This window comes from Lathyrus oleraceus, chromosome 7 (assembly GCF_024323335.1).
Source record: "Lathyrus oleraceus cultivar Zhongwan6 chromosome 7, CAAS_Psat_ZW6_1.0, whole genome shotgun sequence".
Lineage (NCBI taxonomy): Eukaryota > Viridiplantae > Streptophyta > Magnoliopsida > Fabales > Fabaceae > Lathyrus > Lathyrus oleraceus.
This window is the reverse complement of record NC_066585.1, coordinates 369,021,797-369,093,885: the sequence shown is the minus strand read 5'-3', so window position 1 is coordinate 369,093,885 and position 72,089 is coordinate 369,021,797. Positions and strand designations below refer to the sequence as shown.

General features: G+C 37.0%; 1 protein-coding gene, 1 long non-coding RNA gene, 1 other non-coding gene and 1 pseudogene across 3 annotated transcripts; 2 read left to right on the top strand and 2 right to left on the bottom strand.

Annotated features, from left to right (window-relative positions):
* The first annotated feature begins 1,482 nt into the window (after window positions 1-1,482).
* LOC127103882 (phosphoenolpyruvate carboxylase 4) lies at window positions 1,483-3,523 on the top strand. The gene is made up of 9 exons (XM_051041121.1): window positions 1,483-1,594; window positions 1,720-1,845; window positions 1,925-2,026; window positions 2,097-2,243; window positions 2,391-2,489; window positions 2,605-2,693; window positions 2,827-2,953; window positions 3,042-3,248; window positions 3,365-3,523. Exons 3-9 carry the CDS (start codon window positions 1,997-1,999, stop codon window positions 3,521-3,523), a joined length of 858 nt encoding a protein of 285 aa, XP_050897078.1. The 5' UTR covers window positions 1,483-1,594; window positions 1,720-1,845; window positions 1,925-1,996.
* A 14,331-nt stretch (window positions 3,524-17,854) lies between these two features.
* On the top strand, window positions 17,855-61,923 carry LOC127103881 (threonine--tRNA ligase, chloroplastic/mitochondrial 2-like; annotated as a pseudogene).
* Window positions 23,622-24,966, bottom strand: LOC127106928 (uncharacterized). Its single transcript, XR_007795549.1, has 2 exons — window positions 24,094-24,966; window positions 23,622-23,845 (listed from the first exon to the last, which is right to left on the bottom strand). It is a non-coding gene; the product is annotated as an uncharacterized LOC127106928 (long non-coding RNA).
* Window positions 61,924-65,229: 3,306 nt separating the features above from the next.
* LOC127109313 (small nucleolar RNA R71) lies at window positions 65,230-65,336 on the bottom strand. Its single transcript, XR_007796628.1, has one exon. It is a non-coding gene; the product is annotated as a small nucleolar RNA R71 (small nucleolar RNA).
* Window positions 65,337-72,089: the final 6,753 nt, after the last annotated feature.

Below are 72,089 nucleotides of genomic sequence, written 5' to 3'. Positions count from 1 at the left end.
CCATCTTGTGTATATACCTGTAATTGTATTTTGCTTTGGCATGTTGGTGATGCATAATTAGTATATAATTACCCAAAAGCTTAATTCTCTGACTCACTGAGATCCATATTTATATGGTAAATTAGCCATACTCGTGTATTTTCATTATGCTTTTGAGACATCATACTTTGCCCTGATTTACTGGTTTTGCATTAGTGACCAAATCAGATACCTTATAATTTTTGGACTGAACTGCACTTGGACATTGTGAACTTGCCATGATTAAATGAGTTGGTTAACTGAACTTATTAACTTTCTATGGAATGATGAGTTTATTGTATTGAAAGTGGTGATTAGATGGAAAACAAAACGACTAGTTGTTGTTAATACCATGATGCACTGTGGTATTGAACTGCTTGTTGGAGATTTTTATAGGCATGCTGCTGGTTGGTATGGCAGACTGGCTAGGGTTAGGTTCAGTTCATCCAAAGAAACTGTTACTAATTAACTCTGTTTAAAGACTGTCAGTTCTTGTGCAGCTGGTTGAAAATGAATTGTTCGGTTATGCCCATAAGAGTGCTATCAAATGAGAGCAGTATCAAATGAGTTATGTTATGCCAGAATCAGTGTTTGCACCCTAGTGTCAAAGGATATATCAAATGAGAGCAGTATCCCGAGATTTAGTTCAGAGATATTCGGTTATTTCTGTTATGCCTATAAGAGCAGTATCACATGAGTTCTGTTATGATTTTATAGAAATTTTGCACTTTCTTCAACATGATTGTAGGCATCAATGTGTTCACCTTGGTAACAGGGTCTGCATCATTGTTTTTTTTCTCAATTTGATCTACTAAGTCTCAGATTCACTGCAGCTTGAGATGGTAGATATATTTCCAGGTGGAAGAGGTAAGCTTTTCACTTGTCTCACTTTATGTTGCTCGGTTTCATGGACCATGCTTGTATCCACAATTGTGGATTCACAAAATTCGGTTTGCGCTTTGAATCGGGAGATTGAAACAAAGGACATTGTTGTGTACTTTACACACCATCTTGGCTTTGATTGTTTTGCAGGACTGATCATTTGTGTTTATGGTGGCAGGACTGGATTTTCACTCTAGAAAGACACTGTACTGTTAGAGGATAGAAACTATCTGTTTAACTATTAAGTGGAAATGTTTCGTATATTCTCATGTGCTATATCGATTTGGTAGGTGAGAGAGATAACTTCAATATGGCAGACAGACGAGCTTAGGCGCCAAAAACCCACTCCGGTTGATGAAGCTAGAGCTGGTAAGTTTCTCGAGTATCAAGGTTTTCTAGTTCACGTGAAAAGAAAAATAACAACTTGGCATATAATAACATTTTTTTTATCTTCCAAGGTTTGAATATAGTGGAGCAATCACTCTGGAAAGCTGTTCCTCATTATTTGCGTCGAGTCAGCAATGCTTTAAAGAAGGTCTATCATTTTTACTTCATGGTCAATTAGCTGCATTTAAATAAAATGACAGAATCCCAAACAGGAAAGTCCGGTTTTCAGAAGCTTTTAGAGCCACAGCTTCCTCAACTTCCTGGAATTGCTCCTTATAGAGTTGTCTTGGGAAATGTAAAGGATAAGGTATTGCTTCAGATTGATTCCGGTGATGAGTACTTGAAATCACATATTTTCGGTTTTGATATAGCAACTCGCAATTTGAGTTTAAAATCACCATTCAAATAAATGCATGAAATTTGTGTGTTCAGCTTGAGAGGAGCCGTAGACGGTTAGAACTTCTTCTTGAGGATGTTGCATGTGACTACGATCCTTTGGATTATTATGAAACTGCTGACCAGCTTTTGGAACCTCTGCTTCTCTGCTATGAATCTCTGGTACTCTTTCTCATTCCCTCTTTTTCCTGAATGGTTTGTCCACACTCCACAATTGCTATTTAACCTTCCGTGTCTTCAGCAATCATACGGATCCGGGGTGCTAGCTGATGGTTGACTTGCTGATCTCATTCGTAGAGTTGCTACCTTTGGAATGGTTCTAATGAAGCTTGACTTGCGCCAGGTCTGATTTGTATTTGATTTTTATCATTTCTGTAGTAATCAACTATGTTCTGAAACGATCTGTATTACAGGAATCAGGGAGACATGCTGACACGCTTGATGCAATCACAACGTATTTGGATATGGGTACTTACAGTGAATGGGATGAAGAAAAGAAATTAGATTTCTTAACTAGAGAGCTGAAAGGGAAGAGGCCACTAGTTCCTGTCAGTATAGAGGTGAGACAGTTAAGAGTTTTCACTTTTTATACAATGTACCGAGTCTTGACCAGTTATATTACCACCATTGTGATATTTCTAATTTACCGAGGCCTATGATCTATTCAAAGTTCTTGCTATTTCTGATTGGTATCTTGATTTTTTTAGGTCCCGGCTGATGTTAAAGAAGTCTTGGATACATTCCAAATTGCTGCTGAACTAGGGAGTGATTCACTTGGAGCTTATGTGATCTCTATGGCCTCAAGTGTATGACTAATTGCTTATGGCTACAACTTGTGCTAAATCATTAATCAATCCTCAGATCCTTCATTTTTCTATCTAATTATTAATGAAATTTTATCCACTTTTTCTTGATTGTCAGGCAAGTGATGTTCTTGCAGTTGAGCTTTTACAAAAGGATGCACGGCTCGCTGCTACTGGAGAGTTGGGAAGAGCATGTCCTGGTGGAACGTAAGTAGGAAACCTTAAGTCGAACTTATTTATCTTTCAATTTGTGTGATCGAAATGGTGCTTTAGATGAAAAATTACTTGTCTATTATGTTTGTTTTGTGAATATTTGAATCTTATGACGTGTTTACAACAGGTTGCGGGTTGTCCCTCTATTTGAAACCGTGAAGGACCTAAGAGAAGCTGGTTCAGTTATCCGGAAACTTTTATCAATAGACTGGTACCACGAACACGTCATTAAGAATCACAACGGTCATCAAGAGGTACCTTTTTAATCCGAGGTGTATTTGATTTTATGTTACAGTTATCATGTGAAATTCATTTGATAGTGTTGTAAATTTGTATATGCAGGTTATGGTTGGATATTCTGATTCTGGTAAAGATGCTGGACGCTTCACTGCTGCATGGGAACTTTACAAAGCTCAGGAGGATGTTGCTGCTGCTTGCAATGATTACGGTATTAAAGTTACACTGTTCCATGGCCGTGGAGGCAGTATTGGCCGGGGTGGTGGCCCTACATATCTGGCTATTCAATCCCAGCCACCCGGATCTGTGATGGTAGGTTATACATTTAGCTTTATCATTGTTAATTTTTTTTCTTTCTAAAAATGTTCTGCTTGATGCGAAGGTTAAGAGGGGACGCGGTTGTAAAATTTTCCCATGGTGCATTGCAGGGCACACTTCGGTCTACTGAGCAGGGAGAAATGGTAGAGGCCAAGTTTGGGTTACCACAGATAGCTGTTAGACAACTTGAAATATACACAACCGCAGTACTACTCGCAACTCTTCGTCCGCCTCTCCCACCAAGTTGTGGTTGGATTCATAGAATCTGACTACGATTGGAGTTTTGGACATTTGAAAGTCGTGGAGCGTTGGTGTATGCTAAGGACAAGTTTCAAGTGGATTTTTATTGTTGTACTTGAATTCCAAGTGTTTTGAATTAGGATTGTAATGTGAGTGTGGGAAATGAATGTATGAATTGGGCTAAAGTCGTAATGTTGTAATTGTAGTGGTGATTTTGTATGTATGGAAATGGTGGAATGAATTTAGTTTAATGAAAATGTAACGAATATATTTAGAAATTGAATGGTTGTAAAAAGCGCTGTCTAAGGGGGGATTAGAAAGCGCTTTAGGCAAAAGCGCTGTCTAAGGGGGGGGGGGGGGGCTTAGACAGCGCTTTTTGAAAAGCGCTGTCTAAGGTATACCTAAAAAAATTAAAATAGGAGGGTCTTAGAAAGCGCTTTTGGCCAAAGCGCTGTCTAAGGGGGGGGCTTAGACAGCGCTTTTTGAAAAGCGCTGTCTAAGGTATACCTAAAAAAATTAAAATAGGAGGGTCTTAGAAAGCGCTTTTGGCCAAAGCGCTGTCTAAGGGGGGGGCTTAGACAGCGCTTTTAAGATTTAAAAAAGCGCTGTCTAAACCTTTAGCAGCGGAGGTTTAGACAGCGCTTTAAAGCGCTGTCTAAGGCTAAAAAAAGCGTTGTCTAAGGTCTTGTTTGTTGTAGTGAATGGTGGTGGTTTCGTGTTCTGAATTTACCAAACAATGAAACTCCAGTAAGGGCTCACCAGAGAAGACGACCGGAGTTTTCTCAGATTGTCTGAGTTTGGTCAGACACGTTGGAGGAACAAAATGTTCTAATTGGTTGGATTTAAATTAGATCATGCATTTGTCTTGCAGCGTGTTCCATCGTGTTCTCTAACATATGGAGTGATGGATCCGCCACGTTAATTAATGAGGTGTGATCCAACGCTCCGTGTTTTTTCTGATTTTTATTATTTTTAATTGCTTTTTCTTTTAAATTCATAGTAATTTCATTTTTTATCCAAAAAAATCCCAAAATAATTTCTAAAATTCTCTTTTATTTTTCTTCATCTGATTTTTATTATTTCACATTTTATTTTATTGATTTTCTATTTTTCATGTAATTTCCCTTTTCTCATTTGTTTTAATTGGTTTAAAAATACTTTTCTGCATTTTTAAATTCTGAAAAAATTATTTTATGCTTGTTATTTTATTTACAACCTTCCGTAATTTTTTGGCCATTTATTGGGCGTTTTGAAGGACTTTATGGATATTCCATTTTATTTCTATTTTTAAATTTATTTAAAAATACTTTTGGTGCATTTTATTTCATTTAATTGCATTTTATATTTGTGTGACCCTTGTGAACTTTTGTTGACCTTGGATCATGATATTTTGGACTTCAAATCTCATCAAACTCAATGGATCTTGAGTGTTGATGGGGTGAAAATCATAATCGACTAAAACGGATGATTGGTTTTGATGATGATTTGATCAAACTTTTGATCCAATTTGGGTGTGACTTATCTTGTTTCTTTCTTCTTCATGTCCCTCTTTTCCCTTTGATCAATTAAATGGCTTCTATGCATCTTGTTCATGATGTATGGATTGGTATTTTATGAACTTTCATCATTTCAAATCTACCTCCTAAGTGATCATGAATCATTTAAGGTACTTTGAATTGATGTAAAAGTTTGTACTAAGTGTCATGAAGTGTGGATTCACTACGCCAAAAACTGGAATAGACAGCGCACCTTAGAGGGCGCTTTACTACAAAAGCGCTCTTTAAAGTGAAGCGAAAAATAAGGAGCAATAGACAGCGCACTTTAGAGAGCGCTTTTGTAACAAAGCGCCCTCTAAGGTGAAGCGAAAAAATAAGGAGGAGATAGAGGGACAACAATACATGGCGCTTTTTAGAAAGCGCCCTCTAAGGTTACCCTTAGAGGGCGCTTTTAATAAAGCGCTGTTATAAGTCCATGTGCATTTCCAGCTTATAAAGCGCTTCTGGAAAGCCTTAGAGAGCGCTTTCATAAGCGCCCTCTTAGGCCCCCTTTAGAGGGCGCTTTGTTTCCACAAGCGCCCTCTAAGGTGAAACGAAAAAATAAGGAGGAGATAGAGGGACAACAATACATGGAGCTTTTTAGAAAGCGCCCTCTAAGGTTACCCTTAGAGGGCGCTTTTAATAAAGTGCTGTTATAAGTTCACGTGCATTTCCAGCTTATAAAGCGCTTCTGGAAAGCCTCAGAAAGCGCTTTCGAAAGCGCCCTCTTAGTCCCCCTTTAGAGGGCGCTTTTTTTCCACAAGCGCCCTCTAATGTCCCCTTTATAAAGGGCGCTTTATTACAAAAGCGCACTCTAAAGTGAAGAGAAAAAATAAGGAGCGAACAACTTGAATAGACAACGCACTTTAGAGGGCGCTTTTGTAACAAAGCGCCCTCTAAAGTGAAGCGAAAAAATAATGAGGAAATGAAGGGACACCAATAGAGGACGCTTTATTGAAAGCGCCCTCTAAGGGTAACCTTAGAGTGCGCTTCTAAAAAAGCGCTCTCTATGTCCATGTACATTTCCAGTTTATAAGGCGCTTTTGGAAAGCCTTAGAGAGCGCTTAAAGCGCTCTCTAAGACCCCCTTTAGAGGGCGCTTTTGTAACAAAGCGCCCTCTAAAGTGAAGCCAAAAAAAAAAATGGAGGGACAACAATAGAGGGCGCTTTTGTGAAAGCGCCCTCTAAGGTTACCCTTAGAGGGCGCTTTTGAAAAAGCGCTCTCTAAGTCCATGTACATTTCCAGTTTAGAAGGCGCTTTTGGAAAGCCTTAGAGAGCGCTTTCAGAAGCGCCCTCTAAGGTCCCCTTTAGTAAACATTAAAAATATAACATATACTGCATGTCTCTTTATTTTCCCTCTCTATAAGCTATTTCGTTTTCTCTCAACTGCGATTACTCTCTACTGCGATTACTCCCTCACCGTTCATCGTTCGTTCTCCCTCCCTCACCGTCATCGTCGCCGTTCGTTCTCCCTCCCTCACCGTTCACGTTCACTGCGTTATCCTCTTCCACCGTCACTGTTCACTTTCTTCTCCATCGTTACCGTCACCTTTAAGGTATTTCTCTTCTCCATCGTTACCGTTCACTTTCTTCATGTGTTTGATTATGGCATTTTCTAAACTTAGTTTTTCATTTTGTGCATTATGTTGATTAATGTTGTTTAGGGCAAACTGAGTTTTTTATTTCTGATTGAAAACTGATATATTTGAAGTGTGTTTGAGCTTGTTTTTGGAAGTTTGATGATTATGGATACAAGTTTGTTCATGTTCCAAACACCATAAGTTTGCATTGGTCTTTTGCATGCAGTAGGTGTGTGTGAGTTTGTATTCAATAATGATAAAAAAAAAGAGTTTAGATTGTTGTAACATGAGAGAAATGGAAGGTATATGAATGTGTTCACGTATTGAATCATTGTCTTACTTGGGTCTTATTGAATCATTTCTATATTACAGATAAAATGGCTAACCAAGACGATACCAATGCCGCGAATGAATCACGTAATAATGCTGAAAAAGAAATCAAACGAGGATTGACTGTTATGAAGTCAATCATTCGTGCAAGAGACAAGGGTGTAAAATTTGAAGTACATTGGAGTGCTGAAGACCAACTAATTGAGCCTAACGGTTCAATGTTGGCAAGTTACATTGGTTTCCTTGTTCGCCAACATATTCCGATTACATGTGATAATTGGAGAAGTCCGGACTTGAAGGTTGGCAAGGAAAAAATATGGTCGGAGATAAAGGTACTTACCATATATTGTTATATGTTTTTTTGTTGACTATTTGTTAACCATATATTGTTATAATATTACTTTATAATAACACACTCCATTTGTATGTTTTTTAGAGATCCTTTCACATCGATGAAAGCCGGCAAAAATATTGTATTCAATTGGCCGGAAAAAGACTCCGAGGATTTCGATCCTTTTTGTGCAACAAATTTCTCAAGGATGAGGAAGGAAAATTTGTTGAAGGAGAACGGCCAATGAAGTATGCCGAGATTATTTCAGCCGATGAATGGAATAACTTTGTCGCCAAACGAAGAAACGAAAAATTCCATGTAATGTCTATTAATTATGCTATTATACAATTGTTAAGTTACTAAGTTCTAATATGCCTTAAACTTTTTTATCCAGGAAGTAAGCGACATAAATAGGAAAAGGGCATCAAAACCCGCGTATCCGTACAAAAAAGGGCGTATGGGTTATGCACGGTTACAACAAAGAATTGTGAGTATATTCAAATACTATGAGCTTATACATTGTCACAATATGTTATAATTGATGATCTTATAATCTAATTCAATGTGTAGCTAGCCGAGGAGAAAAGTGACGCAACATCTCTTCCGGATCACGTATTATGGAAGGCTGCTCGGGTTGGGAAGGATGGGGCTGTCGTTGAAGCGGTCCAAAATGTTTATGACGAATGTGTAAGTATATGTAACATTATTTCTTTAATTATATCGAAAATTTTGTTAGACATATAATTCATTTTTAATCTCCTCTAATAATATTTCAGGAGACTTTATCCCAAACCGTACCTTCAACCGAGGTCCAGGATTGCAGGAGCGTACTTAGTCGAGTACTAAATGTTCCTGAGTATTCCGGTCGTGTGAGGGGTAAGGGTTTTGGTGTGACTCCGTCGTCATTTTATAAAAAAACAAAAACAAAAAATCCTACCAACAAAGAGGTGATGGAGACCTTGGCGGAGTTAAGGGCACAAGTACTCCAACTGCAAAACGAGAATGCAAGGTATAGAGAGGAAAGGTGCGCTTCCGAGGCAAAAGATACTAGTGACCGAGCTAGTATCAATCATCAACCGAAATTTCCCGAGGTAATTATATATGTTATTATGAAATTAAAATAGCACTTTTTTACTTGACACATATACAAGTTAACAATAACATTTATTATTGGTTTAGGGCATTTCACCTTGTCAGCTGTATCTATCGTCACCAACTTATCGCATGGTTGGCAAGGGAAAAGTGCACAATACTTCGGGTGAATTACTTCACCATAATCCCCTCCCGGTGGGATTTATGAAAGTTTCGTTGACCTCGTATTCGATACGGACGCCCGTCTACCATTACCTGACGTTGTTTCAGAGACAACGTTGATGCGAGATGCAGTCGGATCCTTTGTTGGTTGGCCGTCAGAGCTAATTTTCCCTGATGCCGAGGTATATATGTTCTAAATGATTATGAATATTCAGTATTCACATTTCAATTCAGCTACAATTATGATATTTAATCAATTATATGGTAATGTTAGACTCCTACAAGACCCACACATAAAGTTGGTAAAGGGATTTCAAGACGCATCGAGTCGGTTGCATCTCAAAAAGAGGTACAAATATATATACCCATTGAATTATATACGCAACGATTCTGTTGCATCACAAAAAGTCATGATTTATTTTATATGAATTTTTAGGTTCCCGGTCGAGAGTTGAAAAGCGCTGCTAAGGATATTCCAACGACGTTCGGGACAAAATCTCAAATTTTGATGCGTCTTGAGAAAATGGTGGAGGAGTCCGATATTATGCATGGGGGGCCATTCGTACTATAAATTTTGATGAAGGTGTTTTCGGAGCTGCTCATTTCGAAATAATTGGAAAGGAGGACTTCCAACAACTTTTTGAACACACCGAATTGGGCATCGTTGTCATTCATACATACATATGGTACTCCGATCAATCTATAATTTACTTAGTTGAACAATTTATTTACACATTTCAATGAGTAGTCTAATGTTTATTATGTTTCTATTTAAGGTATATGTATGTAACATTGATGCGGGGAACTGAATTGTGTAACCGTTTCAATTTTATTGCTGCTTCCCGTATCAACGCAACGTTAATAACGAATAATTCAACATCCATAAAGAATGATCTAGTCGATATATTCATGGCGGCCGGCGATAAGTCTACACCCAGTTTGTATTTTTTACCGTTTAATTCTGGCAACGGGTTAGATTTTCTTTCTAATAATTTCATTCTAATCTATGTATATCTTTTACGTAGAAAATTTTCATTCATCTAAATTTTTGTTTTATTTTACAGTGGTCACTGGGTGTTGGTTGCTATGGATCTTTCGAGACTAATAGTGTATTATCTCGATTCTTTATCGGGTGATTGGAGTAAATATCCGAGTATGAAGAAGACGGTTGACGCGTAAGTGAAATTCCCCTAAATAATCGTGTGTATTTGTATATTTAATTATGTCTGTCAGATTGATCTCAATATACGTTTTTATTTTGTTAGGGCAATAATAAAATTTAGATTGAAAAAGAAATACCGCAATAGGAAGGACATTACCTGGATCAGAGTTCAGGTATATATTAAGTATCTTATTTTTGCTTATAATAGTGTTTGTTTTTTTGCTTATAATAGTGTTTGTAAGAAATTAACTATATATATATTGTTTGTTTTTCTGTGTAGTGTCCTCAGCAAAATAATTCGGTCGATTGCGGATTTTTTGTAATGAGATTTATGAGAGACATCATTGCGTTGAATCGTATAGACATCCCAAAAATGGTATGGAATAATAACTTAGGGTTTATTTTAATATTATCGGATATTTCATCTAATTTGTTACTAAATCATGAATATGTTTTATTCTCTTAATTGTAGTACTTTGAGGAATACAAATCTTACTCAAGAGCTCATTTGGATGAAATCAAGGATGAATTGTGTCAATTCATTGTTGATCAAAGAATCATATAGCTAGGTTGTATATTGTTGTACATATATGTATGGAATGTTGTTGTTGTATGCTGTTGTTGTATATATGTTGTATATTGTTGTTGTAATTTTACTAAATCATGAATATGTTGTTGTATATTTTTGATCAAAGAATCATATATTAATGTTGTATATATGGAGGATTAATGTTGTATATAAATGGATTCATGTTGTATATATCAATGGATTAATGGTGTATAACATTGGATTAAAGGATGAAATCAATATGAATTTTACACTTTTGCAGCATGCGAACAGGTTACCAATTAAATATCCACTGTTTTTCAAACAAATTTTTTTTAAAATAACTAACACTTTAGAGGGCGCTTTGTCCAGAAAGCGCCCTCTAAACACTTTACATTGACAACTTTAGAGGGCGCTTTTTCCTGAAAGTGCCCTCTAAACACTTTACATTGTCAACTTTAGAGGGCGCTTTTTCCTGAAAGCGCCCTCTAAACACTTTACATTGACAACTTTAGAGGGCGCTTATTCCTGAAAGCGCCCTCTAAACACTTTACATTGACAACTTTAGAGGGCGCTTTTTCCTGAAAGCGCCCTCTAAGGTGTCTCTTTATGGACCACTCCAGAGGGCGCTTTTTTCTTAAAGCGCACTATAATGTGGCCCTTAAAGGGCCACTTTAGACAGCGCTTTCTCCAGGAAAACGAAGCGCTGTCTTTACCTATGTCAGCGCCACTTTAGAGGGTGCTTAAAAGCGCTGTTATAGGCCAAAATAAGCGCCCTCTTTTCCCTTATTTGGCGTAGTGATTGAAGTAATGAACCGTCCTCCCAGTCTTTGTGCTTGATCATCCATTTTATTTCTTTTTGTGTCGGATGACTTTAGGAGAATGATTTACATATCATTTCCCTAGCATGTATTAACACAGACTTTAGAAGTAATGAACCGTCCTCCAATTACGATTGCTTAACATAGCGTTAAATTTGTCCCCAAAAGAAAAAGGCATTTTTATAAGTGAGATTCTAAGTCTCATATTCCTCATGGTATTGTGTGAAAATGTTGCTCATTTTCCATTTGTGAGAGCTAGTGACATACTTGTTGATTTTATCCAAGTTAGAGCCCTTCTCAAAATGATGTATAAGTTCACATTTTTCATGCTTGTGAGTGGATAGTTGAGTGTTCTCCAAAAAAATGACCAAGCCATTTTTCATCTTTGATTACTAACATTTTATTGTATTAATTTTTACCCCAAATGTCATTTACTTTATTCTTTTAGTTTATGCCATTTACTTTATGTTTTTATCTTTATGCCATTTACTTTATACTTTATGTTAGCATCTCATATCATATTATTTGTGATTTTGTCATTTGTTCTTTGTCCATACTTTACTTTCATATCTTTGTAAAGAAAACACTAATAAGAAAACCCCTAAACAGAAACTTGGTTCTCCCGATTCATGGACTTGTGGTTACTATCCTTAGCAATGTTGTGGAGTTATGGACTTAGAATTAGGATCTTGACCTTTTATTTGGGACTTGTCATTTGAGACCTTAGAATCCATCTAGTACCTTTGACTTTGAACTTCCTTTGGAGACTTGGTTGAGTTATTCTGGTTTTATCTGATGCATGGATTATTATTTGCTTATTCTGGCTTGCTTGAGGCTTAATCCAAAGGAGAGAATTCTTGCTTGACTTATGTCATAAAGCTTGTTATTTCTTGGTTAGATATTTCCTCCCTATCTTTTACTTTATGTTCTAGGATAGTCTCTTCTTCTCCTCCCCTTCTTTAATTTTCAAAATCTTCTCTCTTTTTCAAAACCTTTTTGTTTTTTTTAAATTGAACCATTTTCTCAATAAACCTTGACTTATGTCAAGCGATTTTCAAACTTTTTCCTTAGTGAATGCCAATTCATCTTAAGCATATTGAGACCAATTTCAAAAGACTAAAAAATTCATAACTCACTCAAATCATTTTTGTGCCCTTTGAACACTTTTCCTTTTAAATTGTTTTCAAGTCATAAGACATAAGTCATTTCCATGGTTGAGATATAATTCTCCTATCCCCATAGTATTGATAATAATTCTTTTCCATCTAAGAGAGTTAGCGACATACTTGTTGATCCTTATCCAAGTTGGAGTCCTTCTCATGATGATGCAAAATTCTCATATTTGTGGGTGACTAGTTGAGTATTCTCCTTAAAATGACAAAATATATTTTCATTAAAAATAAATCAAAATAACATCTTTGTTATTTTTACCATGAACTACGATATTTTGATCCTACATTTCACTTTGTTGATATGTAGGCATGAGACTTCAAAAGCTCATGGCAAACACAAAAATCTTAAAAAAATATTTCTTTTTCTATCTCCTCACTCTTTTGCAAACAATACTCACTTTTTCCACCGCGCTTCTTTGGGTTTTGTTCGCACATTTTTTCTTTTTCCTTTAGAAACAATAAAAATGCGGTGGCGACTATTGCTTTACCATTATGATTCATTCATGAATAAAATCAATCAAATAATTCATCAATTAATATTATTTAATAATAATTGATCATAATATAATCAATTATTAATTGATTATATTAATCCATATATAATTAATAGAATAATTAATCTAACAATATATGCATCTTCCTCACATCCCTCGTACCTATAAATATAATGTAGCCAAACCTTCATCTTCAAACATCCATTTTAGATGGAATAACCACCTCCACAACTTTTCCAAATCTCTTTAAAAAAGCATGAAGCCCAACCAGCATAGAAGAGTCCGAGAAGATATTTTATTTTTTATTTCTTTATTTTTTATTTTATTTTATTTTAATAGTTTTATGTGTAAATTATATATTTTTAGAATATGTGACATGTATTAAGTAGTTATGTAATTACATACTGACAAAGTTATAATAATAACATTTTGTATTTCTTTTAAAATGTAAAATTTCCATACTCTTAACAAAAAGGGATAGGGATGTCTATGAGATGGGGGCAAAGGATACATCCCCATCCATGCTCTCGAATACATCTTCACACCATCTTAAATCCATGTCATAGAGGGAATTTTTTTCCTCATTTTTTTCACAATGAATCCCCATAGTTCTTATAGAGATCCACAAACATAAATTATTTTTATTCAAATTAATATTAAAATAATTTAAAATCTAACCATAAAAAATAAATAAATAAATTTTCTACAATAAATCTATTATTTTGACAATTCTTAATGTATATTTATAAGAATCATCACCATCAAAATTTTAAATTTATAAAATGATTATTTAAATCTCTCTTTCAATAACATTATATATATGTTCTAAGACATTCTATAAAATAATTTATAAGAAATAAAAAATATACCTTCATATAAATTTAAAAATATATATTAATTAAGGATATTGGGATATTTTAGGTGGGATGTGGGATATGTTCGTCATCCCTGTCTTAGAAGTACTTTCAGTGGGATATTTTTCCCCATCCTTGTCTTAGCGGAGAAAATTCTTCAAAAAAACTACTTTTATCATATAAAAACTATAAAAAATGAAAGTTGTTCAATGTGAGACTTAAAGAATTTTTTCAATTCATAACACATTGGAACGTTGACACATATTTTAGAAATTGTTCAAACATTAATTCTTCAATATTAATTGTTCCAATCGTCTCTCCCTTTAATTTTTTTATAAATATTTTTGAAGTAGAGTCAAACACTTCTATAAAATAGAACATCAACATTGGTGTTGATGGACTTGAATCTTATCATAAAGAGTAAAATTAAAATTTAAAAAGAGTGTATGTAGTATTGAACTCTATCTTCAACAGCATACCCACATAATTTTTTCTTAAGATGTACTATCTAAAAGCACATTGTTATAATGGCCATGCACTTCATCCCCAGTTTAGTGAATGATATAGAAATTTATTTTTGAGCTTCCATAGAAAGTAGTCCCAATTCCACATTTACAAAGCTGAGCCTGAGTATATCAAAAGTGTTCATGTTACTAGGTACTTGACTCTGCATGGTATATATATATATATATATATATATATATATATATATATATATATATATATATATATATATATATATATATATATATATATATATATATATATATATATAATATATATATATATATATATATATATATATATATATATATATATATATATATATATATATATTGTATATATACAATATATATATATATATATCTATATATATATATATATATATATATATATATATATATATATCTATATATATATATATATATATATATATATATATATATATATATATATATATATATATATATATATATATATATATATATATATATATATATATATATATATATATATATATATATATATATATATATATATATATATATATATATATATATATATATATATATATATATATATATATATATATATATATACACAACTAGTTATTATGAAATAAGCCTAGTTGTTGGGATCTTCAGTCTTTGAGAATATGTTACAATGTTGAGTTCTTGGGATCTTCAGTCTTTGATAATATGTTACAATGTTGATTGATTCATTAAACTACTTGAAATAGACACATCCTTTAGGATGTAACTTAGAATTTCTCTTTAGATTATCTTTTCATTAAAGGGTAAACTAAGTTTCCATCGGTGCATATATGATCCTCTTTATCAACTCCTTTTAAGATGAACTCTCTAACAATATGATATGATTATGACAAATTTGTATTCTCTTACCATTGAAGTAATGATTGCGAACTTTTGCAATTGTTGGGACACTAGCACAGTGGATCAAAACAGTAGGCGTTAATTTTTCCCTAGGGGAATCTCTCATAGAAAGTGTATCAACCAACTTGCTCTTTCAATAGCAGTTGCAATAGCCATCATCTCTAATTCTACATTCCATAAGGCAACAATAAACTGTTTCTTATACTACCAAAAGACTTATCATCCATCTATGCTAAATATGTAACCACTAGGTTTTTTAAATCATTTGACAAGATGTTCCAATAAACACCTTGACTCTCTCAATAGAATTTCAACTCTCTATGCTAGGTGTTCTTGTAAGCCTGCACAATAATCCTATGACATAAACAATGATAGGTTTGTTACAATCAGCTGTATACATATGACTTTCAATGATAATTGCATATTCATATGCTATTTTGCTATCACCATTGTTGTTTAATAGTTTATTCGTTGGATCATATGGGGTGAAGAAAGGTTTATAATCAAAGTATTTATATTTATCTAAGATCATCTCAAGGCAGTGAGGCTGGTAAAAAAAAACCCTTTATCTATCTTAGTAATCTTAATACCAAGAATTACACTACTTCACTGAATTCTTTCATATCAAGGTTATTACACAATAATAACTCAACATTATTAAGATCATGAATGTTTGAATCAAATAAGAGAAATTTCTCTCTACAGAAAGACAAATGATAGTGCAAATTCATTTTCAAACTTGTAGTAAATGCATTTGTCCCTCTCATTCACTTTAAATACATTCTAGATTACTAAATTATCAAACTTTTGATGCCACTTTTAGGAATTATTTTTGTATCAAGCATAGACTCATCTAACTTACAGACCCTAGTCTCTTGCCCATGGACCTAAAGAATTTTGGATATTCTATGGAGGTTTATTCTTCTAAATCAAAATTAAAACAAAAAAGAGTTTTAACGTCTAGCAGGTGTACCTTTAAGTTATAAACAAGAACAAGTTAAATGAGTATTCTAATGGATATCATTACTGTAATAAGTTAAAAAGGTGTCAAAGAAATCTACATTCTCTCAGGTTCAATCAAGTTTTAGTTTTTTTTTTCAAAATTCAATTACAACATATAGGTTTGTACATAAGAGGAAAATCTACTAAGTGTCAAGTATTGTTAGATTCTAGAAAAAAATTCATCTCTTTGTTTATGGCCTCCTTCCATAATTTAGTGTCAATTGAAGATGTAACTTCTTAGATTTGTGTCGAATCCTCCTCTTCAGTACAATCTATGAAATTGGGTCCATTGTCTTTAGTAATTATTGTTATTTTTCTTCTTCGGGGTTATGTTACTAGTTTGTTGATTCCTTTACTTCTTTTCCTGGAGATGTGACTCGATCTGGTGCCTAACTATTTCTTAATTTAAAAGATAATATGGTTTTATAAAATTCAGCATCCTTTGACTTTATGATAACCTTATCTTTCATTTCATGAAACATGTACACTTTGGGATTAACTTCATACCTAATTAATAGACATTCAAAGGTTCTAATTGCAAGTTTGACTCGTTTTGGGCCAAGGATCATCACATAAGCCAAACAACACCATATTTTGATGATAAGACAAGTTGACTTATATTTTATTCGATTTATCATGAGGAGAACCCTAACCATTGAAATGCTACACAAAAATTTAACCTTGTAATAAATATCAATTAAGTTAAAATTGTAATATTTATTTTACATTTACCATTCATTTCATGGGAATATGAAATAGTAGCTTCATATATAGTTTCATCCAATTTCTAAAATTCATTAAACATATTATATTCATACTTTATGCTTTTATCACTTTAAAACTTCTTAATTTTCGATTGAAAATTTTCTTTTCAATAATAACATCTTAAACATGTCAAGAGAACTACTTTTATTTTTTATAAGACATACATCCATAATATAAGAAAAGAAGATGTTGTGGAAAACTCTCATTTTCACTTCTCTCTAAATCTGCCACCACCTCAAAATAAAGGCAAATTTGATTGAAAATTTACCTTTTGCAACTAATAATGTCACATTGTTCAATTCCAACTATATGGTTATTATATTATGCCTTTGTTTTCTAGGTTTGATTCAATTGATGATGTCGCATGGTTCAATTGCAATTACTTTTTCTTATCTTCCTCTTCATTTTGTACTATTTTGTTTCTCTCTTATATCAAACTTCTCCACTTTTCTCTCTCCCGATGCTTCATCTTCCTCATCTTCCTTTTTCCTCTTTTTTTGTTCTTTGTTCATCTTCTTCCTTCTTTCGGTTAGGGCTTCTTACCTTCCTCTGCATTTTGTATTATTCTTTCTCTCTTTCCTTTTCTCTGAACCCCAACCTCTCTGCATTTCAACTTGTCTCTATAAACTTTCTTCATTATCTCCTCTGTGTACCTAACCGTGTTTCTGTTGAAACAGTGAGATCTCTTTGAAAATGCATACCAGAAGTGTAAACCGGCGGTGGTGCAGTGATTAAACTGAGTGAGACACAATTGTTTCCGACGCAGGTACACTCTGGCTTTTTCATACAACACGCTTAACCCCACTGGTCCCACATTAACATATTTTCGTTTTTTCAGATGATGGAACATTTTATTTTAAAGAGAAATTTGGCGACGGTCATGGGCATCAAGGTTCCATTTCCACATCTTCAGTTGTTCAAGGGAATACATCCTTTGTTGTTGTAACTTAGGAAAAAATAGATGTATGTGAACTGTGAAGTGTAAGAGATTGCTCTGTAATTTTTTTTTATCTGCTTGAATTTTTTGTTCATGCTTTTGTTTTGCATTATTAGCTTCCAAGGGATAAAATATTGGATGAAAATAGACAATGTAGTGTGTCTAATATTGGATGAGGGAAGATGGAAGTATAGAGTAGAATAACAAAGAAGAGTCAAAGATGTGCTCAGAAAGAGTTTTTTCAGGTCTCATCTTGCATTGAAAAAAAAATTATTGCCCTAAGTGTTTCATATGTTTTTTTGCCTTACCATATGTTCCTTTTTCCTTAAAGGTGGAATGGTGGGACCTGTGTGATAGACCGCATGTTCAATCTAGCGAAAACATTAACAGAAATGCAGTTGAAATTGAGTCTATTACTAGTGCTTACTAGAGAGGAGATGAAAGAAAACCAATGTTGCAAAGGATATATGGTACTGCATGGGAGAATGAATAGGATTTGAAGGCTTATCTTAACTTCAAAGAAGAATTTAAACGTCGAGATCATAGGAATCTTGGGCAAGATCTTGATTTGTTTTCTATATAGTTACAAATCAATGTGATTTGATGTTGTATATAATTGTCCTACAAGTTGATTGTGCTTTCTATTTTTATTGTATTTATAAATCAGACAAGTTAGAAATTCTTTTTATGATTCCTACATTTGTGGGTACATAACGGTTGATTCATGAATGACATCTTACATTTGATTTATTGGACTTCTATTAAATTTATGCAAGAGGATGTTGGTGGGGGTTTAGTTTTATGGCACCTAAAGGGTGCTATTTTGAGACACATAATTGAATATTTTTGGAAAAAAGTTCACATCAAATGTGGTTATGATCTTATTATAAACACCACATGTGGCAAAAGGTGATATTTGGAAGATCAACGATCATTTGGACACCTACAAGGAAAATATGTATGATTATATGAGCATTGAAGACGAGCTTTATCATATCCGACCAATGAATTTTCCTTATCATATTTTGGTATACAAAAGTTAGCATAATTCATATCGATACTTTCCTATTAGGGTAGCCGAACTGGGGACTGTTTATAGATATGAGTTGTCTGGAAGTTTACACGGTCTTTTCCGTGTTAGAGGTTTCACATAGGTTTACTGTTATACTTGGCTCATTATCTTGTGAACTATAGAGATTTCAATGGAAATGTTGATTCCGTTATCTAGAAGCTTATTATGTATGTTTTTCACGACTCTTACATAATAAGTGTTGATTCCGTTATCTAGAAGTTTATTATGAAAATGTTGATTCCGTTATCTAGAAGCTTACTATGAGTATTGATTTCATTACTTATTTTATTTCTAAATCAATGGCCTGTAATAACTTAGTGTGTAATATTGCATTTCCGTCTCAAAGTTTCTGCATTTTGTTTTTAATTCATTTTTTAAAGTTGCATGCTGATAAATTAGTTTGGTTCTTGTTTGACTTGAATTTATTTTGTACATGATGATGCACAAATATTTTGTTTAGATTACCAGATTAAATATGAGATCAGGGGTGTCCTGAATCTTACTGAAGAAACATTGTCGCAATTCAGTTTTGAAAAGTATGAAAGAAATTTATCTACAAAGCCTGAAAAAATTTGTTGGAGATGATGATATTTACCTCTGCTTTAAAAGATGCTTTGGGGGGGTGCCTTTTATGGTCCAAATAAAGATGTCAAGATTGAGGATGTTCTTGGGAGGAAGTGGCAATGTTCAATAATACATGCAATTCTTAACTTAAGAAGTCTTTCAAATATTAAATCAATCATTTTTCCTCTAACAGATAGTCTTTGATTTGATGAGATCTGATCTGATCTTGTTTGAAAATGCTTATAATAAATGCATATGACATATTATGTCCTATTTTTGGATTAATCGAAAACAGCTCGCTAAACCCATGAGATAAGTTATTTTGGGTGAGAGATTTTGATTTTTGAATATTTTTTAACTCAAAAAATCTAAGCGAGCTATCACAATTAGTTGTCTAGAAAAATAAGATCAAAAGCTTCATTTAAAAACAAAGTACAATGTGCCTTTCTTTGCATCTTCATGCTTCAAGCCCAAAGGATCTTCTTTGAGTCACGAAGGGGAATTAGATACAAAACTATTCATGTCCCTCCATCTAATAACTTAAGTTTTAAGGAAAGTTGACCATTAACTATAATAAGTGTTTTCTTAAGTCTCTTATTATTTTTCAGGGTTTGTAGCTATGTTGTTATTATGTGTATTTACTTGTATGTTGTTTACTCGATTTTGAGTGAAGTGAGTTTCTTGGATGTTGGAGCTATTTCACTATTTGAATGACTTAATTCTTTTTAATCTTTATTAGGTTGATTTTAATTTACTTGAATGTTTCTACATCACATATGTTGATTCAAACTCTGGAAAAAAAAAGAGATGTATAATTATTCATAGATCAATGCTTGGATCCTTGGAAATATTCTTTGGTGTTCTTATAGAGCATTATGCTGGGAATTTCCCATTATGGATTTCTCCAATACAAACCCAAATTTTACCTGTTACTAATTGTTGTACCCCAAAATTTACCCTCTTCAGTTCAATCATGATTGGCTTATGTTTTATCATCATATACATTCATGCATATCATTGGTTATATGGTTATGGGATCAAGGCATATCTCTTGTGACCTTCTTCAAGCTTTAGAAGGAAGAAAAGTGACAATCAATACAAGGAGGGTGGGATATCCTCAACTTCATAATCACCCAAGCTACAAGGGGTTTTCTTATGCCCTAAGACCTCTCAAGTGGTCCATCACCTCATCAGTTGATTGGGAATTACAAGATATTGGAAGCTGATCACATTTTTTTGTCTCTTGGTCCTTGAGCTAGGGTACCATAAAATTTTTAAATCATCTTCATCTTTTTTTTATCCAAGACCTCTTTGTTCAAGGTTATCTCTATTTTCCCTAGAAGAGTCAGGGTTTGTAAAGTGGTACACTCATCTCCTATCCCTTTTGATTGAAATTAGGGTTTATGATAAAATCAATTTATTTCTGATTTTTTGAGCAAGACTTGATTCCATGGTATTCTATGTGTCCCTAATTATCTATGAGTAGGAGAATGGCCATCAGCTTCATTCATAAGAGGTTCAATTGCTCAGATGACCAATGTTTTGATTCAATTGGGAAAAGTCAACTAGGCAGGTTAAAAAGTCAACTCTTGATTCCTTTGGTAAAAATTGTATTCCACAAGTCAAATATGATCTATGGTTGAAATTTGATCAAGAAAAGTCAATAGATTCATCAAAAATCAAGAATTATGGAAAGTTACCTAAATTGGAAATTAGGGTTTTAGAAACTTGTTATTTTTGGCAAGTTTGGTATTAGTGAGCAGTTACCTTCATGGACAATGTTCTCTATGATCAAGACTCCAAACCAAATTGGTCTTAACATGAATTTTGTTCTCCTTTCTCCAAGATTTGAGAAGGTACTAAGATTGGAGTATTTGGACCATCATGGCTCAAGATATGATCATTGAAAGTTTGGTATTTCAAATTCATTCAATTGTCCCAACACTTAGAAAATTTCTTAGTATCTCATGTCAGGATTCCCAAGCATGTCCATGGCAGTTTTAAGGGATGTTAGAGACTTCATCTCAAGGTTCTTCCAACATGAAAATTATAGTTTCAAGTCTCCTCTTTCCATTGGTTCCAACAACACCTCAATTGGTTAACCATAATTCAAGATACCATCCTCTAAAGTCATGACCTTGGATTGTTGATTTGGGTTTATACTTAGTGAAAAAATTTCTAAGTATCTGATTATCTCAAGCAACTCACTTCATGTCCAACTTTCATAAGGTTGCAAGCTTCATCTGGATCTGACATTAACATAAGAGTTGTAGATTATTATCTCCTCTCGACTTTTGCTTCAAGTATTTTCCTATTTGGTAGCTTAAGGAACAAGTTATGGACATGGCAAGTTAGGACCTCAAGATTACTAAATGACCTATAATTGACATTTTGACATGCAGTTTCAAGCAGCCATTTTCATGCCCATATTTGAAGGAGCTCAAGGTTTTGTTTTAAATTTCCTCCAACATCAAACCTTTTCCTCTCCTTTAGCTCTTTCCAAAGAGCCCTAATTCATTCCATTTGGCCATGAAACCCTAGTGCTATAATAGTTTGAACATGACTGGTATTTAATCTCCATTATCACACTTGTTGTTGGATTTGTGCATGATGTTACCTTTATTTACAACATGGCTTATTCCACACGACCACAACACACCACTTCTTTCCTTGTATGGACTAACAACACACATATTGTGTGCATGCACATCATGTCCAAACTTGGCCAAAAATGGAAATGTTTTTTATTGTCTCCTTTTCTCTCTCCACTGCCTCTAAGTCACACAAATCTTGACGCCTTTCACTCCACCTCAGGCTCCCTAAAATGACATAAAGCATACATACTTTGCATCGAAAATGCAGCCTTGCATTCCACTCTTCAATCTTTGTACAAACTACCAAACTTGCTCTCCAACGGTTCTTTCACCTTGCAGAACATCACACCTCATCACAAGAATCATATATAAGCCATCCTTAAACTAATTTCAAAAGAGAGAGGTCACTGAAGAGAGATAACTTGAAGACTGCAACATTGAAGCTTGGGGATTTTTTCTTCTTTTGAAGATCTCTTTCACCATTCATTCAGCTTCATCTTTGCCTTCATAAGAATACCAATTTTCATTGAAGGGGTCTCTAAAGCTCCATCTAGTTCAAGAGACAGTGGATCTTCTCCACTAGGTAAAGTTTTCTTCACCCTATTATTCCTCATGTTTAGTTATGACCATGTCTAAGTTTATACACACGCATCTGGAGAGTCTACTACTGGGTAGACCATTGGAGCTAGGCTCAAATTGTTGTTTTCAGTTTTAATGTTTGATGTTTAAAAAGTTAAACCCATGTGTTATTGCTCTTTGTTATCCATTTTCTTTCATTTATTTTTAAAAACCAAGGTTATTATGATGTTATACTCATTTCATACTGTCATACCCCAATTTCGTCAGACATGTTTAAATTTTTTTCCATTTCAGCACTCCTGACAAGAAAGCATATGGCAAAGACTAGGAACTCGGTGGTCCACCAGTAGGAATAAACCATAGTTTTCTTATTGTTATAACATATGTTTAACAGATCATCACGACCCTGACCTCATGTTATCTCTTTGCATGGTTAGAGTGGTAATGACACATATCTAAGGCTTAAAGTTCGTCCATATTCTCTAAAAAATAAAGAGGTCCTTTTCTGTTTCCTTAAGGACTGTTTGGGTCAATACTAGACTAGAGTTTGATAGCCATTACAGTGATTAATCATGGGGTCATACATTTGTTGGATCATGAAGGCACGTCATATTAGGTTTATGACACTATTTGTGTCATTTCCAAGCAATCTAAGAATGTACCTTGCACGAACTCGATTTTGTCTGGAAGCATAATTTAGTGTACAAGCACAAGGCTGTTTTTGTCAAATTTCACGCTTGGAATATGATGAGTGGATTCCGGTTGAAGGGAATACAAGTTCAAAATAAAACCACGCGCAATTTTTATTACAGTACCGTGTCCATAAATCCGTGAGCACCATCCATAATCCTGATAACATCACATTGGGTTTTGAGCATTTCTTACATTAAATTGGCATCTTCCATACCTAAGTCGATTTAAATACCACAAGCCAATGATAAAACGATTTAAGGTTAGAATTATAATCTTCCATTCTTTTTTTTAAAAAGCCACCATTTTCATGGGATGCGAGCAGAGGAGTCCCATCGAGATTAAAGGATTAAACGTCCAAAGTTGGCATTGTGTGATTGTAAGAGAGAACAAGCGAGTATCCATTGATGTCGTCTACAAGTTCATATGAGCATTAACTACAAAGCTAAATGGCACGACAATCAAGCTTTAGGTTTCATGTACAAAGGCTAGAATTTACATCATTAAAATCACAAGTTCTAGATTACAAACATGGATTGTCCCAAACTCATTACTACAAAATAAATTACGTGAAGCTTCAAATCTGTGTGCTGTTTACACCTAACTTTACATTCGTTTCAAGCAAGACCATCACACACTCACTTACCGGCCGACGAGGGACAATGAAGTATGACCTGTTAAAGAAACATCATCAAAGGTTAGATGGGAGATTTGAAGAGGGTGTAAAAAGTGTATACTCCGATCAAAAGGCCCAAAATCGTCTGCAAACTCCAGATTTCCATCAATTTACCAAAGAGTAACCATGGTAAAGGTTCAACAGTAAACATCATACCTCAGTAAAAAAACTAACATCAAAGATTCGTTGTGGGACCACAAAGTTCAGGACAAAAACTCAGATTATGATACAAACAAAAGTTAATACCTCTAACGTATTTGGTCCCCACGAGATCAGGGGAAAGATCCACTCTAACGAATTGGAAATCTTGGAAAAATCCGGACAGCTACTACTCACATGATTCCTTTGATTATTCTTTGGATTTATCTTCATTTTTCACGTGTGCGAACACGGGATTCTCCACCTATAAAAGCACACGATCAATCATTGAAAAGGAATACCGTTATTCTACCAAAAAATCCCCAAGAACCCTTTCATTAAAGCTCAAGATTTTTCAGGTTTAAGCTAGAGCTTCATACCAAAACTCTAACCTAAATGAGCTCAAGCTAAAAAGCACAGCGTAAAAAAATAGAAGAAGGAAAAAGAATTGAAAATTAGAAGAAGGAAGCTTATCTCGGAAAATGGAGGAGAAAATGTCGCCGACGATTCGTCTCCAAACAAGTATACCATTTTTCTTTCTCTTTTGCTTGAAAAGTTTTACCTCGCATTACTCACTTTGATACATCGTTTGTAAAAACCAACTTAATCGCGTCGAAACACCTTCTTTGTAGCTTCGAATCCATCTCGTTCGCCTTGATTTTGTCACGTTGGCCTGAATACTTTTTTCTTTTATTTGGTTTTGTTTTTGTGTGGGTGGAGTTCCGATCTGGTTGTTTGAGGAGATTTTAGAGCAAAGTAAGGCCGTATTCGTAATCACGGGCCTGAAATAAGGGGGGCTGGGGTTTAGATCTGTTTGGTTTGAAGAAGGTGGCGTCGCCGCCGTTGGCCGGCAACCACCGTCTTCTCCGGTAGGTGGCGACCGAGAGAGATTGTGGGAGTTGCAGAGCCACTTTATGGTCTTGTGAGAAGAGAGAGAAACACTGGCGAGAATGAGTTTTCTGGTTTGTTTCTGTGGCTTTAGGCTAGAACTGGTGGGTAAGCGGTGATGACAAGTGTCTCCACTATTAGGACACTTGTCACCGTTCGGTTGACATGTTCCAAGGGATCCCATGCGATGCCCTCACCTCATTACCATGGCCTAGCACCCTTATTATTCATCCGTCCGTGCTCACCAGATTGGGTCATGTGATCCAACGGTCTTGGTTGGGTCTTCGTAGTTAACTCGTTGACTAGAAGTCTCCCTAAGGTCATTGGGCCTGCGTGCGAGGCCTCAAAACCAGCCCACGCGGCTCTTCTGTTTCCAGCACCTCCCTTACTGGATAAGGGAGCGTTTTTTGGTTTTGTTTGGGCCAAAGGAAGGTCCATCTTCTTTTAAAATAGGCTACTCCCTTTGGATTTGTGTATACATATGACTTGTTTTATTTAAAATCAATCAGGACATTTTAGGATTTCCAACCAATTAATGTTTTGATTAAATAATTAAATTTTATTATTTGTAATTAATCCTTTTCATTTCTATGTATTATTATCTTATTGATTATTTTGTTCATAAGACTTATTTATATTGCGTTTACTCTATTAATCCATATATACAATACTTTGTACCACTCGAGCCATATTTTTTTAGGATATAAAATTGGTAATTATTCCAAGCATTATAATCACATTAAACCATATACTTCTCGATTCAATGTCGAGCTCAACTCCCAAATGCCCTTGTAAGTCGATTGCTTCTAGCATCGCCATCAACCTCACATAGCTTACTCTTGGGCTTTCTCACAATGAGACCTATTTGATTTTAATTAATTGAGTAGATGATCGATTCACTAAGCAATAACATAATCCATTTATCAATACCAATTCAAATATTGATCTAATATCAAGTATTTCTATTCAAATTAATTAAAACATCTAATTACGATTAAACACCATTTTATTTGGAAATGAAAAGGGAGATGGTTTTGAGTTTTCAACTCTTCTCCTCGATTATTTGAATACGAGTTCTCTTATTCGGTTAGTCAAATAATTGTCATTTTTATTCTCCTAAACATAATTAAATCAAACTACTTTTCATAACAATGAAATGAAAAGGGAGATGGTTTTGAGTTTTCAATTCCTCTCCTTGATTATTTGAATACGAGTTCTCTTACTCGGTTAGCCAAATAATTGTCATTTTTATCCGCTTAAACATAATTAAATCAAATTACTTTTCATAACGACGAAATGAAAAAGAAAATGAATTTGAGTCTTCAACTTCTCTCCTCAATTGTTTGAATACGAGTTCTCTTACTCGGTTAGTCAAACAATTGTCATTTTCCCACAAATTAACAACTTAATCAAATCATTTCGTAATAAACCATACTAAAAATGAGATGGTCTTGAGTCTTCAATTCCGCTTCTCAAATACTTGGATATGAGTTGTTTTACTCAACCATTCGAGCATTTTTTGTTTATTCTAAAAAACATCAACCATACATAAACCTATTTTCATAATTGTCGCATCCTGCGAAAAATCAACCGGCGAGCTAAAAATAAAAACACACAGAGCCGCCACTAAACGTTATTTATCCCAAGATAGGGAAAGGAAACGCTCAGAGAAACCTGGAAAGACATGGTCTCGCGACCAAGAGAATGGGTTCGGGAGTCGGTTACGCAAGGGGAAGGTATTAGCACCCCTCACGTCCGTCGTACTCGACGGGATCCACGTCCTAGAATAAAGAAAAGGTTGCTAAACATCACACACACACGGGGAACGCAGGTGGGGTTAGGAGAAACGGGCTCGATAAGGTATCGCACCTTATGCCTACATATCTTGTCTGGAACAAGAATCAGAGCCTCTGTAGTTCGGCTTACTCACGCCAAACAACACAAAACATACAAACAAGCAAGGGTGGCAAACATGGAGCCCGACAACCACTTGATGGAATTACGTCGGCATCCGAACCAAAACACACATAAAACGGCAAACGTGGAGCCCAACTGCCACTTACTGGACTTACGTCGGCATCCGAGCCAAACACAATCAGATAACAAGTAAACACACGCAAAAAAGAAAAAGGTTGCCCGGAGTGGTCTCGCACGACCACCTGCCTACATACCTCGTCTGGAACGAGGATCAGGGCGATGTAGTTCCCCTGAAAGGGACTAAATTGCTAACCAGAAACCGGGGAAAACACGACACTAGGGAGCTGAGACTCGAGCCTAATGTTGTCATGCATCGTTAACCCTAAGTTCGGTTTTCTATCCTACTTGCATAAGCAAACTAACCTAACCAGGAAAGAAGCTAGCACACAAGCATACAATCATATATCATCAAATGAGAACAGGTATCTCAAACAAGCATGTCAATCAGATATCCACATAACACGCACTATAGCCAAACAAGGGGGCTCAATCAATCAGGTTTGACTGCCTAAGCAATCGTCTGTACAGGCTGTGTTTGCTCTTAACCTTGCCATTACGAGGCTAAGGTGAAGCAGATGAAAGGATGAAGTGAGGATCAGACCTCACAGCTCTTATCCCTAACCAGGGAGAGCTGACAAATGAGCATGGGTCCAGAATAGGGGAACCCTTCTATACTCGATGACTCTGACACAATGTGCACTGCACAAGATCTTGGGCTTTTGATCTCAATGCTACAACCATGTAATGGGAGCAAGGAGAAGACTCACTGAATAGTGGGGGACAGACTGCTTGTCCCTACCTTCCACCAATTGCCTTCTTTGAAGGACTTTCACCTGCTTGGGCTTAAAAATAAACATACACAAGCATTGCCTCTTAAGGAGGACTTCAGACAATTTGCCCGGCCCGGTAACAGCCGGGTCCCCAGACTACATGAAGATTAGTAGGTTACCTCAATGCAAATTGCTTATGCAAAGCAAAGCAAAGCAATAGTTCACAAGGAACTGAGCAACTAAAGTACCTGGAAACAATCAAACTCAGTCAGTATTCAATCAGACAAATTGTACAGCAAGTTCAATCAGACAAACTATACAAGCTATGCACAAACAAAGCAAGCCAAGGCTCAAGCCTATGCTTCACAACCTACAAAACACAATTATGTTAGTGTATAAACATCAACAACATCAATTAAAGTTAATTTGAATCATTCTCCATGTGCATTGCCTTTTTGATCCTGAAAAATCAAGCAAATATTTGCAACTAGACCACTAGGCCAAGCCTAGGGTCCAAAAGCAAGAAAAAACTCAAAACAGCAAGGTATTCATCATCCAACATCAAATTATCATCAAACACAAGCAAACATCATTGGTCTCATGTTTATATCATCCATCATGTTCAATTCATGCACAAAACAATCCATATTGGTTCAAATGAAGCATCAAACATACAAACAGAAGTACTGCATTCAAATCCATACCAAGACACATCCAAAAATTCTCAAATTAAATACACCTAAACAGGGGTCAATCAAGGTCTACCATGTCAAATTTGAGCTTAATTGGGCAAATGGAACCATGTTAATGAAAATCAACAAAAACAGACACAGTTACATGCTTCAATTCACAACATCAATGCATACATCCACTTCAAAAATTCATAACTCAATGAAAACAAAAAAGAAATGGATGAGACCAAAACAGGGAGGTCACACAACGTGTCTAGTTCATGCATATCAAATTTCATGGCCATACAATACAATATGAGGATTTCCCAATCAATCTACCAACATGTATCACATGAGCTTGCAATTTCAATCACCAGAAATGAAAAATCATGATCAAATTGAAAATACAGTGAAAAATTCTACAAAAATTCATACAACATCCTAACATATCAACAATTCATCATGCAAAATTTCAGCCAATTCTAACATGCATAGGTTATTCAATTAAATTCAACAAGTTGACATCAAGAGGTGTGACACAAATTGTCACACCTATGTTCCAGAATTTGCTGCTCTCTAACCAGGTATCAAAAATTCACAAAATTTACATGTAAATCACCATTGGCCTGTCTACAATCACCACAAAAATTTTCAAGAATTTATTTTATGATATGAGTATTTCATGATCAAATTGCCAAAATGTATCAAAATGTGACATACATTAGAAAAGCCTATGCCAAATAAAATATTTGCCAAGCACAACTTTGACCAATAGGTCAAAAAAATCCTACACAAGTCAACAAAGTCAAGGAAAAAATCTTCATATTTTTAGGAATTTTCTACTATTTTTTATGAATTTTTTCATGTGTTAAAATATTTGTTAGAATTTTTATGAATGAATATTAATTAATTGAAATCACTAACGGCAATATGGTAATTACAGCAATTTGGCGCGGTAAACAGCTTTCAAATTTCACAGCCAGCGAAAACAGATCAAACTCCACATATTTTCCAGAACTGCTTTCTTCTTCGCGCGGCAACATGTTCTTGGAACGGTAAATGCGGTTTTGTTCATTTCATCACCAAAATTAACAAACTAATAACCGTTGGAAAGGTCTCCTAACGTAGAATCCGAGTATGTAACCTAATCAACCTAAAAGTTCCTCTATCTCCTGAATCGATCAACCTAAGGTTTGGTAACAAAACTTCAAATCGAGATTACATGAGCTACGATTCACCATTCGCAAAACTACCTATGTCACGATGATCTACAATCAACAAACTACAAAACGCATACAGCAATTTGAAAAACCGTGACATTCGAAAAACTCGTGTACCTGGAATGGCAGTGTCGTATTGATGCTCTTTGCGTGCTTTCTCCACAAACAGATGTAGAAGGATGATGAGGAAGGTGAGTGATGTGCTTGAACTCAATTGATGTTGCTCCTATTGCATGGAAACTCGTTTTGCCATTGATGAGTGCACTTTGGACAGCTGCGAATCAATGCTTCTTTCCTTCCAAACTTCACAAACAGATGGAGAGGATGATGATACAAGATCAACGCAAAAAGAATTTCGAAGATTGAGCCAATATTGAAGAAGATTGATGGATTTGAAGGTTTTGTGTTCTTGAGCAATTTGAGAGAATGAAGAGTTTTCAGATCTGGTTTTGGAATGTGTGTAATTCTGTTATGATTAGGAAGGGATTATGAATATATATGAATGCTTAATTATCCCTTAATCCACTTAATTAGCCAAATGCATAGTTAGTGTAAATGGTTATTTTCAAAGTGGGGGCAAAATTGTAATTTCACCATGACAGCTAGTGCCACCTGTTTTGACAGCACATACACCTTCTAAATATCATATGTGAACTGTAGAAACTTGTTTCATGTCCATTGGTTGCTCCATTCTCAAATTCACCATGTGTATGCATTTGGTCCATTTTTGTCATTTCCATTTTTCAACCCAAAACTCAAACCATGTGCATTAACCATGAAATGAATATTCAAACACACTTAAAATTCCATCCCTGAGGTGTTGGAAAAAGTCCCATTCAAAAATTCCAATTATTTTGACATTTGGACAATTTTGCCCCTGGTCCAATTCAGTTGTCCAGTTGAAAAGTGACTTTTTGCCTTGGCCATTTTTGGGAAAATCCAATGATGCACCCTCAAAGTACATGTCAAATGGAGTTTGTGCATATAAAGAACTTGCAATTTGGACAAAGTATGTGGTAGTTATGGCCTCCTGATTACGGGTCTTTTCTGAAATTCACTGAGCCATATCTTGCAAACCACACATTGGATTTTCAAGTTCTTGGACTTTTTGGAAAGGTGAGAACAAGATCTACATCTGTCATGTTGAACAATTTTTCATTTGAAGCTTCCTTGGACTTCTGTTTTTGAGGTCAAAAACTTTCCACTTTTGGAAACTTCAGTTACAAGTCACTTTCTATTTTTGGTAGTTTTTGTCCTGACTTGATTTTCTTCATTTTTAAGCTTTGAGATGTCATTTAACACTTGTTCCAACATGAATGAAGTGTGTCTAACTCATTTCCACCTCCAAATTCACCAGATCATGTACAGTTGACCACAGTTGACTTTTCATCTAATAGATGAATTTGGCAATGCATAGATCAAATTGAACCCCAATCTTCAACTGAAATGGCTCAAGGGTGACACCCTAGCCTCAATAATCACCATATAATCACAAAATGATCCTCATCTCCTTCACAAACCCCATCTCCTGATCCAGCCCTGATTGGCCCAATACAACTGATTAGGGTTGACCAGTGGTCAAAACCCTAATCTCAAGGAATCTTCTTCTATCTCTTGCATCTTCTGATGATATCCAACCATGATGATGATGATGCATCAATTCAATCAACATGGAGACCAATACCCTTGGTAATCACAAAACCCTAATTCACAGTCCAATCCTCAGATGGCCCATGATCAGTCAAAACCCTAGCTTGCACCTTCTGACTTCCTCATCTTCTGATCAAGACTTGGAAAGATAGCTTGCACGATGTAACCACATGATATGCAATATGAGATGCCTAATGCCCTAAAATGAAATGCAAATATGTTAATGCTTAGTCCCAAGAGAGGAGGGCAAATTTTGAGGTGTTACAGCTGCCCCTATTCAATCCACTGTGAACCTGTCGATACGAAATAGCCTCGGATTTCGGATGATCAGGGTGAAGAGTGATTGAATACCAAGAACAGACGAACAATTTGCACTCTGATGGGATAATAATTAACAACGCCTGTCAGCATCGGCGAAGAAACAAACTCTTGAAACGTCGACCTGGATACCAAAATAAATGGTAACACAGGGATAACCATGGTCTGAACACCACTTATCCGCTCGAGATTATTATTCTTTTTATGCTTTTCTTGAACCCCGGAAATTTTCTCTTCTCTTTTTCATTTTCTTGAACCCCGAACGTTTCTCTGCTTCTTTTTCTTATTTTCTTGAACCCCGAAATTTTCTCTGTGCAAACGATCCTCGGACCTCTGCATTTGAACCCCAGAAAATGCCTCAGCACTCCTTTTTGCCAACATAATGAACCCCGATCTCCAGTTTGAACCCCAGTCGCCTGACGATAACTCTCGATCGCCAGAATGAACCCCGTTCTCCAGAAAATGTATCCACATTTCCTTTTCTCCATTTGAACCCCGTCTCCAGAAAATGTATCCACATTTCCTTTTCTCCATTTGAACCCCGTCTCCAGAAAATGTATCCACATTTCCTTTTCTCCATTTGAACCCCAGAAAATGCCTCAGCACCTCCTTTTCTCCAATCTCTCGTGATAATTCCGCTGGCAACGACGGAACTAACACCAAACCACTCTGAGGGCGACATATCAGAGGGTACACCTTCACAAAAGGAAGGTAACATGTGCATCTCTTCTTCCGAAGACACCCGTAACGACCTCCACTGGCATCCGCCAAAGTCTAAGGTGACACATGAACAGAAGATAATCCCAAGGACCTCATCCCGGATATAATCTTCAACTCCATCTCCATTTGAACCCCAGAAAATACCTCAGCATTTCTTTTCTCCGATTGAACCCCGCTCTCCAGAAAATGTATCCACATTTCCTTTTCTCCACTTGAACCCCGGAATCGCGCTGATCGCGTAACGTCGTCTGATATCATTCCCATCTCTGTCCGACGGAAACATTTCCTCCAATATCGCACTACTGGGGAACACTGCTGATCTGACGTCCTGGTACCACACTCCTCAGAGTAACACTTTCAACCAGACACTGACTGATGACTGGGAGAAAACTCGACGTTTACTGGACATCGAACAATGATGTTGACAGGACATCGAAAAATGATGTTTACAGACATCGAAAAATGATGTTTACAGACATCGAAAAATGATGTTTACAGACATCGAACAATGATGTTGACAGGACATCGAACAATGATGTTGACAGGACATCAAACAAGGATGTTGACAGACATCAAACAATGATGCGGACAGACATCAAACAATGATGCGGACAGACATCAAACAATGATGCGGACAGACATCAAACAATGATGCGGACAGACATCAAACAATGATGCGGACAGACATCAAACAATGATGCGGACAGACATCAAACAATGATGCGGACAGACATCAAACAATGATGCGGACAGACATCAAACAATGATGCGGACAGACATCAAACAATGATGCGGACAGACATCAAACAATGATGCGGACAGACATCAAACAATGATGCGGACAGACATCAAACAATGATGCGGACAGGCATCAAACAATGATGCGGACAGACATCAAACAATGATGCGGACAGACATCAAACAATGATGCGGACAGACATCAAACAATGATGCGGACAGACATCAAACAATGATCGACCAAACACTTACTGATGTCTGGGAAGAAACGGTGGTTCCAAACTCACAATGCTGAACTCCTCGGAGCATCGTCTTCGCTGTCAGACAAAACCAAACCTCAAGCGGTAATCACGGCTTGAATCGCGCCGATCGCGTAACGTCTTCTGACTGTATCCCCATCTCTGTCCGACGGGAAAAGTACCCTCCAGTATCACACTACTGGGGAACCTTGCTTGATTCAATCATGAGGCTAAACTCTTCGGAGTAACACCTTGCTCTTCGGGCAAAATACCTCTCAAACAGTAACCACGGCTTGAGACTAGCTGACGTTTGCAATGATGCATGCTTGATTTCTTCTGCGTAATGCTCCATAATTATGGAAATGCTACGCGATTATTATTTTTTCTATGCAATATGCTATGCTTTATTTTACATGATGAATGCATAAAAAGAAAAACATCCCCCTCAAGGGACTCCTCTGGGGAAAACGAGACTCTCTGCTGAGGAACTCGCCACTGCTCCGATTTCCACCCTGCCGGGGATAGCACTGCTGCTAGGAAATAGACAACCCTTGCTGGGGATACAGATCCTTTGCACCCAACCCTCTCGAGGACATGCTGGGGAATACCTCCTTTGCACCCCACCCTCTCCTGGACATGCTGGGGAAGAAGAACCATCACCAAACTCTGTGGGAATACCACCATCTTTAACTTGCTGGGGATATCAATCCTGACTCGGCATTGGGAAGACCCTCATAGATACCTGCGGACTTCCCTGGGGAAACACTCACAGATACTCCGCTGGGGGAAATAACAGCCTCCAGGCCTGTCGACTGGGGAAGCATCAATCTATCACCTGCTGGGGATAACCATCCTGATCCTGCTAGGGAAACGCATACTACTCCGCTGGGGACAACCCGCGCAACCCATAGGTAGAATCAACTCAGCTGGGGATGCAAAATCCGCCCGCTACGGGAATTTGTTCAATCCACTGGTAGGATGAACACTGCTGGAGATATATTTCTTTGAAAAAGACCCGCTCCACTCGGGGAGTTGCTGGAGATATATTTCTTTGCAAAAGACCCGCTCCACTCGGGGAACTGCTGGAGATATATTTCTTTGAAACCCGCTCCACTCGGGGAACTGCTGGAGATATATTTCTTTGAAAAAGACCCGCTCCACTCGGGGAATAGCAACCTTCTGGCTTGGCTGCTGAGGAAACATCGTTGTAAACCTGCCGGGGACAGCCCTCTTGACTCGGCTGGAGAAGTCACAGATCTGGAATCTGCAGGGGAGCTAGTCCTATAACTCTGCTTGGGGACCTAGCTGGGAAATGAGAAAAGTTGGTATAGAACACCCATCGACTCGTCGAACCACGGCATCTACCTTCCAGTCTCGTATCAGCTTTCCACTTTTGAGAATTCCCAGACTCGTCTGGACCTTTTCTACTCCATCATCTTATATTCCAAGTCGTTCCGCACTCGACGAGAGACGTACTCCTGGGATTTATACATAAACTTCAATTTTCCGACTTTGAAGAGTCTTCTTGATTAATTTCAAGGGTCGTCGGACGTCTCTCGTCGTCTCTTCGTCCTTTCTTCATGCACTCGTTCCTGATCGGACTCTGCGGGGAATTACATACTTTCAAACCTTCCGACTTTGAAGAGTCTTCTTGATTATCATCAAGGATCGTCGTACGTCTCAACGTCTTCGCCACTTACGTTCCTGAGCGAACTCTCTGGGGATTTGTTACAAAGCTTCCACATCACAACATGCAAGTGAGTGAAAATATCCAACAGTTCCTGCAAAACAGATCGTTAGATAAAACCGTGCCCCAGGCGTGTCAAGATTTCAACACTTGGGTCACTCAACCTTCCAAATAAGATTTCAAGCTTTCAATCTTATAAACATGCATTGGAAGGAACCTGTATGTCTTAAAATGCAAGATTCTTTATCAAAAATATCTGGATGTTTTTGCAATCAAAGCGGTAATGAAAAACAAAAACAAAATTATTTGACTGAATATGCATTTTATTGATTTGAAAAGTGTGTGGCTCAAATGAGTAATACAAAAGGAAGCAATTCCTGAAAAGAGGTAATTGCGCAAAAGGAAAAATCTATCCTAATGGCAATGTGAAACCCGTGATCTCATCGAGTTCCAACTCAGTTACACCCCATATGTCCTCAGACTCTCCATGCTTTCTGCCTTCTGAACAAAACGATTCCGATTGATCCCTACCGGGTATTATCCATGATGCTTTAACCCAAGCGTAAACGATCATGCTGGACGCAGTTGTTCGTTTCAATCCCTCTTTTGCCTGGACCGCCCTTTCGGGTTTTCAGTCCACCGGGATACCCATTTTTGCCCAAGTCGCCTTCTCAGGTTTTCGACTTGCCGGGTGTACAGTTCTTCCATTTTATCCCTAATTTTTGCCCGAACCTTTCTTTCTGTTTTTGGTTCGCCGGGACGCCCATTTTTGCCTGGACTATTTTATTCTTTTCGTCCAGCGGGTCTATTCACACGAAGTATTTTTTAACTGCGTCCGCATTCACAGGGGATGGAAAATCTCCGCCATCCATGGTCGTCAACAACAAGGCTCCACCAGAGAAAACCTTCTTGACCACGAATGGACCTTCATAATTCGGTGTCCATTTGCCCCTTCGATCGTTTTGAGGAGGAAGGATCCTTTTCAACACCATATCACCTACGTGATATACCCGAGGTCGCACCTTCTTGTCAAAAGCACGCTTCATCCGTTGCTGGTACAACTGCCCATGACAGATGGCTGCTAGCCTCTTTTCCTCTATCAGGCTCCACTATTCGCACCGGGTCCTTACCCATTCAGCCTCTTGCAACTTCACGTCCCTCAGGACTCTCAAAGAGGGAATCTGAACCTCAACAGGTAATACAGCCTCCATTCCATATACCAATGAGAAAGGAATTGCCCCAGTAGGCGTGCGTACCGACGTTTGATACCCATGCAACGCAAACGGCAACATCTCATGCCAGTCTCTGTAGGTTACCACCATTTTCTGCCCAATCACGCCGTCGGTGCATTCAAACGTTATCCGGGCAACAAAAGCTCATTCACCTTAACCTCCCCATCAGACATCAGAATCCGTTCGGATTCGGGGTCCGGCCCCTCCTCCGGGATCGGTCACTCTCAATCTTTCGATTGGAGCACCTCGAGATGTCCTCATCAGGGAATTCAAACTTCATCGGTTGAAAATCCTCAATAGGTTGTAGAGCGATGTAATCAGACAATACCCCTTGATTGCTTTCTGAGAGCATCACCAATCAGTCAACATTCTTTTGCTCTTTCGCAACCCATCCGGTCAATGCTGGATTCTCAAACCCATACTTGATCAGATCCATCTCGGAAATCCACAAAGTAGTATGAATCAGCATAAACTGTCTCAGTCGGCGAGCAGCCTATGCCAAAGTACATCAAGTTTTCTCGAACAGTGAATGTATTGTTTCACAGTCGACAAACTTTTTGCTAAGGTAAATTGCATGCTCTTTTCGACAAGACGCGTCATGCTGACCCAATACACCTCGTAGACCCCTCGAAGGCCGTCAAGTACAGAACTAACGGTCTCTCTCCACAGGGAGGTATCAGAATCAGAGGTTCCTGCAACTTTCTCTTTTATTTTTCAATGCCCCTTGGCAATCATTATTTCACCTGAACGTTTGATCTCTTTTTTTTCAACATCTTGAACATGGGTTCCTACGTGGCTGTTAGATGAGATGTGAACCACGACAGATAGTTCAATCTTTCTAGGAGACCACGAACCTCTTCTTTTCTTTCTCGGTCCAGGCATTTATTTTTTTATTTTATTTTATTTATTTATTTATTTATTTTTTTTTGCAGGATGAACCTCGATTCCTCCCTTACAATGAACCCCAATCATCTTACCGGACCGCACTCTGATAGTGCACTCGCTTGAATTCAACCTCAGTTTGAATTGTCCCAACTGGTCAAACGACTTGGCCAGATCTGCCAGATGCCCCTCTCCTGTTTAGGACTTTGCTATCATGTCATCAACATAGCATTCAATTTCATGATGAATCAGATCATGAAACAAAGTCACCATGGCTCTCTGATACAGGCATTGGCGTTTCGCTTCTCTAGAGGACAGTCTTCTTTCCATGGCAGCTTGTGAGCAACGACACCGGTATCCGACCCTGGCATATCCTGACATGACCAGGCGAAGGCATCCACATGCTCTTTCATCAAGGCTACCATTCTGCTCTTGACTTGCCTCTGAAGCGGCTCTAATTTTCACTTCCTGACCTCGGCGGTGCTTGGAATAACAACCTCAACCCGCTCCTCAGGCAGCTGAATCACCTTCTCCTCTTGTTTAACATCTTGGCTAATTCCAGCAGATCACAATCTTCTTCGCCTTCTTCTTCAGCAAGATAGATCGGTTCGTCGAAGTCATATGAGGGGTAACCCAATTGTTATCAACGAGATCCGGAGAATTATTTTTGAATTTGGGACGAGACAAATCAAAAAAGGAAAAATGAAAATAAACATTGCCATTTTATTTGTTTTTTAAACTGCAAAAATAAATGAAAAACAGGGAACACCGCTTTTTGACTGAAAAACATCCATTTATTAATGATGCAGAAAATGCAAATTTAGACATGAGGTGGCCCTTACAATGGACCATTACGTGTCGGGCAACACATATGGCTTTCATGCAAATAAACTGAAAACAAGAAATCATTACTCTTCCAGACGAGTGACAGTGCTGATCTTGTTTAGGCCTTCCAGCTTCTTGGTACACACGATTTTATCCATTGATCAATCTCCCAGTCACTGTCAGTTTCTTTACCCATTGTATAGGCGTGATCTGAATCTAGCATTCCGGCACTTACAAAGGTGAACGACGGACGACGTCCTCTGTTCTGCTCAGACGAGTCTTGACCTGGATGATAACCAATCCCAAACATATCCGTCTTTACTACAATGCCTATGATTTTTCCCCAGCCTGGGATCCCTCCATTTCTCAACATTTCCAGTGCCTGTTTGTAAGAAGACACAGACGGTTTTTTCTCTTTCCCAACACCATTGTCATTTTCCACCTTGACGGTTTCAATCAGACTGGGTGTTTCAAATTCTCCACCGTCCATTTCCTTCACCTTCTGGATCATATCCCCCATCGGTACACCACCCTCTGTGGCGACGGCCATACAACAAGTATCAACACTAGGGAAAGTTCCCTCTTTCCTCCGAGGTTTTGGGACCACAGGCCTCGGCATTTTTAACCGATCCCCATTCACCAACCCAATCGTCTTCCTATCCTCAGAAATTGCATTCATCTCCACCTCACCCTGCGCGGGCATATGATTAGCATTAACATTGGGAAATTGTGCAAAATTAATGGCCTTGGAATCCACCAGGTCTTGGACAGCATGCTTGAAAGCTCTACAACCCTCAATGTTATGCCCAGACGCCCCCGAATGGAATTCGCACTTAGCATTCTCATCGTAGTTGGTTGGCCTCTGATCAGGTTCTAATGGAGCTAATGTCCTCAATTGTACCATTCCGAGATCTTTCAACTTCCTCAACAGAAGAGCATACGGTATGGGTGGCCTATCAAATTGACGATCAACCCCCTTTCCTCTTACCTGGTTCCCAGCTCTCTGTGCTCCCGGGCGAGGTGACGGATGTCTCGGTGGTATAGATGAACCACCAACAGGAATGGTTGCAGTGGCAGCATAAGGGTGATAGCGATCCTTACCGCATTCTCTTTTAGTCTGCGCACCACCTGATTCAATCTTCTTCTTGGGCTGACCACTGTCAAGGGATTTCTTCACCACAGAGCCAGAGGGATTTGTTACTTCAGATGACGGAGCCTTTCCCTGAACTTTCTCTTTGATCATCCAGCCCTCAATCCTTTCTAATCTCTCGGCCATGGCTTTCTGCCCCAAGGCAAGCCCTTGCACAACCCTGAACAAATCCCTCACCATCTCTTTCAGTTCGAGGATGTCAGCGTTGGGAAGATCCATCAGTCGAGGAGTATTGCGTCTGGTGTAATATCTGTGAGGTCGGGTTGAGTGCAAAGGGATGACTCTACGAGCACGAGCAATGATTCCTGCAAAACAGCAAACAGGTTAATATGCATGAATGCAACGTCCATCCATATGAGGAAGCTTCTGTCTTTCGATCCTGGTTTCATCGAGACAGATAATACTTTGACATCCACATTCTGAAATTCAAGATGTCTCTCAACCAGATTCTCAATCCATAATACCCCCCATATGGCTAGACGTGAGTTTGAGTGCAGATGAATGCAAAGTGAGAATGATGTTGATGCATGAATGCAATGGATTGTGCCATCCTTCAAGTCATCTGATCCTCTGTACTGAATCTGGCCTCTGAACTGGTCATAACCATCTGAGGAGAAATGTAACCAATCTGACCCACGGGTTCCGAAATAAACGGAAGACAGATACATCATCATCATCACCAAACCACAATCTCTGAGCAGACACCTATAATCATCTGAATCGGCCCGGGGAATCCTGAAATAAACGGATCCCCACTGATAAATATCTCGGTCCGGGGAATCCTGAAATAAACGGATCCCCACTGATAAATGCCACGGACAGCACTCCGGCGTCTCAAAAATAAACGGCCATAAATCCGACTTATAAATATGACTCGGATCCACGGAACAAAAAGTCACCATTCGAGTCACCATCAATCACCATCTGTACCTGTTAAAATGATCATTCCCTCCCCACTCACGGGTGTCATCTAGGCCAGGGTAAAGTCGAAAGAAACGCAGCATAAATAACCTTTCGCAGAATACCATCATATACACACCCGAAGTATGTAACGATAATATCCCACCAGGGTCTGAACTGCTCGTGATGTCAATGTTCCGCTAAGTGGCGCCATACCACCCGCTTCCCATGCATCACTCTATTCCTAGGTTTCCTAGATTTCACTCATAGCCTGGGTATTGGGCCTTTTACCTCGAGTAACTCCCACCCCAAAACAGTGGAACCACCTGTACAGAGGACGGCAACAACATGATAGTATGATGCATGCAGACATTAATGCAAATATATATACACTGGTTAGAATAATAAATGCAATAAATCACACAACAAGCAACCTAAACTAATCCTAGAACGCTAGGAAGGACTCGCTTAGGGACCATGGACCAGCATAGGTCTACACGTATTGCTTGTCCCCAGCAGAGTCGCCAGCTGTCGCATCCTGCGAAAAATCAACCGGCGAGCTAAAAATAAAAACACACAGAGCCGCCACTAAACGTTATTTATCCCAAGATAGGGAAAGGAAACGCTCAGAGAAACCTGGAAAGACATGGTCTCGCGACCAAGAGAATGGGTTCGGGAGTCGGTTACGCAAGGGGAAGGTATTAGCACCCCTCACGTCTGTCGTACTCGACGGGATCCACGTCCTAGAATAAAGAAAAGGTTGCTAAACATCACACACACACGGGGAACGCAGGTGGGGTTAGGAGAAACGGGCTCGATAAGGTATCGCACCTTATGCCTACATATCTTGTCTGGAACAAGAATCAGAGCCTCTGTAGTTCGGCTTACTCACGCCAAACAACACAAAACATACAAACAAGCAAGGGTGGCAAACATGGAGCCCGACAACCACTTGATGGAATTACGTCGGCATCCGAACCAAAACACACATAAAACGGCAAACGTGGAGCCCAACTGCCACTTACTGGACTTACGTCGGCATCCGAGCCAAACACAATCAGATAACAAGTAAACACACGCAAAAAAGAAAAAGGTTGCCCGGAGTGGTCTCGCACGACCACCTGCCTACATACCTCGTCTGGAACGAGGATCAGGGCGATGTAGTTCCCCTGAAAGGGACTAAATTGCTAACCAGAAACCGGGGAAAACACGACACTAGGGAGCTGAGACTCGAGCCTAATGTTGTCATGCATCGTTAACCCTAAGTTCGGTTTTCTATCCTACTTGCATAAGCAAACTAACCTAACTAGGAAAGAAGCTAGCACACAAGCATACAATCATATATCATCAAATGAGAACAGGTATCTCAAACAAGCATGTCAATCAGATATCCACATAACACGCACTATAGCCAAACAAGGGGGCTCAATCAATCAGGTTTGACTGCCTAAGCAATCGTCTGTACAGGCTGTGTTTGCTCTTAACCTTGCCATTACGAGGCTAAGGTGAAGCAGATGAAAGGATGAAGTGAGGATCAGACCTCACAGCTCTTATCCCTAACCAGGGAGAGCTGACAAATGAGCATGGGTCCAGAATAGGGGAACCCTTCTATACTCGATGACTCTGACACAATGTGCACTGCACAAGATCTTGGGCTTTTGATCTCAATGCTACAACCATGTAATGGGAGCAAGGAGAAGACTCACTGAATAGTGGGGGACAGACTGCTTGTCCCTACCTTCCACCAATTGCCTTCTTTGAAGGACTTTCACCTGCTTGGGCTTAAAAATAAACATACACAAGCATTGCCTCTTAAGGAGGACTTCAGACAATTTGCCCGGCCCGGTAACAGCCGGGTCCCCAGACTACATGAAGATTAGTAGGTTACCTCAATGCAAATTGCTTATGCAAAGCAAAGCAAAGCAATAGTTCACAAGGAACTGAGCAACTAAAGTACCTGGAAACAATCAAACTCAGTCAGTATTCAATCAGACAAATTGTACAGCAAGTTCAATCAGACAAACTATACAAGCTATGCACAAACAAAGCAAGCCAAGGCTCAAGCCTATGCTTCACAACCTACAAAACACAATTATGTTAGTGTATAAACATCAACAACATCAATTAAAGTTAATTTGAATCATTCTCCATGTGCATTGCCTTTTTGATCCTGAAAAATCAAGCAAATATTAGCAACTAGACCACTAGGCCAAGCCTAGGGTCCAAAAGCAAGAAAAAACTCAAAACAGCAAGGTATTCATCATCCAACATCAAATTATCATCAAACACAAGCAAACATCATTGGTCTCATGTTTATATCATCCATCATGTTCAATTCATGCACAAAACAATCCATATTGGTTCAAATGAAGCATCAAACATACAAACAGAAGTACTGCATTCAAATCCATACCAAGACACATCCAAAAATTCTCAAATTAAATACACCTAAACAGGGGTCAATCAAGGTCTACCATGTCAAATTTGAGCTTAATTGGGCAAATGGAACCATGTTAATGAAAATCAACAAAAACAGACACAGTTACATGCTTCAATTCACAACATCAATGCATACATCCACTTCAAAAATTCATAACTCAATGAAAACAAAAAAGAAATGGATGAGACCAAAACAGGGAGGTCACACAACGTGTCTAGTTCATGCATATCAAATTTCATGGCCATACAATACAATATGAGGATTTCCCAATCAATCTACCAACATGTATCACATGAGCTTGCAATTTCAATCACCAGAAATGAAAAATCATGATCAAATTGAAAATACAGTGAAAAATTCTACAAAAATTCATACAACATCCTAACATATCAACAATTCATCATGCAAAATTTCAGCCAATTCTAACATGCATAGGTTATCCAATTAAATTCAACAAGTTGACATCAAGAGGTGTGACACAAATTGTCACACCTATGTTCCAGAATTTGCTGCTCTCTAACCAGGTATCAAAAATTCACAAAATTTACATGTAAATCACCATTGGCCTGTCTACAATCACCACAAAAATTTTCAAGAATTTATTTTATGATATGAGTATTTCATGATCAAATTGCCAAAATGTATCAAAATGTGACATACATTAGAAAAGCCTATGCCAAATAAAATATTTGCCAAGCACAACTTTGACCAATAGGTCAAAAAAATCCTACACAAGTCAACAAAGTCAAGGAAAAAATCTCCATATTTTTAGGAATTTTCTACTATTTTTTATGAATTTTTTCATGTGTTAAAATATTTGTTAGAATTTTTATGAATGAATATTAATTAATTGAAATCACTAACGGCAATATGGTAATTACAGCAATTTGGCGCGGTAAACAGCTTTCAAATTTCACAGCCAGCGAAAACAGATCAAACTCCACATATTTTCCAGAACTGCTTTCTTCTTCACGCGGCAACATGTTCTTGGAACGGTAAATGCGGTTTTGTTCATTTCATCACCAAAATTAACAAACTAATAACCGTTGGAAAGGTCTCCTAACGTAGAATCCGAGTATGTAACCTAATCAACCTAAAAGTTCCTCTATCTCCTGAATCGATCAACCTAAGGTTTGGTAACAAAACTTCAAATCGAGATTACATGAGCTACGATTCACCATTCGCAAAACTACCTATGTCACGATGATCTACAATCAACAAACTACAAAACGCATACAGCAATTTGAAAAACCGTGACATTCGAAAAACTCGTGTACCTGGAATGGCAGTGTCGTATTAATGCTCTTTGCGTGCTTTCTCCACAAACAGATGTAGAAGGATGATGAGGAAGGTGAGTGATGTGCTTGAACTCAATTGATGTTGCTCCTATTGCATGGAAACTCGTTTTGCCATTGATGAGTGCACTTTGGACAGCTGCGAATCAATGCTTCTTTCCTTCCAAACTTCACAAACAGATGGAGAGGATGATGATACAAGATCAACGCAAAAAGAATTTCGAAGATTGAGCCAATATTGAAGAAGATTGATGGATTTGAAGGTTTTGTGTTCTTGAGCAATTTGAGAGAATGAAGAGTTTTCAGATCTGGTTTTGGAATGTGTGTAATTCTGTTATGATTAGGAAGGGATTATGAATATATATGAATGCTTAATTATCCCTTAATCCACTTAATTAGCCAAATGCATAGTTAGTGTAAATGGTTATTTTCAAAGTGGGGGCAAAATTGTAATTTCACCATGACAGCTAGTGCCACCTGTTTTGACAGCACATACACCTTCTAAATATCATATGTGAACTGTAGAAACTTGTTTCATGTCCATTGGTTGCTCCATTCTCAAATTCACCATGTGTATGCATTTGGTCCATTTTTGTCATTTCCATTTTTCAACCCAAAACTCAAACCATGTGCATTAACCATGAAATGAATATTCAAACACACTTAAAATGCCATCCCTGAGGTGTTGGAAAAAGTCCCATTCAAAAATTCCAATTATTTTGACATTTGGACAATTTTGCCCCTGGTCCAATTCAGTTGTCCAGTTGAAAAGTGACTTTTTGCCTTGGCCATTTTTGGGAAAATCCAATGATGCACCCTCAAAGTACATGTCAAATGGAGTTTGTGCATATAAAGAACTTGCAATTTGGACAAAGTATGTGGTAGTTATGGCCTCCTGATTACGGGTCTTTTCTGAAATTCACTGAGCCATATCTTGCAAACCACACATTGGATTTTCAAGTTCTTGGACTTTTTGGAAAGGTGAGAACAAGATCTACATCTGTCATGTTGAACAATTTTTCATTTGAAGCTTCCTTGGACTTCTGTTTTTGAGGTCAAAAACTTTCCACTTTTGGAAACTTCAGTTACAAGTCACTTTCTATTTTTGGTAGTTTTTGTCCTGACTTGATTTTCTTCATTTTTAAGCTTTGAGATGTCATTTAACACTTGTTCCAACATGAATGAAGTGTGTCTAACTCATTTCCACCTCCAAATTCACCAGATCATGTACAGTTGACCACAGTTGACTTTTCATTTGATAGATGAATTTGGCAATGCATAGATCAAATTGAACCCCAATCTTCAACTGAAATGGCTCAAGGGTGACACCCTAGCCTCAATAATCACCATATAATCACAAAATGATCCTCATCTCCTTCACAAACCCCATCTCCTGATCCAGCCCTGATTGGCCCAATACAACTGATTAGGGTTGACCAGTGGTCAAAACCCTAATCTCAAGGAATCTTCTTCTATCTCTTGCATCTTCTGATGATATCCAACCATGATGATGATGATGCATCAATTCAATCAACATGGAGACCAATACCCTTGGGAATCACAAAACCCTAATTCACAGTCCAATCCTCAGATGGCCCATGATCAGTCAAAACCCTAGCTTGCACCTTCTGACTTCCTCATCTTCTGATCAAGACTTGGAAAGATAGCTTGCACGATGTAACCACATGATATGCAATATGAGATGCCTAATGCCCTAAAATGAAATGCAAATATGTTAATGCTTAGTCCCAAGAGAGGAGGGCAAATTTTGAGGTGTTACAATAATCACTCAGATGAAAAAGAAAACGGTCTAGAGTCTTCTATTCCCTTTTTCGATTGTTAGGATACGAGTAGTCTTACTTGAATGTCCGAGTAATTGTCATCCATTTAATATACCTTAACTATTATCAAACCCCTTTTATAATTAAGGATGAAAAGGGATATGCTCTAGAGCCTTCGATTCCTCTCCTCGACTATTAGGATGCGAGTTGTCTTACTCGACTATCCGAGTAATCTTCATCCAACCAAAATATCTTAACACATCAAATCTATCTTTCCCCGCCCCCGTGCGATCCAAACCAATCAAACAAAACATTCAACATATTAACTCAACTTGTCACCCCCGCGTGATTAAGACTCTTTTTCATAAAGAACAAAGTTTAATTCTTTCTAACACGCATAACAAACTAGTGCTTAAGCCTCCGCCGAGAGTAAACCAGCCAACATTTAACCTTTAGAAAGCGATCTAAATAGTTGTTCACTAAAAGACACCAATAAACCGCAGTTCCCCAAACTACGAATGCTTTAATTTCCTTATTGCACCATAAGGATACGTATGCACGCGATTGTGAGATCTTGGCAAGCACACTAATGAAAAACCTCCATTTTCCCCCTTTTGAGGTTTCCATCCATCTCTATTTTCAATATTTTATCACTCGAAGAAAACAAATAACATAAGCTAACATTCAAATTGCAAATTCAACGAAAAGGTTCCCGTTGAGTACAACGTACGTGAGGGGTAATAATACCTTCCCATTGCGTAATCGACTCCCAAACCCGAATATGGCTGCGACGACCATTGATGGGAAAATAGCAAGTGTACTATTTTTCTCACTGTAGTAATAAAAGGGAAATTCCCCGTTTGTCGATCTCAAGGACTGCTTGACGATACAAAGTTTATCGATTGTTTCAATTAGACAAAAAGCTTTGGTTTTTGTGATATGAGTAATAATACTAGCAATTGCAAATAAATAAAACAAATAAAATGGTTGAACGAGAGATAAATTAGAGTAGATTGCTAGGGTACGGTGAATGAAACTTCCTGTGACATATATGATTTATGAAGGCTTTGACAATAATCTCGTCCGATTGATTCCGGTCCTCAAGGGTATCTATTCCTAATTCCTTAGTGAAAAGACATTTGATTATGTAACCTAATTACTATGTCCATAAATAATTAAGTTCATACTCAAGCATTCGAATATCAAGAATTTCCGATCAGATAGAATATCCCTAGTCCTAGGTGATCTTTACTATCTAAAGTTCTTATACAAATCAATGAATAATTGTTGTCCACCTTAAACTATTCATATTAATCATCATTCGTTGGTCCGACGAATAAAGCATAAAGAATGGTAATAAGAACAAATCAATTGAGAGAAAGAAATAGTCAATGCATTCACAAACATAAAATCTGTCACATTCAGAATCAGGGTCACCCCCCTAGAAATGGGGGGTTTAGCTACTCATAATAGAAATAAAAACAAAGATGAACATTGTTGTCATTACAGAATTTCTTGAGGAGTCAATCTTCAATCGTCGAAAAACTCTTGAACATATGAATCCTCCGATAATCCTTGAGTCCCCAACTCTCAAAACGCGTCTCTCTTTTATCCAAAATTGTCCAACCCCCGCAAAATCGTGTTCTCCCCTGTAAATAGCTATGCAGCTGGGTTTTTCCTGATTTTGGGCTTCATACGTGTATTGAGCTGTTTCATACGCGTATTGCACATATGACAGTATATGATACGCGTATTGCTCTGTCTCATACGCGTATTGCACGTAAGACAGCATCTGATACGCGTATTGCTAACTCCCATACGCGTATCACCAAAAGCTTGTCTTTTTGCTAGATTTTCCATCCCTCTGGTCATATGCGTATGCTACGCGTACTGGGAAGGTCCATACGCGTATCATATAAGGCAGTACGCGTATGGACAGCAGGTTCATCAAGAATTGAATTTTTTTTCTTCCGTTTTCTTGCTCTGGCTCAACTTCGCATCTGACGTTTGATTCCCTGAGCTTCCAACTTAGTTTATGACCTGCTAACATAACCAAAAGTGTAAAACATCCTCAAGAAACTCATAAGTAACAACACACTCCATATTATAGAATTGAGCTTCTATCTAACTAAAAATGCATAAGTTTACGCAGTTTACCTGACTTATTTACGGTTAAATAGTGAAATACCTAGCATAAATGGTGACTGATCTCAACCCCAAACTTAGCTTGTTGCTTGTCCTCAAGTAACATTCTATCACCATCAAAGATCATGTCACCCCAAACTTACTGTAAAACAGTTCTTGCCACAATACTGCTGAAATCTTTCGCATTGGACCTCTTGATGTTTTCTCAGGTTTTCTGATTTTTCCACATAACCAACGAGTCAGAAACCCTTTCCCTCAGAGATATGACTTTACCTGTCAGCTCATATCACACTCTCACCATGTTTCTCTGGGTTAAAGTGTTACCATGCTCAAATCACAGTATGCAATATCAAATCAGAAGTTTGAATAAATTCTCTCATCCTATCAACATGTACAATCACACACACTTTTTTTTGAGGTCTTTTGGGTTGTAACGGGGCTTTGGTTTAGGTAGGATCTGAAATTGGAACAAAGGTTTTTGGTTCAGAGTATATGAAATCATTCTCTCACTACGTTTCTTTCCTATTCTTCTTGTTGGGTTTTGTATTCCTCTTTTCCTTTTATCTATAGTGAATGTAGCATTTTTCAAAAGCTGTTCTTTTATTGTTTTTCGCTTTTCTCTTTCTTTCTTCTTCTTTTTTTTTTTTTTACATTCACTTACTGCAAAGCTACCCCAAACTTAAAGGTTGCTATTCCAACAGCAACCCCAAACTTAGATAGAAACGTAGAGATGAAATTAATCCTCACATACTCTGAACAGGGTAGGATAGTTACAAGGTCATGGATTGAGAAGAACGGGTATATCAGAAACAAATGAATAATAGGCTCAACAGGGTTAAACAATGGATAATAATAATAGATGGGATGGCTAGAAAGGCTCTAGGTGATAAACAAAAACATGCCTCAGTGTGTGTATTCGTACAGCTAATAATAAAAAGAACATACGCAAACCATGATTGATAAAGACATACCTGATATCTCTCATATGATGATAAGTGTTTGGCTTTTTCTGATCTCACCATGACGGGTTAAGCTGACTTGTTCTATCATACCTCTGAGTTCAAAGCTCATGTGCTCTTGGTTCTGATGTTAATCTTAACCAGTGCGTCCAATTATAAACAACAACATCTACAGTCAAGGGGACTAAATGAGAGGACAACCAAGTATTTGGTGTAAGTGATCAAGATAACCACTAGCCAAACATAGTCATATATCTAACGAAATAAACAGGAAAATGTATGTAAACAAAATCAAATTCATTAGATTAAGACAACCCATAATGGGTGATTACATCAAAGCAAAAGAAAATAAAAACTGAATAAACCAAAAAGAAAAATACACAAAGAAAAATCAAAAGTACAAAAACATAACATAATCAAAGTCAATCACCCAGTCCACCGTTCTGCATATGAGTATCAAAGTCAATCTCCTCTGTCGGATCCAACTGAGTGTGCCCTCGTGCGAAGGCAGAGATAGGCGTCAACATCTCCGTGTGGCCTGAAGGAGTATGCTGTTGCTGAGGTGGTGTCTGGTGCGGTGGCTGCTGCGGAATCTCTTCCCCTATCTGAACTGGCTGGTTCCACCAAGGAAAGGTGAACTGTCCAAAGTGAGGTGCTGGAGGAGGTCCGGAGAATCTCTCTCTAAAGCGCTGTGCCTCCTTCCAAAGATCTGTCTGATGGGTAAGAACTCTCCCTGACAGTCCATACTGAAAACAAAACTCCTGCATAACACAAAATTGTGACATCTGCATCCGGTACTCCCTGGAGTTCTCATCAATCGGAGGAGGCTGAGGGGGCTGTGTCTCCGTAGCAGCCGGCTGAGCATCCTGGCGCGGAGCACTGGTGCTGCCCTCCCTGTCGTGTGGTCGCCGTAGAGGTCGGGGCGGATCATCTGTGGTCGTCCTCTCCTTCATCCAATGGGCGTTCAGTGGTGCAGCAGGTCACAACATATTTGAATCTTGAAAATTCGGAACACCAGCTTTTTTGCACAGCAAATAAATCACAGTCGCATGGCCTAATGATTTTTTTGGCGACTGAGCAATCTCATCCATATCAGCAGCAATTATCCGTCCAATATTCACCTGTTTCTTCTGCAGGATCTGATGAAGAAGTAGGGCACGCTCCGATATCAATTCAGACCCGCTCCGATTAGTGCTTAAATTGTGATGAATAAAGTATGCCATGGCCTTAGGGATCGGAGCTAGATCAACAACCATAATCTTTGCCGGAGAGATTTTTGAAGTAGGTGCCCAATCACGACCCGGCCTAACCAGTGAATCTTTCATTTCATTGTATGGCCAGTAGTTTTTGTCAGAACGTTTTACTTCGGCAAAAGGGCAAACAGAATCATAGAATTTACACTTCAACACACTGTTAATAGTTTTCCAATCATATTTTATAACCTTGCCTCTTACCCATGAAACGAATGCTTCATTCCCTGTTGGGTCTTCTTCATCAGAGGTAACCCGTTGTGCATTAGCATAGAATTCCCATATCAGATCCAGCGAAACAGTTTGGATTTTGTCATTGAAATGGATTAACTTCTGCTTTTTAAGAAGATTAGTAACCTCTGGAAACGTTTCATTCTGATACATCCAGTGTTTCTCTTCGACCATATTTCGACTTTTGATTTGATCATATTTGACTTCATGGTATGTGGTGCGGAATATTCTGACCTCTTCTGGTGATTGAGACATTGTACAGACCTGTAAACTGAGTGAAAGAGAAGAAACAGAGAGAAATCACAACAATACGCAAAAAACATGTAACGAGAGCAATGAGAAAATGAAGCCCGTACGGAAAAAATTATATAAACAGACCCATATAATGATACGCGTATGATACACAGCCAATACGCGTATCTGGCTCCCTTACGCGTATCATACGCGTATTTAGCTCTCTTACGTGTATCATACGCTGCTTAAACCAGTGAAAAGTGTGATTCGCGTAACAGATCACGTAACAGAGCCTGATACGCGTATTACATGGTCCCTTACGCGTATCATACGCGTTTCACCAGAGGAGCGCTATTTTGCAATCCAATACGCGTATCATAAAGTCCATACGCGTATTGGCAGTTTTTTTTTATTTTTTTTATTTGAAATATCACTGACTCGACAACATTAAAATAACAAAACAATTCAAACCTCCCTTGGGTTGCCTCCCAAGCAGCGCTTCGTTTAACGTCGCATGGCTCGACGGGAAACATCATACTCAGATGAGTTTAACAGTTTCAATTGGTCCCCCTTCACCGGGATTATATGGTTTCAACCTCTGACCATTAACTTTGAAGGTGTCGCCATTCTTCTTATTTTTAAGCTCTATTGCTCCATGAGGAAGTACTTTGTTAATGACGAACGGTCCGGACCATCTTGACCTCAATTTACCTTGGAACAACTTCAACCTGGAATTAAACAACAATACGAGTTGTCCCTCCCGAAATTCTCTCTTCTGGATCTTTTGGTCATGCCATTTTTTTGTTTGTTCCTTGTAAATTTTGGCATTTTCATAAGCTTGATTCCTGAACTCTTCCAACTCATGAAGTTGAAGAATTCGGGACTCACCAGCTTTGAAAAGATCACAGTTAAGGAATTTGGAGGCCCAAAAGGCTCTGTGCTCGAGTTCGAGTGGTAAATGACAAGCCTTACCGTAAACTAGTTGATAGGGGGACATACCTATAGGTGTTTTAAATGCAGTCCTGTATGCCCACAATGCATCATCCAGCTTTACTGACCAATCTTTCCGAGAAGCACTTACCGTCTTTTCTAAGATCTGCTTTATTTGACGGTTAGACACTTCCACTTGCCCACTCGTCTGGGGGTGATACGGTGTGGCTATCTTATGTTTGACATTATACTTTTTCAACAAATTCTCCATGAGTTTATTTATAAAATGCGTACCTTGGTCACTAATTAAAGCCCGTGGTACTTCAAACCTGGAGAAAATGTTATGCCTCAAGAACTTCACCACCACTTTAGCATCATTTGTTGGTAATGACACAGCCTCTACCCACTTTGACACATAATCGACCGCAACCAATATGTAATTCTTACCAGATGATGGTGGAAACGGTCCCATAAAGTCAATACCCCAAACATCAAACAGCTCCACTTCTAGCATGGAGTTTTGCGGCATCTGATTCCGCTTTGTAATGTTACCTATTCGTTGGCACCTATCACATTCTCGGACTATAGAATTTGCATCCTTGAATAGCGTCGGCCAATACAAACCCGATTGGAGGACTTTTGCTGCAGTTCTATCTCCACTTAAGTGTCCACCATACTCCGAATTATGACAAGCTTTCAGAATGTCGGCTTACTCTCTTTCTGGAACACATCTTCTGATCAAACCATCCACTCCCTTTTTATAGAGGAATGGATCATCCCATAGGTATAACCTGCAATCATAAAGAAACTTTTTCTTTTGGTGAGAATTAAAGTCATCAGGTATAACCCCACCTACAACATAGTTAGCATAGTCAGCAAACCATGGTATATCCTGAACAGCAAGTATTTTCTCATCAGCGAATGTGTCCTGAATAGGATGTTCCTCCTTAGTTTCTTTGATTGGGGACATGCGAGATAAGTGGTCTGCGACCGTGTTCTCGCACCCCTTTTTGTCTTTGATTTCCAAATCAAACTCCTAAAGGAGGAGGATCCATCTCAAAAGTCTTGGCTTTGATTCCTGCTTAGCAAACAAATACTTTAAAGCAGCATGATCAGTATACACAATGACTTTTGAACCAAGCAAATATGATCTAAATTTGTCAAAAGCATAAACCACGGCCAACAACTCCTTTTCGGTAGTTGCATAATTCATTTGGGCCGGGTTAAGGACATGACTAGCATAATAAATCACATGCAATAATTTGTCCTTTCTCTGTCCTAGGACAGTCCTCACAGCAAGGTCACTTGCATCACACATTATTTCGAAAGGCAAGGACCAATCGGGGGCGATTACAACAGGTGCACTGATCAACTTACTCTTTAAAGTCTCTAAAGCTACCATGCAGTTTTTATCAAAATTAAATTGCTTGTCCTTGACTAGAAAATCAGTCAATGGTTTGGCAACTTTTGAGAAGTCTCTGATAAACCTGCGATAAAAACCTGCATGACCTAAAAAACTCCTTATCCCTTTTTCATTCACCGGAGGTGGGAGGTTAGCTATCACCTCCACTTTGGCTTTGTCCACTTCAATTCCTTTGTGGGAAATTTTGTGTCCTAGCACAATTCCTTCCTGCACCATGAAATGACATTTCTCCCAATTGAGAATAAGGTTAGTTTCCTGGCATCTTTGCAAAACAAGAGACAAGTTAGCTAAACAATTATCAAAAGAAGAACCAAACACAGAGAAATCATCCATAAACACCTCCATATACTTTTCAAGCATGTCGGAGAATATAGACGTCATACACCTCTGAAAAGTAACTGGGGCATTGCATAACCCAAATGGCATCCGTCTGTAAGCGAAAATACCATAAGGACATGTAAATGCAGTTTTCTCCTGATCTTCCGGGGCTATAGCAATTTGATTGTATCCCGAATATCCATCCAGAAAGCAATAATACTCATGACCTGCAAGTCCTTCTAACATTTGATCAATAAAAGGAAGAGGAAAATGATCCTTTCTTGTTGTAGTGTTTAGTCTTCTGTAATCGATGCATACTCGCCACCCTGTCACTGTGCGAGTTGGGATCAGTTCATTCTTTTCATTTAAAACTACTGTGGTTCCTCCTTTCTTTGGTACCACATGCACAGGACTTACCCACGAGCTGTCAGAAATGGGGTAAATCATTCCCGAATCTAACAACTTTACAACCTCTTTCCTTACCACTTCTTTCATCGCTGGGTTTAACCTCCTTTGTGGTTGTACTACTGGTTTCTGATTATCCTCCATCAGTATCTTATGCATGCATACTGTGGGGCTAATCCCTTTTAAATCCTCAATAGTCCAACCAATAACACTTTTATGTTTCTTCAGTACCTGTATCAACTTTTCTTCATCTATGACATTTAGCTCATAATTGATAATAGCAGGACAATTTGTTCCAGATTCTAGAAAGACATATTTAAGGTTTACAGGTAATTGTTTTAATTCAAAATTTATACCTGGTTTACTTACCTTTTCATCTTCTAATTCTGGTGAAGTTTTCAGATCCTCCCACCTGCGTGGTTTGGATTTCATCCAAAGGGGTTGTGTATCCAGCATAGCAAGCGCTTCTTTTTCTTTTTCATCATCATTCTCCTCAATCTCTCTGACCGACAGACTAAGAACTCTTTCCAACGGTAATTCAGGAAACTTTCTTTGAATTGTGCTAGTTACAATTTGATCAATTACTTCCACGGAGTGGTTTGTACACATATCCTCTTTATGTTTCATAGTATCTCGGACATCAATTCTGAGCTCTTCGTCATATACCTTCAGGGTCATGGTACCTCCCTCCATGTCTATCATGCATCTACCTATTTCTAAGAAAGGTCTGCCCAGAATCAGAGGTATCTCTTCATCTTCTGGAATTTCCAAAATTACAAAATCAATAGGAAAAACAAATTTATCAACTTTGACCAGAACATCCTCAACTATCCCAAAGGGTCTCTTCACTGAGTGGTCAGCAAATTGAAGTGTCATTCTGGTATCTTGAACATTTCCAATTCCTAGCTTCCTGTAAATAGACAAAGGCATAAGGCTAACACTAGCCCCCAAATCAATCAGCGCCCTTTTAAAGGACCTATCTCCAATGGTACACGGGATGGTCACAGAACCTCTATCTGGCTTCTTCATTGGAATCTTCATACCCTGCAAAACAGCACTACAAGTTTTAGTTAGTATAATTGGGTCAGTGTCAGTGGTGCGCTTCTTGGAGATGATGTCTTTCATGAATTTCGTATAGATAGGCATCTGCTCGAGTGCCTCAGAGAATGGAATATTGATTTCTAATTTCTTGAACAACTCCATGAATTTCTGAAAAATTTTCTCATCTTGCTTCTTCTTTTTGTTTCTTTGTGGGAATGGAAGCTTAATGATGGGTTTTGGTTCAGTGAGCTTTTCTTGTACCACCAGCGGTATTACAATTTCTTCCTCAGGTGGTGTCTTGTTTTCTAAGATTTCCAGGTCCACTTCAAGCAATTGATCTTCTTCTTCATCCTTCTTCTTAAGATCTTCAACAAATTTTCCGCTTCTTGTTGTTACCACACTCACATTATTGTGCTCCCTCGGATTTGTCACTGTTGCACTAGGTAATGCGCCCGGTGCTTGAAAATTTGTTATCTGTTGTGCTATCTGACCCAATTGAATCTCCAGATTTTTAATGGATGCATTGGTGCTCTTCTGATTATTCCTGGTTTCTTCCTGAAATTGCATACTCTGAGTCTCCATCTTCTCTATAGCAATCTCCCAATCCGCTTTCTTTGGTACTTGTTGCTGATAAGGTTGCTGTTGCGATTGATATTGTGGTTGGTAAGGTGGTTGTTGTTGTGGAGTTCCTTGCTTCTGAATATTACCTTGCTGATCTTTCCAAGAGAAATTAGGATGATTTTTCCACCCCGGATTATACGTATTTGAGTAGGGATTATTCTGCCTCAGGTAATTTATAGCTTCCACTTGTTCTGCGGTTGCAACACAATGCATGGCAAAGTGCGGTCCACTACAAATCTCACAAATCATAGTCTGAACCGGTTGAACTTGAGCAACAGTCTGGGTACCTAAATTCATCGCTTTCAGTCTTCTTTCAACCTCAGCTGCAATCTGGTCTTCCATTTTCACTACCTGATTTGCTAATTTCAAGTCAATTTTTCCCTCAGGCTGACTCATAGTACGATCATTTAATTCCAAATGCTCATTCGCTGCAATAGCTTCGATGATCTTTTTGATACCGGTTGCTGTTGAAAAATTAGACGAGCCACCAGCAGCTATATCAATGAGTTGCTTCGTTCTCATCTTCAGCCCGTTTACAAAATTCTGCATTTGTTCAGTTGCATCCAGATTATGTATAGGACACGCAACTAAACATCTCTTGAATCTTTTGTATGCATCTCCAAGTGTCTCTCCGTCTTTCTGTTTAAAATTCACAATGTCATACCTCTTACGGATATACACAGAAGCAGGAAAATACTCGTTCAAGAATGTTGTTTCCATTTGTTGCCAAGTAGTAATGCTTCCTGCGGGTAGGGAATAGAACCATTCCTCAGCATCCTCAGATAACGTGAATGGGAACATGACCAATCTCTTTGCCTCTTCAGAATGCCCATCAATTTTTAAGGATGTGGTCATAGTCAGAAACCTCTGCAGATGTTTGTTTGCATCCTGAAAAAGGTTTGCTTTCTAACTGACGGATAGTTGAGGGATGTAACTGGAAGTGAGCAACATTAACAGGTTGGTTAACAATGGTCAACCGCACTGCTGGATTATTCTGTCTGCCATAATCACCTAAAAGTCTTTCCGCTGGAGGCGGGTCTGCAGCCATGTCAATAGTGTCTGGATGGGAATCTATGTCTGACTCAGATTTTTCGGAGTGAACAGAGACTGGTTCTGGATGGGAATCTGTGTCTGACTCAGATTTTTCGGAGTGAACAGAGACTGGCTCTTCGGTGTCAGAGTTTGGCAGTTTTTTTCTTCTAGCTTCTCTGCGCTTTGCGTGCAATGTTCTCTCTGGTTCTGCGTCAAAATGAAAATTAGCTGAGGCCTTACCTCGCATACACAGATTAGACAGAAATTAGTTATAATAACAATAAAAATAAAATTAAACAGTAAATAAAATTTTGGATGCAGAACAACAAAATTCTAATTGAAAATAAATTAATAAACTCTATTATCTTTGGCAGTCCCCGGCAACGGCGCCAAAAACTTGATGGGAAAATAGCAAGTGTACTATTTTTCTCACTATAGTAATAAAAGGGAAATTCCCCGTTTGTCGATCTCAAGGACTGCTTGACGATACAGAGTTTATCGATTATTTCAATTAGACAAAAAGCTTTGGTTTTTGTGATATGAGTAATAATACTAGCAATTGCAAATAAATAAAACAAATAAAATGGTTGAACGAGAGATAAATTAGAGTAGATTGCTAGGGTACGGTGAATGAAACTTCCTGTGACATATATGATTTATGAAGGCTTTGACAATAATCTCGTCCGATTGATTCCGGTCCTCAAGGGTATCTATTCCTAATTCCTTAGTGAAAAGACATTTGATTATGTAACCTAATTACTATGTCCATAAATAATTAAGTTCATACTCAAGCATTAGAATATCAAGAATTTCCGATCAGATAGAATATCCCTAGTCCTAGGTGATCTTTACTATCTAAAGTTCTTATACAAATCAATGAATAATTGCTGTCCACCTTAAACTATTCATATTAATCATCATTCGTTGGTCCGACGAATAAAGCATAAAGAACGGTAATAAGAACAAATCAATTGAGAAAAAGAAATAGTCAATGCATTCACAAACATAAAATCTGTCACATTCAGAATCAGGGTCACCCCCCTAGCAATGGGGGGTTTAACTACTCATAATAGAAATAAAAACAAAGAGGAACATTGTTGTCATTACAGAATTTCTTGAGGAGTCAATCTTCAATCGTCGAAAAACTCTTGAACATATGAATCCTCCGATAATCCTTGAGTCCCCAGCTCTCAAAACGCGTCTCTCTTTTATCCAAAATTGTCCAACCCCCGCAAAATCGTGTTCTCCCCTGTAAATAGCTATGCAGCTGGGCTTTTCCTGATTTTGGGCTTCATACGCGTATTGAGCTGTTTCATACGCGTATTGCACATATGACAGTATATGATACGCGTATTGCTCTGTCTCATACGTGTATTGCACGTAAGACAACATCTGATACACGTATTGCTAACTCCCATACGCGTATCACCAGAAGCTTGTCTTTTTGCTAGATTTTCCATCCCTCTGGTCATATGCGTATGCTACGCGTACTGGGAAGGTCCATACGCGTATCATGTAAGGCAGTACGCGTATGGACAGCAGGTTCACCAAGAATTGAATTTTTTTTCTTCCGTTTTCTTGCTCTGGCTCAACTTCGCATCTGACGTTTGATTCCCTGAGCTTCCAACTTAGTTTATGACCTGCTAACATACACAAAAGTGTAAAGTATCCTCAAGAAACTCATAAGTAACAACACACTCCATATTATAGAATTGAGCTTCTATCTAACTAAAAATGCTTAAGTTTACGCAGTTTACCTGACTTATTTACGGTTAAATAGTGAAATACCTAGCATAAATGGTGACTGATCAACCATTATTCTATCTTTCAAAGGTTTTATATATATTTTCCTATTCCTTTATTGGGATAAATAAAGTTCGGTGGTGACTCTTCTCGAACATAATTTTTCCGTGACCATCGCGAGGAATCACATTTTTCGAGATGCGACACGTACTACAACTTTGGTTCATGTCTTCTGGGATTTGGAGGAGAGAGGAGGAAGTTATTTGAGGTGGAAGTCTGCATGTTGGGGTCAGGATTAGGGTTCAAGTATGCATTAGCAGAGGTTGAAGACGAGTGGTTGGCATGTTGTGATTGGCTGGGCGCGTTTTTGTCCTTTTGTGACTTAAGTGAGGGTGTGACCAATTGATGTCATGTTACATGATTTTTGTTCATTTTATTTACTTATTCCATTGTCACGCTTCAAAAATATGGTTTTTAAATGGTTTGGATCGTAGGCCTGGCACGTTTACTCTTTCCGCCCCCAACGTTTGGGGCCCATTTGCGTATTAACTATTTCCTAGTTCTTTTCCACTTTGCTAATGCACCCCCTTTCCATTTTCACTTATTTATATTATTATTTTTTATTTAATTTTATTTAAAAGACTTCCCTTGGGCCAAAAATTCTCAATTAATTCATGATTGATATTTTTAATGTTATGCAATTTTATATATTTTTTAATTTCATTTTTGATTTATTTTAATATTTACTTTGTTTTTTTTTAATTATATGTGTCTAATTAAACTAGTTTTATTTGTTAGGGTTTGACTCTTAACTTTCCCATTTGATTTTTGATCCAATATTTTGTACACTTGTATACATTTGTATTTAGGTCATTTGGGTTTCAATTGATGCTTGGATAATTGGGTTGTTTTTGAACCTATTCTTCAAAGTTGTTTAGTGTGATCAATTAATGGTACATTGTTTGAATGATGGATTTGTCTGGGCATGTTTTACACATGATTGTGAGTATATCTTTGGAACACTTTGAGCTTATGATTTCATCTTGATATGCTTAATTTTTAATAATTTTTCTATCCTCCTAACTATTTTTCTTGAGTTATTCAAGGCATACTTGTTTCTTTGAGACACCTTTTAGATTTAATAGATTATTTGGGAATGCACTTGTGCAACCATTAGGGATCTCTTTCCCATTCTCTATTGACCTCATCATCATAATTTAGGAGTCCTAAATTCACCAATGAGAACCTTTTGGGCATCTTCATTTGATGTTTCTTTGCTTGCTTGTCTTGAGTACTCCTTGCTTGCTTTGAGACCATAGTTGGGTTTTGTCTTGTGCATTCCAACTTGAATACTATGAGTCCAATGGGTTTTATTTCCTATTGCCTACACTTCTGATTTCCTTTGTCTTGGTAACCTTATACCTTGATATTATGATTCTTTGAATGGTATTCCATTTCCATTCATCATGATGACACATTAAGAGCTACATTATTCTTTTCTTGACCTAGTTTTGAGTTTTAGCAGATGGTGAAGCTCTTAGGAGCTTGGGATCCATTTTTTATGGTTTGATTTTTTTCTCCTTTCATTATTCATATCTCAACTTCATTTTTCATTGGTCATTTGCTTTTATTGGGCAAAGGATCCCTTACTTGGATGATGTCCACTTTTGGATTTGTTAGTTATGCTTGAACTTTGAGTTTACTTGCTTATTGATACCACTTAAGGTTTGGAGTTTGTATTTGATGCTTTAAAAAGGATTTGGTTATTTACCCATGACCTATAAACATCCCTCTTTTAATCTTGGTTTATCTTTTTCAATTTTGATAAAGGATTCCTTTTCTAGGATGATATCTTTACTTGTTTATCAAGTTACTCGGGTTTGATGTGTGGGTGAAGTTTGGATGACTTCCCTTGTTGATCTTAAACCCCATATTGAGTTAACTTATTGCACAAGTCACACATCCCTTGATGCTCAGAGATAGGCCGCTTATGTGATTCATCCATCTTGCTTGAGTGACTTGTATGTGGAGTTTAATATGTTATATACTTATGACTTATGAGGCTTAATACCATTTTCCCCATGATTCTACTTCATCTATGCTTTCTTCGAAATGCATTTTGTCTTTAGGAGCATGCCTAGGGTGTGATTTTGATCATTACTTTCCTTAACCTTTGAGTATGATTTGATGTGATGCCTTTGTGATGTCTTGAGTTTATTTATGAATATTAACATCATGTCTATGTTTTTGATCTCATTCATTTTTATGTCCTTTTACATGATCAATTGCTGACATTTGTGTTCACCACTCTTTACAACTCTGAATGATACTTGTGTACTTTGGTGCTTGTATCATGAGCTCAATGCTTGTTTGAATTTCTTCTTGATCTGGAGACTTTAGTTATTTGAATCGCATGTCTTTATGTTCATTTTGATATGATATTGCTACTCATTTTGGTTTGGAAACTTGTTGCTTGCTTAATTTGTTTTCTCAACTTGTTTGAGCATTGGCTCCCTCTTTCATGACTAGTTCGAATGAGATTGTTGCTATTTGTTAACATGTGACCATTTCATGATAATTTGTAATGTCCTAAAGCATGTTTAGACTTAATAATTCACCTTTATCTCTTGTTTGTGTGAGGTACTTTAATCTTCTCTTCCATGACTTGATATGGATTTCTATTGCTTTATTTCTCTTCTATGACCTGATATGGAATTGTAATTGTTTTTCTTTTCTTTCATGACTTGATATGGATTGCTATTGCTTCACTTATCCTTCCATGACTTGATATGAACTAATTTGTTCATTTTCTATCTCTTTGTTCCATGAATTGATATGGATTATCTGGTTCATCTTTCATCCGTTCTTTCATGACTTGATATGGAATTGTTTGCTTTTCTTTTCCTCCATGACTTGATATGGATTACCATTGTTTATCTCTTATCTATTCTTCCATGACTTGATATGTTATTGTTTATCTTTTATATGTTCTTCCATGATTTGATATGGTATCGTTTTTTCTTTTTCTCCATGACTTGATATGGATTATTTTGTTATTGCTTTCCTTTCCTCCCATGACGTGATATGGCTTACTTTGTGGATTTATTTCTACTTTCACCGTGACTTGATATGGATTTGTCTTCTTCTTTTATCTATTTTTCTTGTGTGGATAACATGTTCCCCATAGGATTTCTTTGGTTCATTCTTGGTTAAGATTGAACTAAAGTAGACTTTAGGTTTGTGAACCAAATATGACAACATTAGGTAGACCCCATTTGATCCTTAACCATAGGTCAATCTTTGCATGTTAATCTAGGTAGATGTTTCCCTTTTATCCTAACTTTAGGACCACTATTGTATGCCAACATTAGGGATATCTTTATAATTCCCTTAAATTTTCCATTTTCCTTTTTTCATTCATTCTAAAACAAAAACCTTTTCTCAATCAAAATCCAAAAACATTCTAAATACTACTTGAACTCTTTCAACAATAAGAGAGAAGTACTCAGATACCTCCTGCTTTAGATGGATCATTCGATGTATTGTTTCAACAAAATACTCAACCAATCAATTTTCTTTTGCCACTTGGATTTTCTTATGAAAATTTTCAATAAGGGTGATTACCCATAAAAAGCACCAACAAACCAAAATTTTTAAGAAGAACTACAATGCTTTGATTTTTTATTGATACGTCGGTATTGGCTTTCACACCTAGGCGAGCGCAATAATAAAAACTTTCTTTTCAGTCCTTTGCTTGCATTCCCTTTTAGTCAGTAAGTTTTAGAATAAACACACCCTTTTGATTAGAACAACAAGAATGGATCCTGTAGAGTACTACAAACGTGAGTGGTGCTAATACCTTCCCCTCGCGTAATCGACTCCCTTACCCATCTTTTGGTGTCGAGATCATTAGATTTATCCTTTTGTAGGTTTACTCAATATTCCTTTTCCCTCTCTTGGGATAAATAACATTGGTGGCGACTCTGTTTTGTGTGCGTGTTTCTTCGAGATGTGACACTATTACCCAAGTAACCTTTGACTACATAAGAATTGCTTGTGGATTTGTTTTGTATAATGGATAGTGAATTAATAAGAATTATTTTTGCATTTATAATTAGCTTGAATACTGCAAAGATGTAACAAACAAACTGAAAAAACATGTCATCCGAGCTAAGGTTTGTCATAGAGAGGTTTCTTATTTGACTCAAGAGATTCAAGTGTAATTTTTTGATGAAGTTCAAGCTGTTATTGTTACATATGGATGCATAACTGATTTGGCTTAAGAAATTTAGGTGTAATATTTTACATCTTCATTGTATGGTGTGAATTGGAACTATATTATTGTTATAAACGGGAAGAGTTTGGTGTGAATTGGAACACCTTACTCTTGCCTCCAGTTCTGCACATAATAACGGAAAAAAATATTATTGTTATAAACGGGAACAACTTTACTACTGATCCAAATATTGAATAATAAAAATATATCGACCATTTCTTTCAAACATGTGAAAATGATTAAGGGAACTTATTAAAAAAGATTGAGTAGATATTTTAAAAATGTATTCTCTCTTATGAATAATTGTCTCATTTGTAAAAAAACTAAAACGATAATTTATCTAATACAAGTTTCAATAGTTTTTATTTTTAATCATATTATTATTGATATTTTTTTTTACCTTTCATCTTCTAAATTTATTATTACTTCAACTTAAATTTACTATTATTCTTAAGTTGTTTTATTTTTTCAACTTTCAGTTTTTATGACAGTTTGCAAACAAATGCGTGTCCAAAGTCATATCCCACCTAAAAACATACCATGTGTGTAGGCACGAGTTTGTTACTAGTATGTATAGTAAATACAATCATAAATAAAGATCATAAAATAATATTTTTCATTTTCATTCTTGTTGTGATTAATGTTGTTATTTTATTCATGTTGGCTTTACCCATGAATTTATTTATTTGGTTTGAAACAACCAACACCTCTTCTTTCTGATTATGTTTTCAATATTCCTCTTCAATAAGAAATCAAGTTATAACTATCTCTAAAGAAATTTTTTTAGTTGTACTTGAATTTCTTACTATAGGTAGTACAATTTTTCAGTGATTACAATAACTTACAAGTTTCATCTTAAGTCATACCTCCAGTCACACAATACTTTTGTTATGCATTATAGTTTTTTTTTGTAGAGATAGTCATTATCATGATATAGGAGTGTTTCTTTATTTGTTTTAAACAATTTGACTTGATCAGTTGTTTCATCCATGATATGCATGTCCTTAGTCGAACAATGACAACATTTATCATTGTTAAAAAAAAGAGCATGTTGATAATTATCATGTTGTGAGATATTTAAACCCTTAACATTTGAATTTTTATTACTTTCTTTTATTTTAATTTGAGAATTTAGTTGAGTTATTATATTTTTAGCTAGATTAGTATAACATACATTAGATGCACTCTTTTGTGACTTTTAGGTATTTTGTGCTTATGTAGGAGTCACTATGATGAACATCAAGAGGAAGGAGAAGATAGAAATAAATTGGTGTGAAAAAGGAATATGAGATGCAAAGTTAAGGGATAAGATCAAAAATCTTGAAGACAAAAGACTACAAAATAGTAAAGTCATTGTAGAGCGCGAGTTGTCCCCCTACACGATAAGTCTGCAACTAGACGCTTTGTCTCCTGCATGCACTGTGTACCTCACATAGTACTAGTATGATAGAGAATGAATGGAGGGAATATGTTTATTCTAATAGGCCCAAAAGTAATGGATAATCAATAAGCCATTGATCTAATACCTCACAAAAACCATATATGAGGTTGTCTATAAAAGAACTCCTTGGAAGAAATGAAAAGAGGTTCAGACTTAGAGAGAAAAAATTGAGAGAACCTTGGGTGAAAGTAAGTTGAATCTAATGTGAAAGATTTCTCTTATATTATTCCCAAGTATAAGGTAACAATATCTGTCGCGATAGAACCCGTCTCTTGCTGATTAAAGATTGCAAGAAGACAAAGATGTTACTCTTAGGTTTTCATTTCTTTTTCATTATATCTTTGAGAATGTTTAGCTTAGGAACCAACGTTGATGTATGTATTGAGCTAATCATGGGCTAAAATCTCTTATGTTGAGCAATGTGAAGTTAATATTTTATGTCATTTGATGTGATGATAATGACCAATTTTGTCATGCATTATATTTTTATTGATCCAATTATTTGGTTGATCATCATAGGAAAAGATAAAAGCTTATTGATGTGAGGAAACCATAAACAAATAGAAATCATGATAAATATGATTAAAAATAGTAGAATATGAAAATTCACTAGAATATCTACCTTAGGAATAAAGACCTACAATCGTATGAGGAATTTGGAAATAAACTGACATGCATTAAAGTTGAATGTGAGACTTAGGAATTTGTCCACTTGTTTTCTTACATATCCTTCTGATTTTGTAGGAATACACCAAAAGATCACGTTCCGACCTCATCTAACACGAAATATCACATCATATACAAACATTAGTTGAGTTATATTAATTTATCATTACCCAACATATATTTCATTACTAACATCACTTATTAACTTAAGCTCAATTCTATCATTGTTTACTTAAAAACTGAACATGTGACAACCATCAATTATTGTTATTTTTTTCTCATGCCCATTCATAAAGTATAGCTTTGAAAATTAAGGTAAGTTATTGCACTCCATGTGGGAATGATATTCTTAATTTATATCACTTTCTAATATATACCGTGTATACTTGCGAGTTATATAGTTTTTACCCAACAAGTTTTTAGCACTGTTGCCACGGAGTATCTAAATAACATTTTGATTTTGTATAAAACATTATTTCTTTTTATTAATAGAGAATTTAAGCTTCATACATTTTCTTGTAATCTGGTGATGCAGTAGGTGCTTAGCTATTACGTGTGCAGGTTGTTGACTCCAATATACATAAGAGAATACTCAGATAACTAAGGATATTTCAAGGAGAATACTTAGATTACTAAGGATATTTCAAGATACTGGTCACTTACCAGGAACCACCTGCTTTTGTATTTGGTAACTCTGAAGGATACTTTGATGAATGACCATTCGAAGAAGTATGAGTCATGGCAGAGAATGACATTATTGGCATTGCCAATGATAAAGTGAGAACCATAAGGGATTATGATGTGTTTGATTCCATTGCCATGAATATAGTGATTATAAGATCAGAGATCACAATAGAGTAGTTTGAATTCAAGCATATGATGTTTCAAATGTTACAAATAATAACCCAATATTCAGTAAATGCTAATGAAAATCCACATTTTCACTTGAGGCAATTCTTGGAAGTAGGTAGCAACTAAAAGATACTTGGAATTGCTGATGATGCTTTCAGACTCGGGTTGCTTCCATGCTCTCTAAGGAATAGAGCCAAAATGTGGTTGAAATCTTCAAAGCCAAATTCCATAGCCACATGGGATGAGTTAGCTAAAAACTTTTTAGCTAAGTACTTTCCTCTTGTCAATAATGCCAAGATGAAATATGAGATTACTTCATTTAGATAAGAAGATCATGAGTCTTTGTTTGATGCCTGGGAAAGATTTAACGAGCTTTTAAGGCAACACCCTCACCATGGGATACCAATCAGTATTCAATGTGAAACTTCCTATAATGGATTTGTACCATCCTCAAGAAATATGTTAAATGCATCCTCTGGTGGAGCTTTGATATGCAAATCCTATGAAGAAGGTTACAAGTTGATTGGGAGCATTACGACCAGCACTTACCATTGGCCAATTACACCAGGTATTGTTGTGTCCATTCAAAAGAAGCCACTTGGTGTCCCTGAAGTCATTGAGACCATGACCCTTGTTGCTCAAATGGCTCAGATTCACCAAATGATGAAGAAAATGATGACAAGTCTTGATGTACCAACAACCAAACCAATCAAAGTTGTAACTAGTGCATCAGAGGTTACTTGTATTTATTAAGAAGGAGCTCATCTATTTGAAGACAGCTCAACTAATCTAGTTACTGTGAACTATGTGGGCAACACTAAGTACAATAACCTCTACAACAACACAGTACTAAAAAATATACATTTGCTAACACCATATTACTTTGGTCGTTTAAGTAACCGTAGTAATAACTCATTTTAACACGTCTGATTTTAGTTTTATTTTATTAAAAGACATTTCATCACAGTTCATAATAACAACTGTGGTGATAAATGAAAGGTTACATGCTTTGAATCCTAACTCCAACAAAAAAAAATTCCGTTACAAAAAGGGTTTGTCCATATACTCTTATAAATATATTAAAATTAAAATACCTATCACAACGGTTAGTACCAGAAATCACTATGAATAGTACTGACATTTTATCACGACTTTTCTTAGCAACCGAGGTGGTAAGTTCTACACACACGCGTGCGCGTGCACACACACACGCACACACACACACACACACACACACACACACACACACACACACATACATACATACACACACATACACACACACACACACACACACACACACACACACATATATATATATATATATATATATATATATATATATATATATTAGCGAGAAGTCATGAGGAAAGAAGAAGGTGACCCCTAAAAGGCAAATTGCTCATGCAGTGGAAAATGTTAAAAAATATGTGGAGAACAATATGGATGACATTTAGGTACCCTCACTCATGAAAAATAAGAAAATTGTTGGTGGCAGGAAAATTCCCACAAATTTTCCAATTTCTCCCTTGGCCAATGTGTCATTCCTTTATGAGGAAGGTGTTTTGAAATGAAAGTTCGTTTATCACATGAGGATAGCCCATGGGAGTGAGTTGTAAAAGGAAGCTTTTAAATGTGAAGAAAGTGTTAAGCTCCTTGTGGATGCTTAGATCATGAACATTGGGTCAAATCTTTGTCCATATTATCCTGAGCATGTCTTAGAGTTCACCGTCAATATTCCCAAGGACTTTAACTATGCAATAAGTAAAGATTTCAGGAAGGTCCATGTTCAAGGGTGTTGCTTTGGATTCTTTCCTACTATAATTAATGAATATATTGGAAGACTTTAACCACGCGGACAAGGTTCCATCTCTAATGTTCATTTCCTAGGAAATCATTGGAAGTGTACATGAAGATTGACCAAGAAAAGGTTTGCTCCCTACCTCTATCTTAAGTGTGAAGTATGCAATTCTAAAAAAAATTGGAGCTTCCAACAGGACTCCCACTAACCATAGTTCTGGTATCACCACTTGTCCTTCTAGATTGGTATATCAAATAGGCATTGGGGAAACCTTCGATTTTCGAGAGTATGTTTTTGAACAAATTTTGAAGCTAACAGAGTTTTTTCCTGTGAAGTTACAAATATCTTTCACATCCCTTATTTATAGTGTTCTAATTCATCAAAATCCTGGAATTTTAAGTAGTGGTGATGTTATTGGTGTTAGGATTATTCCCTTGAACTTTAGTTACAATCTATTTTGTTGGGAATCATATTCTAGACATTGCAGTTCCCAAGATTCAACATTTTGATATTAATGATTTGAGTGAAAATGGGAACCTACATAAGGTTCATCCCATGTCTGGTACAACTAGAGGCTATGTTTTATTGGAGTTAATGCAAGTTTCCAAGAGCTTGCAAGATGTGATTCTTACCTCCACATCAATAAAGAACAAGGTGGATGACTTAATCAAAATGATGATTCTAAAAATGGTTAAAGTGTTTACATCCCATGTTGTTGGTCTGGATGCAGGGAATGATTCTAGTAATGATTTAGATAAAGGTGACAATGAGGTTGAGGCTGAAGCTGGTGGAAGTGAATAGGAGTATGAATTTGTCTCATTTGGTGAATTAGAAGATTAAACTTGTTGTTATTTTTTTGTGACTGATAATTATAGTGTTTTGTACCTTTTGGTTACTATGTTATCTATTTAGTTGTACTCTGGGCGGGATAATGGCCCCTTTACCCCTTTGTATGGTTGATTCCATTTTTTCTGGTATGATTTTTGCCCATCCTGGGTTGTTTTCTCTATGGATGGTTCTTTATTACCCCTTGCTTATTTTGAGGCATTAAGGGGGAGAACAGACTAATGATGATTGTAATAGTTGTATGCAAGAAAGTTTCAATTATTCGCAAATGCAAGAAAATTTCTTAGATCCTTAGAAAATTTTAGTTTTTAAGCATCTGTAAGTTTATGTATGTTTTTTGCTACTCTCTGATAATATCTATATCTTGTCATCAAGTTTTTTATTAGCATTATGTTGCATATCTTGGATGTTGTAGTTGTCTAAAAATTGATCAAAGAGGGAGATTGTAGTTACATCTGGTTTGTGTCATTTTAATAAGCAACATGTGAAGCAATATGTTATGATATTATGTGAGATATTCTATCTCTATGAGCTCAAAACAAGGAGGCAACATGTGGACTAAGTTGTTCCATAGATTGTGAGACATTCTATCTAGAACAGAAGCCAATATGCATTGAGTAAATCTCGTGTCTGATGAAGATTTGTTTCCATTCTGGTTTGTGTTTTATGTGCTTATTGGATATGGAAAATTATCCCAAAAGATCAATAAATAATTAAAAATAATGAATATGATTTTTGGAGATTTAACAAATTAAAGATTATAAATCAACTTAATGAAGATTAAATTCTTGCGCTTTTTGGATTTTCTTTAACCGCGCGGAATGAAACAAACCCTAATGGGCCATGCAATTGGATTCTATTTCTATTTAAGGAGAATCTCTATGTGTAAAAGACTTAGTCCTTTAGATAACAAGCAAGGTGTGCTTTAGTTTTATAGAGTCTTTTGTTTTCCTTGTTATTTTTGTATTGTTAAACTCTATCTGCTAGTGGCATTCCTATATAGCAGTTAAAATTGCTCTTAACTTATGTAATATACATCTGAGAAATAAAAATTATGTTGAATTTTGTAATTCTTGTTGTCTAGCAAAGTCTCATAGACTTTATGCCCCTTTAACTAAAACTGTGTATACCGGTCCTTTTGAACTCATTCACACATACATGTGGGGATCCTCCCTAAATCCATCCAGTGAAGGATACTTTTACTACATGGCCTTTGTAGAAATCTATGCCAAGTACACATGGGTGTACTTTCTAAAACAAAAGTATCTGCTTTTAAACAATTTCTAACCTATGTCCAAATTCAGCTTCAAACTAAAATTGTAGTGGTACAATTTGATTTATTGGGAGAGAGTTTAGACCTTTTACAAAATATCTCAATGACTTTTGATAATTCATAAGTTTACATGTCCCTATACCTTACACCAAAATGGATATGTAGAGAGAAAACATAGAAACATACACCCTCCGTCTTATAAAAAGTGTCTCATTTGTACTTTTTCCCTGTCTTAAAATAATTGTTAATTTACAATATCAATGCAGGATTTATTATTATTTTTCCACTACTATACTCATATTTATTAAATTTCACTTTATTCAACTACTCTATACATTATAATTAATAAGGATATTATAGTAAATAATATATGTTTTATCATTAAAATCAACACATCTAATCATTTTCTTAAGAACCATTCATTACTCAAATATGACACTTTTTATGAAACAGAGGGAGTAGTAGAAATGGTATCAACTCTTTTAGCCCATGCTAGTCAGCACTAGAACCATAGCTTCACTACCACAATCTATCTCATAAATAGATTGCCTACCTTTACACTTCCTAAATTCACACCACTACAAAAGTATTAGGACCGTTTAGTGTGCCTGTTTTCCCCGGACACAGATCCTTTTATGTCGCTCTCTCATGTTTTTCATGTTGCTCCAATCTTAATCATCTCTACATTAATTAATATTAATTATTTTTTATATTTGATCAAAATGAGAACTGAGATAGAGCAGGACCATTCAGTCACTGCAGATGATCCAAGTCCATTTTTCCCACTTTAGACCGTATAATAGAAATAAATTTCATTTAAGAATTTCTAAGTGTGTGTAGCTAGGCATATCCACACATCATAAAGGGTATAAGTGTCTCAGCAGGGAAGGAAAACTTTACATCTCAAAAGATGTAATTTTTAATGAGACAAAGTTTCCTTATCTTCATATGACTCAGCTCCACATTCAAGTTGATACATTAGGTCCCACAAAGTCCATACATCCTTCTATCATCATAAGTAATATATCCATTCAATCTATAACTTAAAACAATGAAGTTAGGTTGACTCATGTAGTAAGTTCCGAGCATTCTGAACACCCTACCAGTCTTCCTAACACAACACGGGTCCATGTAAAACTTGATGCATATTTGTCTGATTGCCATAGTGTGCAACAACACATACCTGCCATTGACAGAATATCCTTATATATAATGAACTTACAGATAAGTCCCATCATATTTTAACTAAAAACCTCTCTCTCTCTCTCTCTCAAAAATCAAAACGTAGAAAGTTCCCTCTCTGTTTCCTTTCATGATAACAAGCCCAAACCTAAACTTGTTGTCAATGAGCATGATATGCTTACTAGAGCAAAAAAAAAAGGAAATTCAAAACCTAAAGCTCTATTGGCTTATGTTAAACCAACAAAAAAAAGCACTAGCTCAACCAAAATGCCTTGAGGATATGCAACAAGAGTATCATGCTCTTTTTTCCAAGAACACATTGACATTCACTACCCTTCTCTCACACAGAAAAGCCACAAGTTGTAGATGGGCATTTAAAGTGAAGGAAAATTATGATGGCAACCTAAACAAATAAAAAGTAAGACTGGTGGCAAAAAGTTTTCACCAATAATATGAATTTGATTTCCATGAAACCTTCTCACATGTTGTGAAGCCAACAACAATTAGTGTTATATTGACCTTGGCTCTAACCTATAAGGGTGACATTAACAAGTAGACACCAACAACGCTTTCCTCAATGGATCACTTCAAGAGGAAGTGTATATGCCACAACCACCAGATTTTGAACATGCAAATAAAGCTCTTGTATGCAAGCTAAATAGGGCTCTATATGTGACAGAAGAAAACAAATCTCTTATAACTTCTATGTTTGATTAGAGTACACCATTGGTCTTTATACAGACTCAGAAACTTCAGCTATTCTTAGGAAACATAATTATTAGTAAATACTATTAATGTGCTACTATCTCTTGACCTTCCAACTACAACAGACTCTTAATCTCTCCACTAACTTATTAATAAAACCCATTAACTATAACATAAAGTTTATTCAACAAAACTCCTCTGTAAACTTAAATGTTTCTTCTATTCATCATGCCTATCAATTTCTTGCCTCTGTCGAAGATTTCTTTTGATAGTGGTTTTGTGAAAATGTTTGCTGCTTGGTCCTTACTTGCTACATGCTTCAATTCGACATTTCCTTCCTTCACGTGTTCTCGAATGAAGTGGAAACGAACATCAATGTGTTTGCTCCTTTCATGGTTTACTGGATTCTTTGCTAACTCAGTTGTTGTCCTGTTGTCAACTTGTATTATTGTTCCACCTTCCTGTTTTAGCTCCATTTTACTCATCAATCTTCTGAGCCATATTGCATGACAAACGCACCAGGATGCTGCTACATATTTTGCTTCACATGTCGAAAGTGTTACTATTGGCTGCTTTTTAGAAAGCCAAGTGAATGCAGTATTTCCCATGAAGAACACATATCCAGAGGTGCTTTTTCGATCGTCTATGTCTCCACACCAATTGTAGCACCTCAAATTTGCACCTATCATTTTGTACATACATTTTCATTTTTAGGTCATTAACAGTAACATAGTCCACTGCATAGCATTGCATTGTCCTTTGCCCAAGTGCAAGTGCAATTCCTATTGAAGCAAAGCCCTAAGGTTGGTTCAACATGTTCATGTGACCTAGGGATCATTTTGAAGTGGTTTGGCCAAAGATTGGATGCTCAAGGCTCAACAGTCAAGCTGAATTTCATCTGAAACCCTAGAAAGTCAACTGTCGTCAACTGTGCCTGAAATCATGGATTTGAAGGTGGGAGATGGTTTGAAAGGCTCATTCATGTCCATACAAGTCTCATTTGACATGTCAAAGATCAACATTGAAGAATTTGAGGTCAGATGAAAAGTTTCCAAAAATAGTAAGTGACCTATAATTTCAAATTGGCAAAAATGGAAAGGTCTTCTCCTCAAATTTACATCGTCATACAAGCTTCAAATGAAAATTTGTCCAACATGAAAGTTTAAGATCTTGCTCTCACCTTTCCAAAAAGTCCAAGAACATGAATTTCTCATGTTTGGTTGAGAAATTATGATCAAATCATTGTCAAGATATTTTGAACTTCAAACTTGGGTAACTTTCACACCACAAGGCCAAATGGAGTGGGGTTTTTTGCTACATTCTCCTTTTAACATGCACTATCATAAT

What these genes read in the sequence shown, in the direction of transcription:
- LOC127103882 (XM_051041121.1), top strand. Translation starts at nt 1,997, where the DNA reads ATGGTTCTAATGAAGCTTGACTTGCGCCAG. An exon ending in TGAAGCTTGACTTGCGCCAG is followed by an intron (nt 2,027 to 2,096) that starts GTCTGATTTGTA and finishes TCTGTATTACAG; the next exon opens with GAATCAGGGAGACATGCTGA. An exon ending in AGAGCATGTCCTGGTGGAAC is followed by an intron (nt 2,694 to 2,826) that starts GTAAGTAGGAAA and finishes TGTTTACAACAG; the next exon opens with GTTGCGGGTTGTCCCTCTAT.